This window comes from Triticum urartu, chromosome 1, assembly GCF_003073215.2.
Source record: "Triticum urartu cultivar G1812 chromosome 1, Tu2.1, whole genome shotgun sequence".
NCBI classification, from domain to species: Eukaryota; Viridiplantae; Streptophyta; class Magnoliopsida; order Poales; family Poaceae; genus Triticum; species Triticum urartu.
The window spans coordinates 299,585,143-299,657,231 of NC_053022.1; the positions used below are offsets into that span (position 1 = coordinate 299,585,143).

At 44.8% G+C, this 72,089-nt stretch overlaps 2 protein-coding genes across 2 annotated transcripts; one reads left to right on the forward strand and one right to left on the reverse strand.

The window, feature by feature from the left end:
• Window positions 1–12,729: 12,729 nt before the first annotated feature.
• Window positions 12,730–14,970, reverse strand: LOC125532692 (ataxin-2 homolog). Its single transcript, XM_048696650.1, has 2 exons — window positions 14,743–14,970; window positions 12,730–13,870 (listed from the first exon to the last, which is right to left on the reverse strand). Exons 1-2 carry the CDS (start codon window positions 14,902–14,904, stop codon window positions 12,965–12,967), a joined length of 1,068 nt encoding a protein of 355 aa, XP_048552607.1. The 5' UTR covers window positions 14,905–14,970; the 3' UTR covers window positions 12,730–12,964.
• A 2,409-nt stretch (window positions 14,971–17,379) lies between these two features.
• On the forward strand, window positions 17,380–19,035 carry LOC125508798 (thioredoxin-like protein YLS8). The gene is made up of 2 exons (XM_048673598.1): window positions 17,380–17,705; window positions 18,497–19,035. Exons 1-2 carry the CDS (start codon window positions 17,586–17,588, stop codon window positions 18,803–18,805), a joined length of 429 nt encoding a protein of 142 aa, XP_048529555.1. The 5' UTR covers window positions 17,380–17,585; the 3' UTR covers window positions 18,806–19,035.
• The last annotated feature ends 53,054 nt before the right edge of the window (window positions 19,036–72,089 follow it).

Consider the following 72,089-nt stretch of genomic DNA (forward strand, 5'->3'; position numbering starts at 1 on the left):
GCTTACTAGGGACATGTTGGTGTCTTTCATTCACACATGTATTACGATTTCCGGATAACACAATTATAGCATGAATAAAGACAATTATCATGAACAAGGAAATATAATAATAAAGCTTTTATTATTGCCTCTAGGGCATATTTCCAACAAGTCTCCCACTTGCACTAGAGTCAATAATCTAGTTACATTGTGATGAATCGAACACCCATGGAATTCTGGTGTTGATCATGTTTTGCTCTAGGGAGAGGTTTAGTCAACGGATCTGCTACATTCAGGTCCGTATGTACTTTACAAATATCTATGTCTCCATTTTGAACACTTTCACGAATGGAGTTGAAGCGACGCTTGATATGCCTGGTCTTCCTGTGAAACCTGGGCTCCTTGGCAAGGGCAATAGCTCCAGTGTTGTCACAGAAGAGAGTCATCGGGCCCGACGCATTGGGTGACTCCTAGGTCGGGTAATGAACTCCTTCACCCAGATTGCTTCATGTGCTGCCTCCGAGGCTGCCATGTACTCCGCTTCACATGTAGATCCCGCCACGACGCTCTGCTTGCAACTGCACCAGCTTACTGCCCCACCATTCAAAATATACACGTATCCGGTTTGTGACTTAGAGTCATCCAGATCTGTGTCGAAGCTAGCGTCGACGTAACCCTTTACGACGAGCTCTTCGTCACCTCCATAAACGAGAAACATTTCCTTAGTCCTTTTCAGGTACTTCAGGATATTCTTGACCGCTGTCCAGTGTTCCTTGCCGGGATTACTTTGGTACCTTCCTACCAAACTTACGGCAAGGTTTACATCAGGTCTGGTACACACATGGCATACATAATAGAACCTATGGCTGATGCATAGGGGATGACGCTCATCTCTTCTATATCTTCTGCCGTGGTCGGACATTGAGCTGAGCTCAATTTCATACCTTGTAACACAGGCAAGAACCCCTTCTTAGATTGATCCATATTGAACTTCTTCAATATCTTATCAAGGTATGTGCTTTGTGAAAGACCTATGAGGCGTCTCGATCTATCTCTATCTTGATGCCTAATATATAAGCAGCTTCTCCAAGGTCCTTCATTGAAAAACTCTTATTCAAGTAGGCCTTAATGCTGTCCAAGAGTTCTATATCATTTCCCATCAAAAGTATGTCATCTACATATAATATGAGAAATGCTACAGAGCTCCCACTCACTTTCTTGTAAACGCAGGCTTCTCCATAAGTCTACGTAAACCCAAACGCTTTGATCATCTCATCAAAGCGAATGTTCCAACTCCGAGATGCTTGCACCAGCCCATAAATCGAGCGTTGGAGCTTGCACACCTTGTCAGCATTCTTAGGATCGACAAAACCTTCCGGCTGCATCATATACAATTCTTCCTTAAGGAAACCATTAAGGAATGCCGTTTTGACGTCCATTTGCCATATCTCATAATCGTAGAATGCGGCAATTGCTAACATGATTCGGACGGACTTTAGCTTCGCTACCGGCGAGAAAGTCTCATCGTAGTCAACCCCTTGAACTTGTCGATAACCCTTAGCGACAAGTCGAGCTTTATAGATGGTCACATTACCATCCGCGTCTGTCTTCTTCTTAAAGATCCATTTATTTTCTATGGCTCGCCGTTCAACGGGCAAGTCAGTCAAAGTCCATACTTCGTTTTCATACATGGATCCTATCTCGGATTTCATGGCTTCTAGCCATTTGTCGGAATCCGGGCCCGCCATCGCTTCTTCATAGTTCGAAGGTTCACTGTTGTCTAACAACATGATTTCCAAGACAGGGTTGCCGTACCACTCTGGTGCGGAACGTGTCCTTGTGGACCTCGAATTTCAGTAGGAGCTTGATCAGAAGTATCTTGATCATCATCATTAACTTCCTCTCTAGTCGGTGCAGGCACCTCAGGAACATTTTCTTGAGTTGCGCCATTTTCCGGTTCAAGAGGTAATACTTCATCAAGTTCTACTTTCCTCCCACTTACTTCTTTCGAGAGAAACTCCTTCTCTAGAAAGGATCCATTCTTGGCAACAAAGATCTTGCCTCGGATCTGAGGTAGAAGGTATACCCAACAGTTTCTTTGGGTATCCTATGAAGACGCATTTTTCCGACTTTGGGTTCGAGCTTTTCAGGTTGAAGTTTCTTGACATAAGCATCGCATCCCCAAACTTTAGAAACGACAGCTTAGGTTTCTTACCAAACCACTAATTCATACGGTGTCGTCTCAACGGATTTCGACGGAGCCCTATTTAAAGTGAATGCGGCAGTCTCTAAAGCATAGCCCCAAAATGACAGCGGTAGATCGGTAAGAGACATCATAGATCGCACCATATCCAATAGAGTGCGATTACGACGTTCGGACACACCATTACGCTGAGGTGTTCCAGGCGGCGTGAGTTGTGAAACTATTCCACATTTCCTTAAGTGCGTGCCAAATTCGTGACTCAAATATTCTCCCCCACGATCTGATCGTAAGAACTTGATTTTCCTGTCACGTTGATTCTCAACCTCACTCTGAAATTCCTTGAACTTTTCAAAGGTCTCAGACTTGTGTTTCATTAAGTAGACATACCCATATCTACTCAAGTCATCAGTGAGGGTGAGAACATAACGCCACCGCGAGCCTCAACGCTCATTGGACCGCACACATCAGTATGTATGATTTCCAATAAGTTGGTTGCTCGCTCCATTGTTCCTGAGAACGGAGTCTTGGTCATTTTACCCATGAGGCATGGTTCGCACGTGTCAAATGATTCATAATCAAGAGACTCTAAAAGTCCATCTGCATGGAGCTTCTTCATGCGTTTGACACCTACGTGACCAAGGCGGCAGTGCCACAAGTATGTGGGACTATCATTATCAACCTTACATCTTTTGGTATTCACACTATGAATATGTGTAGCATTACGCTCGAGATTCATTAAGAATAAACCATTCACCATCGGAGCATGACCATAAAACATATCTCTCATATAAATAGAACAACCATTATTCTCGGATTTAAATGAGTAGCCATCTCGAATTAAACGAGATCCTGATACAATGTTCATGCTCAAAACTGGCACTAAATAACAAATTAAGGTTTAAAACTAATCCCAAGGTAAAGTAGAGGTAGCGTGCCGACGGCGATCACATGACCTTGGAACCATTCCCGACGCGCATCGTCACCTCGTCCTTTGCCAGTTCTCCGCTTATTCCGCAGCCCCTGCTTTGAGTTACAAATTTGAGCAACTGCACCGGTATCAAATACCCAGGAGCTACTACGAGCACTGGTAAGGTACACATCAATTACATGTATATCACATATACCTTTTGTTGCCGGCCTTCTTGTCCGCTAAGTATTTAGGGCAGTTCCGCTTCCAGTGACCGCTTCCCTTGCAATAAAAGCACTCAGTCTCGGGCTTGGGTCCATTCTTTGGCTTCTTCCCGGCAGCTTGCTTGCCGGGCGCGGCAACCTCCTTGCCGTCCTTCTTGAAGTTCTTTTTACCCTTGCCTTTCTTGAACTTAGTGGTTTTATTGACCATCAACACTTGATGTTCCTTCTTGACTTCTACCTCCGCTGATTTCAGCATTGAGAACAACTCAGGAATGGTCTTTTGCATCCCCTGCATGTTGAAGTTCATCACAAAGCTCTTGTAGCTTGGTGGAAGCGACTGGAGGATTCTGTCAATGACCGCATCATCCGGGAGATTAACTCCCAGCTGAGACAAGCGGTTATGCAACCCAGACATAGTGAGTATGTGCTCACTGACAGAACTATTCCTCCATCTTACAGCTGAAGAACTTATCGGAGACTTCATATCTCTCGATCCGGGCATGAGCTTGAAAAACATTTTCAGCTCTTCGAACATCTCATATGCTCCGTGTCTCTCAAAACGCTTTGGAGCCCCGGCTTAAGCTGTAAAGCATGCCGCACTGAACGAGGGAGTAGTCATCAACACGTGTCTGCCAACGTTCATAACGTCTTGGTTCTGTGGGACGGGATGCTTCACCTAGCGGTGCTTGTAGGACATAATCTTTCTTGGCAGCTATGAGGATGATCCTCAGGTTCCGGACCCAGTCCGTATAGTTGCTGCCATCATCTTTCAGCTTGGTTTTCTCTAGGAACGCGTTGAAGTTGAGGACTACGTTGGCCATTTGATCTACAAGACATATTGCAAATTTTAGACTAAGTTCATGATAATTAAGTTCATCTAATCAAATTATTAATGAACTCCCACTTAGATAGACATCCCTCTAGTCATCTAAGTATACATGATCCGAGTTAACTAGACCGTGTCCGATCATCACGTGAGACGGACTAGTCAACGTCGGTGAACATCTTCATGTTGATCGTATCTTCTATACGACTCATGCTCGACCTTTCGGTCTTGTGTTCCGAGGCCATGTCTGTACATGCTAGGCTCGTCAAGTCAACCTAAGTGTTGCATGTAAATCTGTCTTACACCCGTTGTATGTGAACGCGAATCTATCACACCCGATCATCACGTGGTGCTTCGAAACGAACTGTCGCAACGGTGCACAGTTAGGGGGAACACTCTTGAAATTATTATGAGGGATCATCTTATTTACTACCGTCGTTCTAAGTAAACAAGATGCAAAAACATGATAAACATCACATGCAATCAAATAATAGTGACATGATATGGCCAATATCACATAGCTCCTTTGATCTCCATCTTGGGGCTCCATGATCATCTTGTCACCGGCATGACACCATGATCTCCATCATCATGATCTCCATCATCGTGTCTCCATGAAGTTGCTCGCCAACTATTACTTCTACTACTATGGCTAACGCGTTTAGCAATAAAGTAAAGTAATTTACATGCGTTTCTCAATGACACGCAGGTCATATAAAAAGACAACTCCTATGGCTCCTGCCGGTTGTCATACTCATCGACATGCAAGTCGTGATTCCTATTACAATAGCATGAACATCTCATACATCACATATAGATCATTCATCATTCATCACAACTTTGGCCATATCATATCACAAAGCACTTGCTGCAAAAACAAGTTAGACGTCCTCTAATTGTTGTTGCAAGTTTTACGTGGCTGAAGTAGGGTTCTAGCAAGAACGTTTTCTTACCTACGTGAAAGCCACAACGTGATTTGTCAACTTCTATTTACCCTTCATAAGGACCCTGTTCATCGAATCCGCTCCAACTAAAGTGGGAGAGACAGACACCCGCCAGCCACCTTATGCAACTAGTGCATGTTAGTCGGTGGAACCGGTCTCACGTAAGCGTACGTGTAAGGTTGGTCCGGGCCGCTTCATCCCACAATACCGCTGAAGCAAGAAAAGACTAGTAGCACGGCAAGAAAGTTGACAAATCTACGCCCACAACTAATTGTGTTCTACTCGCGCAAGAAGAACTACGCATAGACCTAGCTCATGATGCCACTGTTGGGGAACGTTGCAGAAAACAAAAAATTTTCCTACTCGTTTCACCAAGATCATCTAGGAGTTCATCTAGCAACGAGCATCTATGCATCTACATACCTTTGTAGATTGCGCACGGAAGCGTTCAAAAGAACGGTGAGATGTAGTCGTACTCGACGTGATCCAAATCACCGATGACCAGCGCCGAACGGACGGCACCTCCGCGTTCAACACACGTACGGGACGGGAGACGTCTCCTCCTTCTTGATCCAGCAAGGGGGAGGAGAGGTTGATGAAGATCCAGCAGCACGACGGCGTGGTGGTGGATGCAGGGCGTCACAGAAGCAGGGCTTCGCCAAGACTACGAGGGAGAGACGTAACGGGGAGAGAGGGAGGCGCCAGGGGCTGGTAAATCCCTCCTCTCCCACTATATATAGGGGTGCCAAGGGGGGGGGGCGCCGGCCCTAGTAGATGAGATCTACTAGGGGGGGCGGCGGCCAAGGAGGATTCCCTCCCCCCCAAGGCACCTAGGGGTGCCTTCCACCACATGGACTCTTCCATGGTGGAACCCTAGGCGCATGGGCCTGGGGCTGGTGCCCTTGGCCCATGTAGGCCAAGGCGCACCCCTACAGCCCATGTGGCCCCCCGGGACAGGTGGCCCCACCCGGTGCCCGGACCCTTCCGGTGGTCCCGGTACAATACCGATGACCCCGAAACTTGTCCCGATGGCCGAACAGCACTTCCTATATATAATTCTTTACCTCCGGACCATTCCGGAACTCCTCGTGACGTCCGGGATCTCATCCGGGACTCCGAACAACTTTCGGGTTACGCATACTAATATCTCTATAACCCTAGCGTCACCGAACCTTAAGTGTGTAGACCCTACGGGTTCGGGAGACATGCAGACATGACCGAGACGACTCTCCGGTCCAATAACCAACAGCGGGATCTGGATACCCATGTTGGCTCCCACATGCTCCACGATGATCTCATCGGATGAACCACGATGTCGAGGATTCAATCAACCCGTATAGCAATTCCCTTTGTCTATCGATATGTTACTTGCCCGAGATTCGATCGTCGGTATCCCAATACCTCGTTCAATCTCGTTACCGGCAAGTCACTTTACTCGTACCGTAATGCATGATCCCGTGACCAGACACTTGGTCACTTTGAGCTCATTATGATGATGCATTACCGAGTGGGCCCAGTGATACCTCTCCGTCATACGGAGTGACAAATCCCAGTCTTGATCCGTGTCAACCCAACAGACACTTTCGGAGATACCCGTAGCTACCTTTATAGTCACCCAGTTACGTTGTGACGTTTGGCATACCCAAAGCACTCCTACGGTATCCGGGAGTTACACGATCTCATGGTCTAAGGAAAAGATACTTGACATTGGAAAACTCTAGCAAACGAACTATACGATCTTGTGCTATGTTTAGGATTGGGTCTTGTCCATCACATCATTCTCCTAATGATGTGATCTCGTTATCAATGACATCCAATGTCCATAGTCAGGAAACCATGACTATCTGTTGATCAACGAGCTAGTCAACTAGAGGCTTACTAGGACATGTTGGTGTCTATTCACACATGTATTACGATTTCCGGATAACACAATTATAGCATGAATAAAGACAATACATGAACAAGGAAATAAATAACAAGTTAGACGTCCTCTCACTTTGTTGTTGCAAGTTTTACGTGGCTGCTACGGGCTTAGCAAGAACCGTTCTTACCTACGCATCAAAACCACAGCGATAGTTTGTCAAGTTGGTGTTGTTTTAACCTTCGCAAGTACCGGGCGTATCCACACTCGATTGAACTAAAGTTGGAGAAACTGACACCCTCCAGCCACCTGTGTGCAAAGCACGTCGGTAGAACCAGTCTCGCGTAAGCGTACGCGTAATGTCGGTCCGGGCCGCTTCATCCAACAATACCACCGAACCAAAGTATGACATGCTGGTAAGCAGTACGACTTATATCGCCCACAACTCACTTGTGTTCTACTCGTGCATATAACATCAACGCATAAAACCTGGCTCGGATGCCACTGTTGGGTAACGTAGTAATTTCAAAAAATTTCCTACGCAGACGCAAGATCATGGTGATGCATAGCGACAAGAGGGGAGAGTGTTGTCCACATACCCTCGTAGACCGAAAGCAGAAGCATTAGCACAACGCAGTTGATGTAGTCGTACGTCTTCACGATCCAACCGATCCAAGTACCGAACGCACGGCACCTCCGAGTTCAGCACACATTTAGCTCGATGACGTCCCGCGAACTCTGATCCAGCAGAGCTTCACGAGAGAGTTCTGTCAACACGACGGCATGGTGACGGTGATGATGTTGCTACCGACGCAGGGCTTCGCCTAAGCACCGCTACGATATGACCGAGGTGGAATATGGTGGAGGGGGCACCGCACACGGCTAAGGAACGATCACGAAAATCAACTTGTGTGTCATGGGGTGCCCCCCTGCCCCCGTATATAAAGGAGGGAGGGGGGAGGTGCGGCCGGCCCCTAGGGGTGCGCCTGGAGGAATCCTACTCCCACCGGGAGTAGGACTCCCCCCTCTTGCCTAGTTGGAGAAGGAAAGGGGAAGGGGGAAAGAGGAAAGGGGGCGCCCCCCCCTTCCTTGTCCTATTCGGACTAGGGGGAGGGGCGCGCGGCCTGCCCTGGCCGGCCCTCCTCTTCTCCCTTAGGGCCCATGTAGGCCCATTAACCCCCGGGGGGTTCCGGCAACCCCCCGGTACTCCGGTAAAATCCCGATTTCACACGGAATGATTCCGATATCCAAATATAGGCTTCCAATATATCAATATTTATGTCTCGACCATTTCGAGACTCCTCGTAATGTCCGTGATCACATCCGAGACTCCGAACAACCTTCGGTACATCAAAACACAAAAACCCTAATTAAGATCGTCACCGAACTTTAAGCGTGCGGACCCTACGGGTTTGAGAACTATGTAGACATGGCCGAGACATGTCTTCGGTCAATAACCAATAACGGAACCTGGATGCTCATATTGGCTCCCACATATTCTACGAAGATCTTTATCGGTTAGACCGCATAACAACATACGGTGTTCCCTTTGTCATCGCTATGTTACTTCCCCGAGATTCGATCGTCGGTATCTCAATACCTAGTTCAATCCCGTTACCGGCAAGTCTCCTTACTCGTTCCGTAATACATCATCCCGCAACTAACTCATGCAAATCATAAAGTGACATGATATGGCCAATATCATCTTGCGCCTTTGATCTCCATCTTCGAGGCGCAGCATGAACACCATCATCACCGGCATGACACCATGATCTCCATGATCATGATCTCCATCATCGTGTCTTCATGAAGTTGCCTCGCCAACTATTACTTCTACTACTATGGCTAACGGTTAGCAATAAAGTAAAGTAATTACATGGCGTTTGCATTGACACGCAGGTCATAAATAAATTAAGACAACTCCTATGGCTCCTGCCGGTTGTCATACTCATCGACATGCAAGTCGTGATTCCTATTACAAGAACATGATCAATCTCATACATCACATATGTCATTCATCACATCCTTTTGGCCATATCACATCACATAGCATACCCTGCAAAAACAAGTTAGACGTCCTCTAATTGTTGTTGCATGTTTTACGTGGCTGCTATGGGTTTCTAGCAAGAACGTTTCTTACCTACGCCAAAACCACAACGTGATATGCCAATTTCTATTTACCCTTCATAAGGACCCTTTTCATCGAATCCGATCCGACTAAAGTGGGAGAGACAGACACCCGCTAGCCACCTTATACAACTAGTGCATGTCAGTTGGTGGAACCTGTCTCACGTAAGAGTACGTGTAAGGTCGGTCCGGGCCGCTTCATCCCACGATGCCGTCGAATCAAGATAAGACTAGTAACGGCAAGTAAATTGACAAAATTGACACCCACAACAACTTGTGTTCTACTCGTGCATAGAAACTACGCATAGACCTAGCTCATGATGCCACTGTTGGGGATCGTAGCAGAAATTTAAAATTTTCTACGCATCACCAAGATCAATCTATGGAGTAATCTAGCAACGAGGGGAAGGGGAGTGCATCTACATACCCTTGTAGATCGCTAAGCGGAAGCGTTACAAGAACGCGGTTGGTGGAGTCGTACACGCAGCGATTCAGATCGCGGTCGATTCCGATCTAAGCGTCGAACAACGGCGCCTCCGCGTTCAACACACGTACAGCCCAGTGACGTCTCCCGCGCCTTGATCCAGCAAGGAGAGAGGGAGAGGTTGGGGAAGACTCCGTCCAACAGCAGCACGACGACGTGGTGATGGTGGAGGACCGTGGCACGCCAGTAGGGCTTCGCCAAGCACTGCAAGAGACGAGGAGGGAGAGGGGTAGGGCTGCGCCAAGAGGGGGAGAGAGACTCGTGTGTTGTGCAGCCCCAAATCCTCCACTGTATGTAGGGGCAAGGGCAAGGGGAGGCGCCCTAGGGTTTTCCCCTAGGGGGGGCGGCCAGGGCATATGGGATCTCCCCCTTGGGTGACTTGGCCCCCAAGCCAGGAGGTGGGAACCCTAGATGGGGCGCCCCAAACCCCCTGGTCACATGGGAATAGGTGAGGGGGCGCACATCCCCTTAGTGCGCTGGTTTGCCCCCTTCCGTTGGCCCATGAAGCCCCCCAACACTTGCCGGGGCTCCCGAAACACCTTTCGGCCATGCTGGTCATCACATAGTACCTCCGGAACACTTCCGAACTCCAAAACCCTTCGTCCAATATATCAATCTTCACCTCCGGACCATTCCGGAACTCCTCGTGATGTCCGGGATCTCATCCGGGACTCCGAACAACATTCGGTAACCATGTACATACTTTCTCTATAACCCTAGCGTCATCGAACCTTAAGTGTGTACACCCTACGGGCTCGGGAATCATGCAGACATGACCGAGACATCTCTCTGGTCAATAACCAACAGCGGGATCTGGATACCCATGTTGGCTCCCACATGTTCCACGATGATCTCATCGGATGAACCACGATGTCAAGGATTCAGTCAATCCCGTATACAATTCCCTTTGTCTACCGGTATAGTACTTGCCCGAGATTCGATCGTTGGTATCCCGATACCTTGTTCAATCTCGTTACCGGCAAGTCTCTTTACTCGTTCCGTAACACATCATCCCGTGATCAACTCCTTGGTCACATTGTGCACATCATGATGATGTCCTACCGAGTGGGCCCAGAGATACCTCTCCGTTTATACGGAGTGATAAATCCCAGTCTTGATTCATGCCAACCCAACAGACACTTTCGGAGATACCCGTAGTGCACCTTTATAGCCACCCAGTTACGTTGTGACGTTTGGTACACCCAAAGCATTCTTACGGTATCCAAGAGTTGCACAATCTCATGGTCTAAGGAAAAAAATACTTGACATTAGAAAAGCTTTAGCAGACGAACTATACGATCTTGTGCTAGGCTTAGAATTGGGTCTTGTCCATCACATCATTCTCCTAATGATGTGATCCCGTTATCAATGACATCCAATGTCCATGGTCAGGAAACCATGACCATCTATTGATCAACGAGCTAGTCAACTAGAGGCTTACTAGGGACATGTTGTGGTCTATGTATTCACACATGTATTACGGTTTCCGGTTAATACAATTATAGCATGAACAATAGACAATTATCATGAACAAGGAAATACAATAATAACCATTTTATTATTGCCTCTAGGGCATATTTCCAACAGTTACTTCTTGGAGAGTGGTGTCTCCTAGATTGGCTAGGTGTCACTTGGGAGCCTCCGACAAGATTGTGGAGTTGAGCCAAGGAGTTTGTAAGGGCAAGGAGATCGCCTACTTCGTGAAGATCTACCGCTAGTGAGGCAAGTCCTTCGTGGGTGATGGCCATGGTGGGATAGACAAGGTTGCTTCTTCGTGGACCCTTTGTGGGTGGAGCCCTCCGTGGACTCGCGCAACCATTACCCTTTGTGGGTTGAAGTCTCCATCAACATGGATGTACGATAGCACCACCTATCGGAACCACGACAAAAACATCCGTGTCTCCAATTGCGTTTGAATCCTCCAAACCCTTCCCTTTACATTCTTGCAAGTTGCATGCTTTACTTTCCGCTGCTCATATACTCTTTGCATGCTTGCTTGAATTGTGTTAAGATTGCTTGACTTGTCCAAAGTTGCTAAAATCTGCCAAGAACTAAAATTAGGAAAATGCTAGATTTTTATTTGGTCAAGTAGTCTAATCACCCCCCCCCCTCTAGACATACTTTCGATCCTACAGATGACAAGGGTCGCGGGGACGGCGCCGCGAGCAAGGGCAAGGAAGACGGCCGCGAAGGCGGAGCCGCGCCCGAGGACGTCGACGAGGGGCGCGGGGAGGGGACCGGCGATGGGGACGGTGAGGCCTGCCCGGAGGACACGGCGAGGCCGGAACCGTTGAAGCTGGGCACCGGGAAGGGTGGCGCGGCGCGCGGTCGCTTGGCCGGGGGGAGGGAGGCACGGGGCACGGTGCAAGCCCGTGCCTTGTGACCGAAGAACCCGCACCGCCGGCAACGGATGTCCTTGCGACATTCCACGAGCGGATGGCCAGGGAAGAGGCAGCGGGGGCACCAGCCACCGACCAGGGAGTGGGGGCGGCACGGACGGGGGCGAGGCTGCCGCGGACGCTTTCGGCGGTGGTCCCGGGCCGCCTGCCATGGCTCCTCCAACAGCGGGGCGACGCGGTGAACCTTCGACCGCGGTCCGGGCCGGCGAGGCGGAGGGCTGGCCTGGAGGTCGCCGGCAAAGGGGGCTGGGGAGGCAAGGAGGGCGTCGCGGTAGGAGGATGCCACGGAGCTAGATCCAGTGGAGGAGGGTCTTGAGGCAAGCCAGCGCGGCACCGGGTGCTGGCCGCCAGGGGGAGGGGAGATGTCCATCGAGGGCCGGGGAGGCGGCCGGTGAGAGGCAGTGGGTGGCCGCGGGGGCTGGAGTGGCCACCGGCGCGGCTATAAAGGAGTAATGACATAGGAATTCAATGGTAGATTCTCGAGCAACCATCTCTCCGGTATGTATAAGATCGACCGATCGCACGCGTGCATCGGAGATTGGAGGAGTATGAGACCTCCAATCAGCGATGATCCGGTGTGTGACGACATTCACGACAATGATGGTGAAGGCGGTGGTGAATACGCAAGAGGTTGCGACTACACCGTGGACTAGGTTTGGCATTAGAGAGCTGCCACATCAAACCATTCATAATTTCAGGTTGCTAAATTAAAGTCCTAATCAGCTCAGTGAAATTATAACGTGGAAAAAAAACCTGAATAAAACAGAGTCGCACACACAATATATAAAATCCATTACAGAATTCAAGTAGTACGTAGCAAATTTAGTTGTCAGCGTGTCACTAGGGTGCTGCATTACAGTTATTATACATATACTGGTATTAAAAAGACACAATTTCAAAGTTGCAGATACCACTGGAGTCTGGATAATAGTATCGTCAAGTCATGAAGGAAAAATATTAAAATAAAAAACCTGGTGAAACTGTCATGTGGGAATGTGGCATGGACAATGTCAGGTTGCTCGGTTGCCCTTGGCACTGGAGCGTGAGGCCCGCTGGAGATGCGGCTTGCCGGAGTAGTGCTCCTTGACGTTGAGCTTGGTTAACAGGGTCACGGAGCAGACGTCGCACCACACGTTCATCTCCCCGGCGGCGCAGCCCACCTTGTTCCGATGCTTCCTCCCCTTCTCGTGCTGCTTGAGGTGAACCGCCGTCATGCACCGCACGTCGCACACGCCGCACACCACGGAGGGCTTCTTGAACGCGGACGCCGGCTTGGCCGCCGCCCTCGGCTGAAGTCGGGGCCTGCTGCTGGACGGGGCGTGTTGAGCGGCAGGTGTGGGAGCGTGCTGCCGCGCGCTCGGCGACGGCGCCGGCTGGTACTGCATCCCCGGTGGTTGCGCTTGGGTCGGTGCCGGCTGGTACTGCATCTGCGGGGCTTGCGCTTGCGCAGGCTCCGGCTGCTGGTATTGCATCTGCGGTGATTGCGCTTGCGTCGGCGCCGGCGGGTACTGCATCTGCCGCGGCTGCGCCTGGTATTGCTGTTGCAGTGACTGCCCTTGCGCCGCCTGCTGCCGCCTAGGCTGTGGTGGCGGGTATTGCTTCTGCGGTGGCTGTGCCTGCGGCGCCGCCGCCTGGTACTGCTGCGTCTGCGGTGGCCGCGCCTGATACTGCCTCTGCGCCTGCTGCGCCTGCGCCGGCGGCGCCTGATACTGCCTCTGTGCTTGCTGCGCCGGCGCCTGATACTGTCTCTGTTGTGGCTGCACCTGGTGCTGCCTGTGCGGTGGCTGCGGCCCAGACTGGTGTCTCTTCTGTGGCGGCTGGCACACGCCGGGGAAGCCTGGAGGCGGTCCGGTAGCCAGCCTCTTGTTCCACTGGCATTGTGCAGGTGCAGGTGGAGGTGGCCGCGGCGGCTGCACCTGAATGAAGAGGAAACAAAATATCTGAGGCGAACAATAATAGAGATCTTGACAGAACAAATTGCAGAGCAGATTGCAGAGACATTTTTCTCTAAATTAACTACTCACAGATAATGAAACATACAAACTGATGCAGATGATTCATTAGTAGTACGAGTTTATGGATTAATTGAATCTGGAAAACATGATAGGTTGAGTTTCTCCACCCATTTAGTTGATTTCACTTCTGTCCCAGCCAGAGATGTGATATATGGTTATACAGTTCCTCTACAGCTTACCCGATGTATTTGGCATCAACATTTGTGACTAAAATCTGATGCGATGACATTCATTGTGGGTGTAAATTACAGTTTTGCTAAAACACATCTAGATAAATAAGCAATTAAAAACCATACTTTCAATAATGGATAAAATCCCAAACTGCATTCGCAAAAAAAAATCTCCCAAACTGAAACAAAGGATCGTTTCGAAACAGGTTTTCAAAGATAAAGCAACGATCAAGGTCCAAACATTACCTATGCACAAGTCTGAAAAATAAGCGAAAAAACAAATAAAATGTAAGCAAAAAGAATCCTCTCGACATCCTTACAGTTGTACCTTCTAGCTACGGAAGAGGCACGAATACCGTACTAACTAGCACTGTGATGTGAAGCTAATCCATAGTTTTCATACCATATACGAGATGTCGTAAACACACATGAAAACTAACTGCTCACGCGAGGAGGAAACGAATCAAATTTAAAACTTAGGAGTTATACCATGTTAAGAGGAATACAATCGAGATGCAAATCCATGTCGCTGTGCAGCAACATGTTGAAAAAGATATAGCACTATATTTTAAATTTTAAATAAAACAATATCGCACTGCTAACCTGTGGGGGAGGAGCGGGGTTCCTGAAGATGGCCATGCAGTCCTGTTGGCCGCCGCGCACCTGGCCTGCCGTACCAAAGTTGGCAATGGCAACCCCCTCCTGGTCTTCCTCTTCCACCTTGATGGCCGCATAGATCGGCATTGCGGGATCGGAGTATTTCATGGACTCAAAGCGGATGCGGAGTGGTTGTTTTTCAGGATGTGAAGCAGTGAGAGCGTGAACACAGACAATGTGGTTAATTAGTGGGAGCTATATGACTTTGAAGATGAGAGGGAGGAGAGGGGATATAATGATTCCTAGCGTTGGTTCACATCACACATTATGTGTGTTTGGCTAAAAGATATTTTTGCTGCTGTCTCCCACATGATGCCGTTTCTAATTAGAGGGGTGGGGGGTGGGGGGAGATCTAGAGAAACTATCTTTTAGTATGTCTATTTATTAGAAACAACATGTAAAACTGACTTCTATTAGAGGGGGGAAAAATAGTAGCATACTAGTATATCTATTTATTGTAAAACTGACTCCTAATGCGACGGTTCATGTTAAGACATGTCACCTTAAAAAGAACAGTACTCATGATATTTGCTTAAAAGGCACCTCCAAAATACATGTCCCCAAGTGAAAATATGTCTATTTGTGAAAATACTCGCACATTAGTGAAAAAGATGTCTGTTATGGATAGTCAAAAGATGTCTCTTCATAGAAATACACGTCCCGTAATGAAAAGAGGTCCGTCCCTTGGTGAAAAATGTCTCTTCATGAAAATATGTACTCCCTTCATTTTTATTTACTACACGTATTAGCTGTGACCTAAGTCAAACGTAATGAGGTTTGACCAAGTTTATAAAAAAATAGTAGTACAAACTATCAAAATAATAAATATATATGAAGCGATTTTATTATTATTAAATGTTCATTCTAATGGTATTGATTTGGTATTGTGAATGCTCGTAATTTTCTAAATAAAGTTCATACAACATTACAAAGTGTGACTTGAAACAGAGTTATACAAATGAAGATAGTATTAGAAAGAATGTAAAGAAGTATAATAACTGTTAGATTAATATGTCATCAGTTTATAACTCCGCAAAAGTGCGGCCATTAAAATTGCCTTAATTGTGGCAAAAAAATTGATGTACAAAAAATTGACATTTTAGTTTGCACTTGAACTTCGCAAGTCCATACTTAAAAAAATGTGAACTTGTACATGCATATTTTAAAATAAATTTACTAAAACCCTTTAATGATACCCGCAGCAAAGCACAGGGTTTACACTAGTATGCTACTATTTTTTTAAAAAAGTTTAAGCTTAGCCACCGCGTATCTATTGCTGGAATTTTAATCTATTTTGGATCAGCCCAACAATCAGTTTCAGAATTCCTAATTAATTCTAAAGGCCCACTCATCTCATTCGTGCATTGCTAGTTTGGTAGGAGTTGGACCTCCTTATAAAGAAGGTTGTTTCCCACATATATGAGCATGAGAACAAGAGGGACATTCACGCGTGCTCCTCCGCCGCCCGCTTTGCCACGCCTCGTCACGGCGTGCCGCGGGTTGCGGGGAATGAGCCGAAACCCCACCTCTTTGAGACACCGGTACAAATGCTATTTGCCTTCACTCTGCTAGATTGCACGACTTGTTTCATCTCTACTATAATAATCATATTTTATTTACTGTTTCTGTTAATAAAATCATACGGTAAATTGCTCACATTTCCAACATCTACTTGTATGTAACAATTAAAGCTAGGGTTTCTCCTTCGCCACCATCTCCTCTGTCGGCTACGTCGGTGTGGGTATGCGGGCATGACCCGTCTACCAATCGGGCCCGTCATTTCCCCCTCTCCGGGTCGTGCAATATAGTCTCCAAGCCTCGCCCTTGTTTCGATGATGCTTACTCGTATCATCGGGAGACATAGTGTCTTCAAATCTGCTTCTTCGGGTCTGGATTTTTTTAGTACATTTGTTTTGATCAAATTGTCTTGCGGAGTGAACAATGTGGTTGTACATCTTGGTCCCTTGGCTTCAGTTCCGAACCACGAAGGTTTGCCAGTCTGGCCTAATCGGAGAGCGTGTGTTCTCCGACTCCATTTGGCCGGAACTGGGGCATTCTACAAGCCCTCTCTACCGTTTTGTTCTTTGGGGCGACGATTTGCTACGCACATCAAGGTTGACAACATCTTTTGATCTACATCGACGACTTTTCGGTTGTTGCTTTTTATAAGCTCCTATGTTTAAACATGTTTGCTCGATTGAGACGAAGGTCCAAAGGAGCCTCAGGAAGAAGAAGACTTGGGCAACCAAGAAGATTTGGATGTATTTTTTAATTTATGTAAGGATTGTGATATTTTTTAAGGGTTTGTGCTAATTAATTTATGGCCTTTGGCCTTTTACAGAAAAAATACGCTTATACTCCCTCCGTTCCAAAAAAAAGTGACTCAGCTTTAGTACAAAGTCGGGTCATTTATTTTGGGACTGAGGAAGTAGTATATAACAATTACAATAACATAAAAGCTGCTCAGCTTAAGTGGGCCGACATATCAAAAGCCTATTACTTCCCGCGGTCTAGTCAGGCCTCCTAACACGAGTCCTAAATTGGGCCATGGGACCGCGGGCGCGGCATACCCAAATCGCAGTTTCCGGAAGTTTCCATGGTGTTCTAGGCTGTTAGGTCGAAACTCTCCCCCTCTTTCCGTCTCCCAGAAAGTTCGATCGAATCTCACCGTGTTGCGTTCCACGCACATTCCACCTCTGCTGCCTGCTCGCTACCCGTTCTGAGGGTTCGAAATCCCCAAATCTTCTCGCGGATCAGCGGGGGCCGTCGGCGACGAGCGCGAGGAGGACATGTCCTACCTGCTGCCACACCTGCACTCGGGATGGGCGGTGGACCAAGCCATCCTCGCCGAGGAGGAGAGGCTGGTCATCATCCGCTTCGGCCACGATTGGGACGAGACATGCATGCAGGTACGGGCCATCGATCCCCTGACGAACCCTACCTTTCAGTAATCGATTGCGTCTGGACTTACGCCGGGTGAATTGTTTAGAGTCGAGTCGATATTGGATTTGGTCGTAGCCTTGTAGGGGTCATGGATTCGTGAAATTTCGCTGATTGGGTTTACGGATACTGATAGATTAGGTAGGGTTTAGGGATCAGAATCACCCAAGATCCGAGTCTCTTGCTGATACTTACAAGAACTGTGGCTTCCTAGGCACTCTCCAACTGTCCATCCTAGTGAACGTGCCATCAGCATTTTCCTCGTCAAAGCCTCAAAAAACACATGGACGTTGTGTCTGGACTTACGCTGGATCAATTGTTTGGAGTCGATATTGGATTTGGTTGTCGGGGTCATGGATTCATGAAATTTGAACGGTTGGGTTTACGGATACTGATAGTTTAGACAAGGTTTAGGGATTAGAATATAAGAACTGTGGTTCCCTAGGTACTGTCCGAGTGTCCATGCTAGTGAATGGGCCTGCAGCTCATAGCCTCTTTAGTCTCTACAGCAAGAGCAGAAGTGCATGGGATGTGGTGCACAAGTTTTCTAAACAAAACTGAAAACAAAAGCACTATGACCTGTCCTATACCTGAGTAACCTGACAGCACAACCCTGACAAAGTTGAGCTGTGGAGGTCCATGAGCAACTTGTTTTGATGTTTCATGCAAAAAATAAAATAACCATTGTCTGTTATTGATTGCAGTTTCTGCTAATCCACCTTATTGAATCCATTCTGACTCGCTGCTTGTTCATGTCCAGATGGATGAAGTGCTATCAGGTGTGGCTGAGACCATAAAGAACTTTGCAGTGATCTACCTTGTTGACATCACCGAGGTTCCTGATTTCAACACCATGTACGAGTTGTATGACCCGTCCACGGTGATGTTCTTCTTCCGGAACAAGCACATCATGATTGATCTTGGGACAGGAAACAACAACAAGATCAACTGGGCCATGAAAGACAAGCAAGAGTTCGTCGACATTGTGGAGACTGTGTACAGGGGAGCCCGGAAGGGCCGTGGTCTGGTGATTGCTCCAAAGGATTACTCCACCAAGTACCGTTACTAAGCCACTTGTGTCTGGCTGCTCATGTGCTATTTCTAGCGTATTCTGTCTGGTAAAATGTCTGATCACCGGTTAGGCCGGTGACCATTGATGCGAACTGTGAAGTATGCCAGCTTATCCAGTGTTGTATCTTGGCATCTCATAAGCATCTGTAAAATCCTTGATGATTGTTCGAAATGCTCGACACAGAATATGTTGGCATGGGTATGACCAATAAAACTAGTACTCCTTTATTTTGTGTTGCTGAATCCTATTTTGTGTTTTGATTCTTCCTTTCTTTTTGGGTTCCGATGATTGCCACACGTGTGGTGTATCGGATAGTTGTGCCACACGTCTCGTGTGGCATGGACAGCAACCAGCCCACACACCTATGTGTGGGCAAAACAACTAATGTCCATATACATCTTTTTTTCCCTCCTGAACCCTCTCACATGCGTGCGTGTGGGCGAAGTTGATAACGTTCACATGCCCGTATGTCAGGCCTCGTACCTTTCTGGTCCCGCACGCGACGCGTGACGCCCACCGCGCGCCCGTAGTTGCCATGGTCCAGACCCTCGTCCATGTTCGGTTATCTGCAGTTGCCATGTCGCTGAACTACGGTTGCCATGTCGGACAACTGCAGTTGTCATGGTTGCTCAACTGCAGTTGCCATGTATGGTCTGATCTAATGTAGTTGCCATGATTTCATAACTTTAGAAGTTGCCACATACTAACACTAGGCAGTTAACATTTCCGTTCTTTTTTGATGAACGTTCTTGTAGATTGATTCCACGCACTGGAATCTTCATGTGTGTGTTTTTAACACCACAGGAATCTTCATGTTGGTAACACCTCGCTGAGATTGTGTTTCATCTAGAGCACATGTCGCCATGGGTTCCTGAAGCATTGATCTGCCGTGCTAATAATTATTGACTGTTCTCTTTTGCTCAAGATTGCCTACACGTGAGCGTATGCAATACTGTTAATTAGGCTTGATTGTGTTGTCGATTCACAAAGCTCCAATTTAACGGAGAAAGGTGAATATCGTAGCTCGTAGTTGTACTGATCACGACCTAGTAATTTATCTCTTGAACCATACAGGAGAGTTGTATTCGTAATTTATCTCTTGAACCATATAAGAGAGTTGTATTCATTGAACCACACAGGAGAGTTGTATTCGTAATTTATCTCTTGAACCATATAATTTTGTTTTACGAAATTGTGCTAAAAAACACTAATTTTTTTCATATTTTTTTTGCAAAAAACACTGCTTGCTCGTTTGAACCGTTTTAAGTGCATTTATGACAAGGGGGGCCCGCATCCGTCAACGTGGCAGCACTATTCACACGGCAACGCCGTTAGACGGTGTTACACGCCGCTGGCGCACCGGTTCGAGCCGAGCGGGTCAAACACCCCCGAAGCGGTGCAGGCCCACCCCCAGCCCTCACTCTCTCTTTGTACTAAACGTTGCTCCGCCGCCCTCTCCCACATCCCCGACCGCCGTCGCCGCTGCGTCGCCATGGTGTCCTGGTCTGATGACGCCAGCAGCGACAACTCTCACCAGTACGCCGACTCAGCTTCGGACGAGGGCATCATCAAGGTGAGTTGCTCGAGCTCAAGCTAGGGTTAGGGTTAGGGTTGCGATTTGGGGATTTTTCTGTTGAGCCTTGATTTGAAGTTTTGTTGCCTTTTCTTTGCACCTCCAGATCCCTGAGACCATGGATGACTCCGATTTCGAGGGCACTCAACCTGACGTTTTGTGCAATGAACACTCCCTGCCAGCAGAGAGGCTTGTTGCTTTCCAGGGCATCCATACTGGCAGGAGGTTCCTTGCTTGTGCTGTGAAGGTATGTGCCAAATTTATGCTAATCTGGTCATTATTTAGTACTAACTTTATAGTTAGCAGATCTGGTGTGCTAGTTGTTCAGTGAGGTAATTGTTTATATGTGAGCATATGCACATTATTGTCAGCAGATCTGCCATGTTAGTTAGGTTGTTAATTAGTTATGTATTTTCTGTGATAGTGGTGGGTTAGTAAGGTCATTGTTTATATGCCAGTATGTGCATAGGGTTGGGGGCACTGATTGAGACTTGTTACTTTATAGCATGTGGATTAGTGAGCACTGTAATTGTTCAACTCACTGTGTCATATAGCTACCTCATACCTGTTTTTTAACTCATTGTGTTACTTTATAACTGTTTGTTACTTTATAGCATGTGGATTAGTGAGCACTTTACACCATTTGTTACTTTATAGCATTGTGTTACAAGTAACACATGTTTAACACTAATATTACAGGAGGGAAAAAACTGTGGGCTGGTTGAATGGGTTGATCCAATTTGGCCAGCTACAATGGAGAATGCATTGACCAAGTTGTGGGATAAGTATGAAGAGTGCAGAAGGAGCAAGATTGAGGACAATCTGGAAAGCTCATTTGTTGTTCACAACCTGACACAACAGAAGATCAAGCTGCAGGCAAGTTATGAGAGGTTGGTTGAAGATGTCAACGGCCTCTTGGATGCCCAAGAGCAGAGGGCTCAGATGGAGAGAGGTAAGATGCAGAACAAACCTGATGAGAGCAAGCTACAGGAGAAGTATGGCATGCTCAAGAACCTGACAGTTGCTCAAGCCAATGTCATTAGGAACATGAAGTTGAAGCTTGCTAAAGAGAAGATTAAGTTGCAGGCCCACATTGATGAGCTTGAGAAGGTTGTGGAGCAGACCAAGCTGAAGCTGAATGGGATTAAGGCCATCTTAGATGAATGAGCAGTATAATGTAATATGCTGCTTATTAGTACCACCAGCATGGTTATGGGATGATGAGTACTATAATTATGGTTATGTAATGACTACTATTAGATGAATGATCTAGTAATATCTGAAATATGGTTATGTAATGTACCTATTTAGCATTAAGCACTATCCTGTAATATGGTACTTATTAGTTATGGTTATGTATGGATCTTCTAGTTATGTAGACTCGCTTGGTTGGAGCAGACCAAGCTGAAGCTAAATCTGATGTTGTTGGTTGGTTTTGTCAATGCCGAGAGACCCTAGACTCACTTGCTAGTTTTGTCGATGCTGAGAGACCCTAGACTCACTTTGGTGGGTTTTGTCGATGCTGAGAGACCCTAGACTCACTTTGGTGGGTTTTGTCGATGACGAGAGACCCTACACTCACTTGGTTTGGTTTATCGACGCCGAGTGACCCTAGACTCACTTTGGGGTTTTTCGACGCCGAGTGACCCTAGACTCACTTTGGTGGGTTTCTTGACGCCGAGTGACCCTAGACTCACTTTGGGGGTTTTCGATGCCGAGTGACCCTATACTCACTTTGGTGGGTTTCTCGACGTCGAGTGACCCTAGACTCACTTTGGTGGGTTTCTGAGTGACCCTAGACTCACTTTGGTGGGGTTTTCGACGCCGAGTGACCCTAGACTCACTTTGGTGGGTTTTTCGATGCCTAGTGACCCTAGACTCACTTTGGTGGGTTTTTCGACGCCGAGTGACCCTAGACTCACTTTGGTGGGTTTTTCGACGCGGAGTGACCCTAGACTCACTTTGGTGGGTTTTTCGACGCCGAGTGACCCTAGACTCACTTTGGTGGGGTTTTCGACGCCGAGTGACCCTAGACTCACTTTGGGGGTTTTCGACGCCGAGTGACCCTAGACTCACTTTGGGGGTTTTCGACGCCGAGGGACCCTAGAATCATAGTAAGCATCATCATCACCAGAATCACCAGCATCACAACCAACAAACTAAACATCTAGTCCATCCAAAGGCAACATATAAAATAAACATCCAAGACAGCCAACATTGTCAAGTTCTCACATCCATCCATGCCAACATTTAAGATAAACATACAAGTTCTCACAGCCAATAATGGTTCAAAGCCAACATAGGCATCATAGGTTCTGAATGTTGGGGAACGTAGTAATTTCAAAAAAAAATCCTACGCACACGCAAGATCATGGTGATGCGTAGCAACGAGAGGGGAGAGTGTTGTCCACGTACCCTCGTAGACCGAAAGCGGAAGTGTTAGCACAACGCGGTTGATATAGTCGTACGTCTTCATGATCCGACCGATCAAGTACCGAACGTACGGCACCTCCGAGTTCAGCACACGTTCGGCCCGATGACGTCCCTCGAACTCCGATCCAGCCGAGTGTTGAGGGAGAGTTTCGTCAGCACGACGGCTTGGTGACGATGTTGATGTTCTACCGACGCAGGGCTTCGCCTAAGCACCGCTACAGTATTATCGAGGTGGACTATGGTGGAGGGGGCACCGCACACGGCTAAAGATCAACTTGATCAATTGTTGTCTATATGGGGTGTCCCCCTGCCCCCGTATATAAAGGAGCAAGGGGGGTGCGGCCGGCCAGGGAGAGGGCGCGCCAGGAGGAGTCCTACTCCCACCGGGAGTAGGACTCCCCCCTTTCCTAGTTGGAATAGGATTCGAGAGAAGGAAAGAGAGAGGGGAAGAAGGAAAGAGGGGCCCGGCCCCCTTGCCCTAAACCAATTCGGTTTGGGCCTTGGGGGGGGGGTGCCCCACTCTCCCCTTGCTTCCCTCTATTTCCACTAAGGCCCATGTAGGCCCATTAAGCCCCCGGGGGGTTCCGGTAACCTCCCGGTACTCCGGTAAAATCCCGATTTCACCCGGAACACTTCCGACATCCAAACATAGGCTTCCAATATATCAATCTTCATGTCTCGACCATTTCGAGACTCCTCAGCATGTCCTTGATCACATCCGGGACTCCGAACAATCTTCGGCACATCAAAACATATAAACTCATAATATAACTGTCATCGTAACGTTAAGCGTGCGGACCCTACGGGTTCGAGAACTATGTAGACATGACCGAGACACTTTTCCGGTCAATAACCAATAGCGGAACCTGGATGCTCATATTGGCTCCCACATATTCTATGAAGATCTTTATCGGTCAAACCGCACAACAACATACGTTGTTCCCTTTGTCATCGGTATGTTACTTGCCCGAGATTCGATCGTCGGTATCTCAATACCTAGTTCAATCTCGTTACCAGCAAGTCTCTTTACTCGTTCTGTAATACATCATCCCGCGACTAACTCATTAGTTGCAATGCTTGCAAGGCTTAAGTGATGTGCATTACCGAGAGGGCCCAGAGATACCTCTCCGACAATCGGAGTGACAAATCCTAATCTCGAAATACGCCAACCCAATAAGTACCTTTGGAGACACCTGTAGAGCACATTTATAATCACCCAATTACGTTATGACGTTTGGTAGCACACAAAGTGTTCCTCCGGTAAACGGGAGTTGCATAATCTCAGTCATAGGAACATGTATAAGTCATGAAGAAAGCAATGGCAACATACTAAACGACCGGGTGCTAAGCTAACGGAATGGGTCATGTCAATCACATCATTCTCCTAATGATGTAACCCCGTTTATCAAATGACAACTCATGTCTATGGTCAGGAAACATAACCATCTTTGATCAACGGGCTAGTCAAGTAGAGGCATGCTAGTGACAATCTGTTTGTCTATGTATTCACACATGTATTATGTTTCCGGTTAATACAATTCTAGCATGAATAATAAACATTTATCATGATATAAGGAAATAAATAATAACTTTATTATAGCCTCTAGGGCATATTTCCTTCACTGGAAGCCAACAAAGGCATAATCTAGTTGAAAGCCAACAATGGCATCATAGGTTCTGAAAGCCAACAATGGCATAATCTAGTTCACAACCAACACAAAGGCGTCACAAGCCAACAAAGACAGAGGCATCTAGTTCCCAGAAGCATAGAAGTACTCTTTCAACTTGTATGAAGAAGTCCTTTTTCTTCCACTCTGTCTTAGAGCTTGAAAGGTTGACCTGTTTCCTGCAGCAGAGGTAGAGGTTGTACCAGCAGTGGTAGCTTTCTTCCTGGGAGACCTCCTTGGAGGAGCAGCAGGTGTAGTGGCAGCAGGTGTAGCTTTCTTCCTGGGAGACCTCCTTGGAGGAGCAACTGGTGTAGTGGCAGCAGGTGTAGGAGCAGTAGTTGATGGAGATGGCCTCTTCCTTGCTGGTGCAGCAGTAGATGAAGATGGCCTCTTCCTTGGTGGTGCAGCAGTTGTAGATGCATTTTTTGTTGAAGTAGAAGCCTGTGACCTGTTTGGCTGCATTTCAAAAACAATTAAGGCTTGTGAGTTACAATGGAGACAAAAATAAAGAGAATTGAGGTGCTACTATAACTTACCTGATGTTGGTTTATTCTCAAAGCAAGAGCTGGCTTGAGTGGCTTGGAGCAAACATTGTATCTATGCCCTACAAGTTTGCAGTTGCTGCAAGTAATAGATGCCATCCTAGATGTATCTCTTGGTGCTAGCTTCTCAAATTGGTTTTTCCTCCTCTTTGTCTGTTGCTTCCCAACCTTGTCTTTAAATACTGGAGGCTCTATGTCCTGAGTTCTTGTCCTTGGCCACAGGTTAGGTCCAGGCACAGGAAATATGATATGTACAAATGCTTTTTTATACATTTCTTTTTTGAAGAAATCAGCCACAAAGTCCTCTGGCTGCAACTTGGCTTTCACTATTGCAGAAACTGCATGATGGCAAGGCATAGAAGTCATATCCCATTTCCTACATCCACATGTTCTGTCCAACAAGTTCACTGAGTAGGTGTTTTCTCCACTAGTCACTTGGTAAATGTTAGGACCAGCCATCAAAGTCTGGCACCACCTTGAGTTGTACTTTGTCTCCTCTAACATTTCAGCATAGGTAGGGAAAATCTCTCAGTTTGTTGTCTCTGTCTTTGTTCTATTCTTGTTAAATTTGACCATCAATTTTGTCCTAATTCCTTCTATCATGGTCACTATTGTCTTGCCTCTGACATCTAATATCATTTTATTAAACACCTCACTGATGTTGTTAACTACCAGGTCAGTTTTGTAATTAAAATCCATAGCATGCCTAGCCCAAGTATGAACATGTATTTTGTGAAGCCATGTCCAAGCAGTCTTACATTCTCTTTTCAAAGCATTCATTGTATCAAGGTGTTCATTCTCAGTATAAGAGTAGCTAGCTACATCCATGTGTTTCTTTAATTCATCACCTCTAAAACCAGCAGTTTGGAAATTCTGATAGATATGTCTAAGCCAGAATCTTTATGGAAAATTGGGGAAAACATGGTTTATTGCATTTAAAAGCCCCTGTTTGAAACAATGGGAAATAAAGCTAAGCATTGGTCCTATGAAACAATGAAATAATGAAGCTAGAGCAATGTGCATATGAAACCAAGAAATCTAGTGCAATATTGTATGAGAAGAGAAGTTTACCTTCTGCCTATCAAAGATGATGGTATAATAACCAAACTTCCCACTTTCTCCACCAAGTGCATCTTTAAGCTATGTTAAGAACCTGGTCCAACTGTCTTTGTCCTATTTGTCAACAACTCCAAATGCTATAGGGTAGATATCATTGTTCCCATCCCTTCCTGTTGCAGTAAGGATCTGTTGACTTGTTGACAGCTTGATAAAACAACCATCTACCCCTGCAAAGCTGACAATTGTGAGAAGATAGTGTATGTAATGTGAGAACATAAACAATTCACAACTTAGTAAATGAAATGTACCTATAAATGGCCTGCATCCATTCACAAACCCTTCTTTGCAAGCACTTACACAGAAAAAGAGGCCATGAAACCTAGGGGTTTTGCTTGGGTGCTCTGGCAGATGCCTAGTAGTCACAACACATCTAGAGCCTGGGTTTGTATCCAACACAGCCTGCAAATAATCTCTTATTCTAGTGTATTGTCCTCTCTGATCTCCTTGGACAACCTTCAATGCTTGCTTCCTAGCCCTGTAGGCCATATGGATGGACATCTCTATTCCATATTTCTTCTTCAGTGTCTGCATTATTGTGGTGACTGGTGTGCCAATATCAACTCTCATCATTGCCTCACACTGGTGTGCAACCCATTTTGCAGTAACCTTGGCGTTCTCTCCTACTGCTGGGCATGTGTGCACAAAATTTATCTTCCTTATGCAAAAAGTAGTCTCATTTGCAACAACAGAAGCTGCAATAAAGAAAGGGCATTTTGCATTTGTGCACACAACTATGATGTTGTCATTGTAGTTTCTGTGGAACTCATAATTCTTATTCTGAGTTATGTGCAATGTTTGAATTGCTCTCCTAAACTGATACACATTGAGGAAACAAAGTTTTCTGCAAAACTGCTCCTCTGGCTCTCTCTCTCCTCACTGTACCAGATCCTTGGCAAAGATCTCACTAATCTGCTCTTCTTTCCATTGGGCAGAACAAATTGCACTTCCTCAGCTCCATCATCATATTCCTGCTTCAAAACACCAAGATCTGCCTCCTCATCTGATGATGGTGCCCAAACATCCTCAAATCTCTGTTCCAAACTAGAATGTAACCTCTCTGTTGGCCCTTTTCTAGCTTTCTTCTTTTTTGTAGGCACCTCTTGCTGCTCCACCTGCTCCTCTTGCTCCACCTCCACATGCTGCCCTTCCTCATCTTCCTCATACACTTCATCCACATCAGTGTCTCCATCAAAATGAATGAGTGGATCCTCTCTTTGCTTCCTCATCTCATTAAGCCTCTGAAGATAGTCCTCATCTCCATCAAGATCTGAATCATCTCCAGTTAGAAGAATTGGTAGCTTCTGCTTAACCTTATTTACATGCTCAGCTGCAATCTTATGTTTCCTAAATTTGGCAATCTTTGTTCTCCTCTTCAACTCCATTAATGTCTCCAGTTCATCCTGATCTGCTGCATTGCATTGATCCATGGCAGCATATGTGTCCATATCATGGTTTGTGCTCTGCTGTGTGGTGTAGAACTGCAATGGCTCTAGCCGACTCTGTATTTTACTTTTTATTGGTGACCTTAGGAGAACACCAGCAGGATTTACTACATACACATGGTTCTCTCCTATATGGCTCAAAGGAACCTGCTCCTCAACCAGATAGCCTGATGTGACGCCCCCGATTCAATCGTACACTAATCATACACGCAAACATGTACGATCAAGATCGGGGACTCACGGGAAGATATCACAACACAACTCTACAAATAAAATAAGTCATACAAACATCATATTACAAGCCAGGGGCCTCAAGGGCTCGAATACAAGAGCTCGATCATAGACGAGTCAGCGAAAGCAACAATATCTGAGTACAGACATAAGTTAAACAAGTTTGCCTTAAGAAAGGCTAGCACAAACTGGGATACAAATCGAAAGTGGCGCAGGCCTCCTGCCTGGGATCCTCCTAAACTACTCCTGGTCATCGTCAGCGGCCTGCACGTAGTAGTAGGCACCTCTAGTGTAGTAGGAATCGTCATCAACGGTGGCGTCTTGCTCCTAGACTCCAACGTCTGGTCGCAGCAATCGGGTATAGAAAGAGGGAAAAGGGGGAAGAAAGCAACCGTGAGTACTCATCCAAAGTACTCGCAAGCAAGGAGCTACACTACATATGTATGCATTGGTATCAAATGGAAAAGGGGGTAACATATGTGGACTGAACTGCAGAATGCCAGAATAAGAGGGGGATAGCTAGTCCTATCGAAGACTACGCTTCTGGCCGCCTCCATCTTGAAGCAGAAGAAGAGAGTAGATGGTAAGTTCGCCAAGTAGCATCGCATAGCATAATCCTAACCGATGATCCTCCCCTCGTCGCCCTGTGAGAGAGCAATCACCGGTTGTATCTGGCACTTGGAAGAAGGTGTTTTATTAAGTATCCGGTTCTAGTTGTCATAAGGTCAAGGTACAACTCCAAGTCGTCCTGTTACCGAAGATCACGGCTATTCAAATAGATTAACTTCCCTACAGGGGTGCACCACATTTCCCAACACGCTCGATCCCCTTTGTCCGAACACACTTTCCTGGGTCATACCCGGCCTCGGAAGATCAACACGTCGCAGCCATACCTAGGCACAACAGAGAGGTCAGCACACCGGTCTAAATCCTATGGCGCAGGGGTCTGGGCCCATCGCCCATTGCACACCTGCACGTTGCGTACGCGGCCGGTGAGCAGACCTAGCAACCTCCATTACAAAGGAAGTTGCGTTACGCGGTCCAACCCGGCGCGCGCCGCTCAGTCGCTGACGTCACGAAGGCTTTGGCTGATACCACGACGTCGAGTGCCCATAACTGTTCTTGCGTAATTGGTTAGTGCGTATAGGCCAGTAGCCAGACTCAGATCAAATACCAAGATCTCGTTAAGCGTGTTATTTAGAAATAACCGTGGACGCCGACCATGGCCAGGCCCACCTCTCTCCTAGGTGTTCACAACCTGCCCTGTCGCTGCACCTCAAAGTAACAGTTGGGGGCCGTCGGGAACCTAGGCCCACCACTACCTGGGTGGAACCACCTGCCCCTTCAACCCCCAACATCGGAATCACTTGCGGGTACTCAATGAGCCGACCCGATTTTAGTCACCACCTGTATAGCATGTATAAATGTTAATATATACCCGTGATCACCTCTTGAGTGATCACGGCCCGATAGTATAGCACGGCAGACAGACAAGAATGTAGGGCCACTGATGATAAACTAGCATCCTATACTAAGCATTTAGGATTGCAGGTAAGGTATCAACAGTTGTAGCAACAATGACAGACTATGCATCAGGATAGGATTAACGGAAAGCAGTAAATGCTACACTACTCTAATGCAAGCAGTATAGAGAAGAGTAGGCGATATCTTGTGATCAAGGGGGGGGGGCTTGCCTGGTTGCTCTGGCAAGAGAGAGGGGTCGTCAACACCGTAGTCGTACTACGTAGCAGCGGCATCGGTCTCGGTGTCTAGCGAGAGAAGAGTGGGAAGAAACAATAAATATTAAGCAAACAGATACATAGCGATGCATGACATGACAAATAGCGGTGCTAGGGGTGCCCTAACGCGGTATGAGGTGGTACCGGTGAAGGGGGAAACATCCGGGAAAATATCACCGGTGTTTAGCGTTTCCGGACAAATGAACCGGAGAGGAAAGTTGTGTGTTCGCTATGCTAGGGATGTGTAGCGAACAAACGAACCGCGTATTCGGATACGTCTCGATCGTTCTGAGCAACTTTCATGTATAATACTTTTTCATCTGACATAAGGATTATTTTCTATTAATTTTCAAAGGTTTAAACAATTTTTAAAATTTCCAGATTTGTTTTAATTGTTTTAATCCGAGTTGACAAAGTCAACTTTGACTAGTCAAAAGGGCAGGGTGTGGCCCACATGTCATAGACTATTTACCTAAGCAAATAAATAAACCTATCTTATTTAATGAGGGCCTACATGTCATCTACTACTAGACTAACTTAGCACTAAACTAGTACTAGTAACTAAGCCTAGCCTAATTAAACAAGGACCGGATGTGGCACAGCCGTGCACACACACGAACATACACACGGCCATGGCCGTGGCCACGGCCACCAGCAGTAGCAGCGGCATAGTAGAAGCAGCAGTGGGTAGTGCAGCGCATGGGGGGCGGCCAGCAGCGCGTAGCGCGCAGCACGCAGTAGCAGGCAGTCACGCCAGCCGTAGCGGCCGCTAAGGAGCAGCAGCAGGCGAAGTAGCATGGGCAGGAGCAGCAAGCAGCAGGCACGGCTGCAGTACAGGCATAGCTGCGTGCGGGCGGCAGTGGCGACGAGCGAGCGCTGACGCAGGCGGCTGTTCAGGTGAACAGGGGCGCGGCAAGTAGGGGAGGGACCCCGGGCGCGGGCGTGGGCGCAGGCAACAGGAGCGGCTGGCGGGCGCAAGAGCGGACCTCCGGCCAAGCACTACAGCGAAATCGGTACGGATCGGAACCGGGATCGAGGGGAATCGGTCGAGGTGCTCACCACGGTTCCAACGGAGGCGACGGGGAGGTCGGAGGTGGACCGAAGATGACTCAATCGACGATGGCGGCCGGCCACAGGATGGTTGGCACGTGCCCATCTGTGGTGTGGACGGCGTGCGCAAGCCATGGCCTCCTCTCTGCCGAGAGGTTGAGGAAAGGCCACGGTAAACAGGCCAGGCTGCACTGTGGCTTGTCGGGCCTTAAGTGCACAGTAATATCTAGTCTATTTCCTTTTCTTTTCTGCGACAAGTTTCCACTCGATTTTGTATTTTATTTTTGATCCAAATGAATTTCGTTGCATGCGAAACTTGTCTCAATAATTACTAGGCAATAATCTGCACTGCCACAAAAAGTTTGGGAGTTAATTTTTAAAATAGTTTGGACTTATCATAATTTAGATAAGCATTTAAATATTGTTTTGGCATTTAAACACTTTATAAAACGTTGGTCTCATTTTTATAAAAGCTTTGGGAAATTTTGCAATATCACGAACACTTTTGTTTTGCTGTTTGAATAATTAATATTTTGACTTTATTTTAAATTTGAGATTGAGGTCGAATTATTCTTAATTGTTTTTCTTAGGGCATAATGGTGATGACCTGGCATAATTAGTGGAAGATTACTGTAGCAAGAATCTCGGGATGTTACACCTGAGTTCAAATCTGCAGGTCTTGGATTAGTGCCCCTAACCACTGTCAAGTTCACTACATTCTGATCATTGTTAGCAATATGGTCAAGCATTTCATACACCTTATTATCATCACAAATTTCATCCATTCCTATAATCCCCACACCAGGATCCCTCACAAAATATATGAAATCATTCAGCCCATATCCCTCTATCTCTATTAGGGCAACCAAATTATAATATGTTATGTCTGAAACGCAAACTGATCTCTCCAAGTTGTCTCTGTCATGGAAGTGCATTCTAACTTCCCAAACATTATCGTTCAAACTACACACAAATAATTAAAATAGCTTAATTAACAGAGCACTAAAACAGAGCACCAATGTACTGTAAATAAAAATGCATAATTCCTAAAACAGAGCACTAAAACAGAGTAATCAACACTATGATTGCTAAAATACAGTACAGTACACTCTGAAAACCACAAGCACCATCTGAAAACCACTGTCAAGTTCTGAAAACTAGCCAACTTCACTGTTAAAAACCACTGTCAAACAATGGAGAAGGTGACAGTATGAAAACCACTGTCAACTACTCTGTCAACCACTGTCAACTAGTCTGTCAACCACTGTCAACTACTCTGTCAACAAATTAATACCCTGCTAACTACTCTACTGACTACATCATCAACTAGCTACTATGTTAACTACTATGTCTCCTACATCATAACCACTACATCATCAACAGAGCACTAAACTACATCATTAACAGTGACGACAAATCAACCACAACTAAATCATAATTAAGAGAGTACCAATTAACACTGCCAAAAAACCTAACCCTAACCCTAGAATCGATCTACACGAAGAGGGAAGAGGGAAGAGGGAAGAGGAAACTCACTAGACGTCACCGAAAGACGAGGCAATCTGGTGACTCTCCGTCGGATTCTCCTTCACTGCCCTGGCCCAAGATCTTGCCGCCGCATATTCGAGACAGTGTTGGGGGCTTTGGCTGGGGCTGCTCGTATCCGACGGCCGGCTAGGGTTTGAGCTCCCGCATATATCTCCCACAGGTGGACCATCGTCTCCAACGCCGGCAGACCCGCCGCAGTCGCCGCCTGCGCCGCCCGCCGTCGCCATCACTAAGAGGAGAGAGTGCGGGGGAGGAAAAGAGTGGGAGATGAGCGGACCGGGGGGGGGGGGGGGGGGGGGGGGAATGGCTCAAAGACTAAGCAGCCCGGCTCGAATCGGTGCGCCAGCGGCGTGTAACGCCGTCTAACGGCGTTGCCGTGTGAACAATGCTGCCACGTCGACGGATGCGGGCCCCCTTATCATAAACGCACTTAAAACGGTCCAAACGAGCAACTAGTGTTTTTTGCAAAAAAATATGAAAAAAATTAGTGTTTTTTGGCACAATTTCGTATATGTGTGGTTCCTGCAAACATAGCCTAAAGTGTCGATGTTTTTTGCAATTCACTCAAAGAGAGTTCTATGTACTGGGCGGGCCAGACTGAAGGATATAGACAGATTTTGTCATCCATTCTCTTCTTAATTTTACCCTCACTTCTCATTGTTCTGCATATGGGTTGGGCGGGCCACGGCCCAGTTTTGCTCTAAGCGCAAAATCCTCAAACACATGATTTATCGTTCATCTTTTCCGCCACCACTACGACCACGACAACATGAGCGCAATCCTAGCCCACTGATCCTTACTTGCTCGAGCACAGGCTACATCACGATGACCATAACATTGTCTAGGGGGAAGTTGACAACAGGGATATTGCACATCCCACCCAAACACATAACATTGTCTAGGGGGAAGATGACCACCAAGTCCGCTTCCACCATGCCAGCAAAAGAAAGGGGGAGAGGATCCAAAGGAGAGAGATCAACCCAGCGGCATGGGGTAATAGAAGCCAAAGATTGTAGGGAGAACATTTACGGCCGAAACGACCAAAACAATGGCCACGCCCGACCAACCTTAGGAGCATGAGGCGACAGGGGGAGGCGGGGCCTAGGTAATGACCAAGGGGAAAGCAGAGCACTGGATCCGGCGGCGGGGACTGCAAGTAAATCCCGAAAATGGAGTTATGAAAAGTGAAGAGCAAGCCAATTGTTGATGCATCGTGGCACTGGCATTGCTCTTCACTTTCCATAACTCCATTTTGCCTACCCCTAGGGCGCGCCCTGTTGCCTTTTCGCCTCCTCGTCTGGCTTCTGTCCTCATCCGAAACTTCTAGGGTCCCTCCTGGTTCAAAAAAATTGTCAAAAAGTTTCGTCGTGTTTGCACTCTGTTTGGTAGGTATTTTCTGTAAAACCAAAAACATGCAGAAAACAACAATTGGCACTGGGCATTAGGCACTGGGTTAATAGGTTAGTTTCAAAAATGATAAATTTTTTACATATAAATCATACAAGATTGATAATATAATAGCACGAAACAATCAAAACTTATAGATACGTCGGACACATATCATTCAGCAGCACCCCACGTCCTCCAACACGGCCACACCGCCGGCTTCCAGCGCAATCGAACGCCTGTGGTGACCAACCTCCGCGCTGCGGCCATCGTACACCTCCACCAAGCAACATCGACGCCAACACGACCAGACCCTTGTCGCAGTAGGCCGCCAGCGGGCTTTGCCAAGTGGCGTGCGCCTATTGCAAAGGGTCATTCCTGCCACTATTTCTTGCAATTATGCACAAGCTAGTTGATAAACATGAAATAAATATGCAAAGAACGTTCTGCATGATCCCATTGTGAAAATAGGTAGCAACTGACATCTTGTTTCTGCAAGTGATATGTAAACTGAAAATTTACCCCACAAAAGATATCTAAACTGAAAAACAAATAATCTAATGGAACCAAATTCAAGCTATTGTAAGTATACATAGCAAGATTCATAGAACACATTGTACGGATCAAACTCAATTTCTCGAAGAAAAGCATGTATCTAAGGGCATCTCTAGTCGATCCCCTATAAAATAGAGGAGTATCTGGCCAAATAAAGTTATTGGAGTAAACTTTAACTCTTTTGTAGGTGGCCCCATCTAGCGGATCCCCTAAACTTAGTGGAGTAAAAGATTGCATAAGCTTTTTGTACTAGCCACATGAAGTTCAAACACTTCACAATATATATCATCAAACATGCAAAGCTCATTCGTTAACAAACCGATACTTTCATAACATAACCATTAACAGCCATATAATTAAAACATGCAAAGTTCATCCAAAAGGCATCACTTCACCAATCAAGGTTGATCCAAAATCACCACAAATATAGCATGTGTTATGTTGTGGATCGAGGCCAACTAATGGCATGCACGAATTCAACACAACGTCCTTGCCAAAGAAATCACCACCGCCACCACCGTACACATGACCTGCTTGGGAATGTTGCATGAAAATAAAAAAAATCCTATGAACTGTTGTGGAATGCGGTAATTTCAAAATTTTCCTACGCACACGCAAGATCTATCATGGTGATGCATAGCAACGAGAGCGGAAGAGTGTTGTCCACGTACCCTCGTAGACCGTAAGCGGAAGCGTTATGACAATACGGTTGATGTAGTCGTACGTCTTCACGATCCGACCGATCCTAGTACCGAAAGTACGGCACCTCCGCGATCTGCACATGTTCGGCTTGGTGACGTCCCACGAACTCTCGATCCAGCTAAGTGTCGAGGGAGAGCTTCGTCAGCACGACGGCGTGATGACGGTGATGATGAAGTTACCGGCACAGGGCTTCACCTAAGCACTATGACGATATGGCTGAGGTGGATTATGGTGGAGGGGGGCACCGCACACGGCTAAGGGATCGATGATCAACTTGTGTGTTCTAGGGTGCCCCCTGCCCCCGCATATAAAGGAGCAAGGGGAGGGGGTCGGCGGCCTCATAGGATGCGCCCCAAGGGGGGAATCCTACTCCTACTAGGAGTAGGTTCCCCCTTTCCTAGTCTAACTAGGAGGGGAAGGAAAGAGGAGGAGGGGAGAAGGAAAGAGGGGGACGCCCCCAAGCCCTAAACCAATTCGGTTTGGCCTAGGGGGCGCGCCCCACAGCTCCCTTGCTGCCCTCTATTTCCACTAAGGCCCATGAAGGCCCATTGACCCCCCGAGGGGTTTCGGTAACTCCCCGGTACTCCGGTATTTATCCGATGACCCCCGGAACCTTTTCGGTGTCCGAATATAACCTTCCAATATATCAATCTTTATGTCTCGACCATTTCGAGACTCCTTGTCATGTCCGTGATCACATCCGGGACTCCGTACTACCTTTGGTTCATCAAAACACATAAACTCATAATACCAATCGTCATCGAATGTTAAGCGTGCGGACCCTATGGGTTTGAGAACTATGTAGACATGACCGAGACTCACTTCCGGTCAATAACCAATAGCAGAACCTGGATGCTCATATTAGTTCCTACATATTCTACGAAGATCCTTATCGGTCAAACCGCATAACAACATACGTTGTTCCCTTTGTCATCGGCATGTTACTTGCCCGAGATTCGATCATCGGTATCTCAATACCTAGTTCAATCTTGTTACCAGCAAGTCTCTTTAATCGTTACGTAATGCAACATCCCACAACTAACTCATTAGTCACATTGCTTGCAAGGCTTATAGTGATGTGCATTACCGAGAGGGCCCAGAGATACCTCTCCTACAATCGGAGTGACAAATCCTAATCTCGATCTATGCCAACTCGACAAAACACCATCGGAGACACTTGTAGAGCATCTTTATAATCACCCAGTTACGTTGTGACATTTGATAGCACACTAAGTGTTCCTCCGGTATTCGGGAGTTGCATAATCTCATAGTCATAGGAACATGTATAAGTTATGGTGAAAGCAATAGCAACAAACTAAACAATCATCGTACTAAGCTAACGGATGGGTCAAGTCAATCACATCATTCTCTAATGACGTGATCCCATTAATCAACTGACAAGTCATGTCTATGGTCAGGAAACATAACCATCATTGATTCAACGAGCTAGTCAAGTAGAGCCATACTAGTGACACTCTGTTTGTCTATGTATTCACACATGTACTAAGTTTCCGGTTAATACAATTCTAGCATGAATAATAAACATTTATCATGATATAAGGAAATATAAATAACAACTTTATTATTTCCTCTAGGGCATATTTCCTTCAGTCTCCCACTTGCACTAGAGTCAATAATCTAGTTCACATCGTCATGTGATTTCACACCAATAGTTTACATCTTTATGTGATTAGTTCACATCTTCATGTGACTAATACCCAAAGGGATTACTAGAGTCAATAATCTAGTTCACATCGCTATGTGATTAATACCCAAAGAGTGATCATGTTTTGCTTGTGAGAGAAGTTTAGTCTACAGGTCTGCAACATTTAGATCCGTATGTATTTCGCAAATTTCTATGGCTACAATACTATGCATGGAGCTACTCTAGATAATTGCTCCCACTTTCAATATGTATCTAGATCGAGACTTAGAGTCATCTAGATCGATGTAAAAAGCTTGCATCGACGTAACTCTTTACGACGAACTTTTTTATCACCTTCATAACCGAGAAATATTTCCTTAGTCCTCTAAGGATAATTCTGACCGTTGTCCAGTGATCTACTCCTAGATCACTATTGTACTCCCTTGCCAAAATCATGCTAAGGTATACAATAGGACTGGTACACAGCATAGCATACTTCATAGAACCTATGACTGAGGCATAAGGAATGACTTTTCATTCTTTTTCTATTTTCTGCCGTGGTCGGGTTTTAAGTCTTTACTCAACTTCACACCTTGCAACACAGGCAAGAACTCCTTCTTTGACTGTTTCATTTTGAACTACTTCAAAATCTTGTCAAGGTATGTACTCATTGAAAAATCTTATCAAGCGTCTTGATCTATCTCTATAGATCTTGATGCTCAATGTGTAAGCAGCTTCATCGAGGTCTTTCTTTGAAAAATTCTTATTCAAGTATCCTTTCATGCTATCTAGAAATTTGGTATCATTTTCGATCAACAATATGTCTTCCACATATAATATCAGAAATGCTACAGAGCTCCCACTCACTTTCTTGTAAATACAGGTTTCTCCAAAAGTCTGTATAAAACTATATGCTTTGATAAACTCATCAAAGCGTATATTCCAACTCCGAGATGCTTGCACCAGTACATAGATGGATCGCTGGAGCTAGTACACTTTGTTAGCACCTTTAGGATTGACAAAACTTTCTTGTTGTATCATATACAACTTTTCTTTAAGTAATCCATTAAGGAATGCAGTTTTGACATCCATTTGCCAGATTTCATAAAATGTGGCAATTGCTAACATGATTCGGTCATACTTAAGCATCGCTACGAGTGAGAAAATCTCATCGTAGTCAACACCTTGAACTTGTCGAAAACCTTTTTGCGACAATTCGAGCTTTGTAGATAGTAACACTACTATCAGCGTCCGTCTTCCTCTTGAAGATCCATTTATTCTCAATGGCTCGCCGATCGACGGGCAAGTCAATCAAAGTCCATACTTTGTTCTTTATACATGGATCCCATCTCAGATTTCATGGCCTTAAGCCATTTCATGGAATCTGGGCTCATCATTGCTTCCTCATAGTTCGTAGGTTTGTCATGGTGTAGTAACATGACTTCCAGAAAGGATTCCCGTACCACTCTGGTGCGGACCATACTCTGGTTGTCCTACGAGGTTCGGTAGTAACTTGATCTGAAGTTTCATGATCATCATCATTAGCTTCCTCACTAATTGGCGTAGAAATCACTAGAACTGATTTCTGTGATGAACTACTTTCCAATTCGGGAGAAGGTACAATTACCTCATCAAGTTCTACATTCCTCCCACTCACTTCTTTCGAGAGAAACTTCTTCTCTAGAAAGGATCCACTCTTAGCAACAAAGATCTTCCCTTCTGGATATGTGATAGAAGGTGTACCCAACAGTTTCTTTTGGGTATCCTACGAAGACGCACTTTTATGATTTGGGTTTGAGCTTATCAAGATGAAACTTTTTCACATAAGCATCACAACCCAAACTTTAAGAAACGACAACTTGGGTTTCTTGCCAAACCATAGTTCATACGGTGTCGTCTCAACGGGTTTAGATGGTGCCCTTTTAACGTGAATGTAGCTGTCTCTAATGTATAACCCCAAAATGATAGTGATAAATCGGTAAGAGACATCATAGATCGCACCATATCTAATGACGTTCGGACACACCATTACGCTGTGGTGTTTCAGGTGGCGTGAGTTGCGAAACTATTCCGCATTGTCAAATGAAGACCAAACTCGTAACTCAAATATTTCGTCTCCGCGATCAGATCATAGAAACTTTATTTTCTTGTTACGATGATTCTCCACTTCACTCTGAAATTCTTTGAACTTTTCAAACATTTCAGACTTGTGTTTCATTAAGTAGATATATTCATATCTGCTCAAATCATCTATGAAGGTCAGAGAATAACGATACCCGCCGCGAGCCTCAACACTCATTGGTCCGCACACATCAGTATGTATTATTTCCAACAAGTCAGTTGTTTGCTCCATTGTTCCGAAGAACGGAGTCTTAGTCATCTTGCCCATGAGGCATGGTTCGCAAGCATCAAGTGATTCATAATCAAGTGATTCCAAAAGTTCATCAACATGTAGTTTCTTCATGATCTTTACACCAATATGACCTAAACGGCAGTGCCACATAAAAGTTGCACTATCATTATTAACTTTGCATCTTTTGGCTTCAATATTATGAATATGTGTATCACTATGATCGAGATTCAATAAACCATTCACCTTGGGTGTATGACCTCAGAAGGTTTTATTCATGTAAACAGAATAACAATTATTCTTTGACTTAAATGAATAATTGTATTGCAATAAACATGATCCAATCATATTATGCTCAACGCAAACACCAAATAACATTTATTTTAGGTTCAACACTAATCCCGAAGGTAAAGGGAGTGTGCGATGGTGATCTTATCAACCTTGGAATCACTTCCAACTCACATCATCACCTCCCCCTTAACTAGTCTCTGTTTATTTTGCAACTCCTGTTTCGAGTTACTACTCTTAGCAACTGAACCAGTATCAAATACCGAGGGGTTGCTATAAACACTAGCAAAATAGACATCAATAACATGTATATCAAATATACCTTTTTTCACTTTGCCATCCTTCTTATCCGCCAAGTATCTAGGGCAGTTCCACTTCCAGTGACCATTTCCTTTGCAGTAGAAGCACTCAGTTTCAGGCTTGGGTCTAGCTTTGGGCTTCTTCATGGGAGTGGCCTTTCTTCTTGAAGTTCCCTTTCTTTCCCTTGCCCTTTTATTTGAAACTAGTGGTCTTCTCAACCATCAACACTTGATGCTTTTCTTAATTTCTACCTCCGCTGATTTTAGCATCACGAAGAGCTTGGGAATTACTTTTGTCACCCCTTGCATATTATAGTTCATCACTAAGTTCTAGTAACTTGGTGATAGTGACTAGAGAACTTTGTCAATTACTATCTTATGTAGAAGATTAACTCCCACTTGATTCAAGCAATTGTGGTACCCAGACAATTTGAGCGCATGCTCACTGGTTGAGCTATTCTCCTCCATCTTGTAGGCAAAGTACTGTCAGAGGTCTCCTACCTCTCGACACGGGCGTGAGTATGAAATACCAATTTCAACTCTTAGAACATCTTATATGCTCTGTGGCATTCAAAACCATTTTTGAAGTCCCAGTTCTAAGTTGTAAAACATGGTGCACTAAACTATTAAGTAGTCATCATACCGAGCTTTGTCAAACGTTCATAACGTCTGCATTTGCTCCTGCAATAGTTATGTCACCTAGCGGTGCATCAAGGACATAATTCTTCTGTGGAGCAATGAGGATAATCCTCAGATCACTGATCCAATCCGCATCATTGCTACTATCATCTTTCAACATAGTTTTATCTAGGAACCTATCATAAATAAAACGGGGAAGCTATACGCGAGCAATTGATCTACAACATAGATATGCAAATACTATCAAGACTAAGTTCATGATAAATTTAAGTTCAATTAATCATATTACTTAAGAACTCCCACTTAGATAGACATCCCTCTTATCATCTAAGTGATCACGTGATCCATATCAACTAAACCATGTCCGATCATCACGTGAGATGGAGTAGCTTTCAATGGTGAACATCACTATGTTGATCATATCTACTATATGATTCACGCTCGACCTTGCTACCTCTTGAGCACTGCGTTGGTATTTCCTTGAAGAGGAAAGGGTGATGCAGCAAAGTAGCGTAAGTATTTCCCTTAGTTTTTGAGAACCAAGGTATCAATCCAGTAGGAGGCCACGCACAAGTCCCTCGCACCTACACAAACAAATAAAATCCTCGCAACCAACGCAATAAAGGGGTTGTCAATCCCTTCACGGTCACTTATGAAAGTGAGATCTGATAGATATGATAAGATAATATTTTTGGTATTTTTATGATAAAGATGCAAAGTAAATAAAGCAAAATAAAAACGGTGCAAGAAATAGCTTGTTGACGGGAGATTAATATGATGGAAAATAGACCCGGGGGCCATAGATTTCACTAGTGGCTTCTCTCGAGAGCATACGTATTACGGTGGGTAAACAAATTACTGTTGAGAAATTGACAGAATTGAGCATAGTTATGAGAATATCTAGGTATGATCATGTATATAGGCATCACGTCCGAGACAAGTATACCGACTCCTGCCTGCATCTACTACTATTACTCCACACATCGACCGCTATCCAGCATGCATCTAGAGTATTAAGTTCAGAAGAACAGAGTAACGCTTTAAGCAAGATGTCATGATGTAGAGGGATAAACTCATGCAATATGATATAAACCCCATCTTGTTATCCTTGATGGCAACACTACAATACGTGCCTTGCTGCCCCTATTGTCACTGGGAAAGGACACCACAAGATTGAACCCAAAGCTAAGCACTTCTCCCATTGCAAGAAAGATCAATTTAGTAGGCCAAACCAAACTGATAATTCGAAGAGACTTGCAAATATAACCAATCATACATAAAAGAATTCAGAGAAGATTCAAATATTGTTCATAGATAAACTTGATCATAAACCCACAATTTATTGGTCTCAACAACCACACCGCAAAATAAGATTACATCGAATAGATCTCCACGAGAATCATGGAGAACTTTGTATTGAGATCCAAAGAGAGAGAAGAAGCCATCTAGCTAATAACTATGGACCCGAAGGTCTGAGGTAAACTATTCACACATCATCGGAGAGGCTATGGTGTTGATGTAGAAGCCCTCCGTGATCGATGCCCCCTCCGGCGGAGCTCCGGAAAAGGCCCTAAGATGGGATCTCACGGGTACAGAAGGTTGCGGTGGTGGAATTAGTTTTTTGGCTCCTTATCTGGTAGTTTGGGGGTACGTAGGTATATATAGGAGGAAGAAGTACGTCGGTGGAGCAACGTGGGCCCCACTAGGATGGAGGGCGCGCCTTGGGGGGGGGGGGGTAGGCGCGCCCCCCTACCTCGTGCCTTCCTGGTTGCTTTGTTGACGTAGGGTCCAAGTCCTCTGGATCACGTTCGTTCCAAAAATCACGTTCGCGAAGATTTCATTCCGTTTGGACTCCGTTTGATATTATTTTTCTGCGAAACTATGAAATAGGCAAAAAACAACAATTCTGGGCTGGGCCTCCGGTTAATAGGTTAGTCCCAAAAATAATATAAAAGTGTATAATAAAGCCCAAAAATGTCCAAAACAGAATATAATATAGCATGGAACAATCAAAAATTATAGATACGTTGGAGACGCATCAAGCATCCCCAAGCTTAATTCCTGCTCGTCCTCGAGTAGGTAAATGATAAAAACGTAATTTTTGATGTGGAGTGCTACTTGGCATAATTTCAATATAATTCTCTTAATTGTGGTATGAATATTCAGATCCGAAAGATTCAGTACAAAAGTTTAATATTGACATAATAATAGTAATAATAATAATACTTCAAGCGTACTAACTAAGCAATTATGTCTTCTCAAAATAACATGGCCAAAGAAAGTTATCCCTACAAAATCATATAGTCTGGCTATGCTCTATCTTCACCACACAAAGTATTTAAATCATGCACAATCCTGATGACTAGCCAAGCAATTGTTTCATACTTTTGGTGTTCTCAAACTTTTTCAATATTCACGCAATACATGAGCGTGAGCCATGGCCATAGCACTATATGTGGAATAGAATGGTGGTTGTGGAGAAGACAAAAAAGGAGAAGATAGTCTCACATCAACTAGGCGTATCAACGGGCTATGGAGATGACCATTAATAGATATCAATGTGAGTAAGTAGGGATTTCCATGCAACGGATGCACTAGAGCTATAAGTGTATGAAAGCTCAACAAAAGGAACTAAGTGGGTGTGCATCCAACTCGCTTGCTCACGAAGACCTAGGGCATTTTGAGGAAGCCCATCATTGGAATATACTCCCTCCATTCTGAATTACTCGTCGTAGAAATGGATGTATCTAGATGTATTTTAGTTCTAGATACATCCATTTCCGCGACGAGTAATTTGGAACAGAGGGAGTACAAGCCAAGTTCTATAATGAAAAATTCCCACTAGTATATGAAAGTGATATCATAGGTGACTCTCTATCATGAAGATCATGGTGCTACTTTGAAGCACAAGTGTGGAAAAAGGATAGTAACATTGTCCCTTCTCTCTTTTTCTCTTATTTTTTATGTGGGTCTTCTTTCTTTTCTTTTTTGGCCTTTTTTTTCTTTTTTTTCTTTTTCTTCCGGATTCTCATCCCGACTTTTGGGGGAATCATAGTCTCCATCATCCTTTCCTCACTGGGACAATGCTCTACTAATGATGATCATCACACTTTATTTACTTACAACTCAAGAATTACAACTCAGTAGTTAGAACAAAATATGACTCTATGTGAATGCCTCCGGCGGTGTACCGGGATGTGCAATGATGCATGAGTGACATGTATGAAAGAATTATGAACGGTGGCTTTGCCACAAATACGATGTCAACTACATGATCATGCAAGCAATATGACAATGATGAAGCGTGTCATAATAACGGAACGGTGGAAAGTTGCATGGCAATATATCTCGGAATGACTATGGAAATGCCATAATAGGTAGGTATGGTGGCTGTTTTGAGGAAGGTATTTGGTGGGTTTATGATACCAGCGAAAGTTGCGCGATACTAGAGAGGCTAGCAATGGTGGAAGGGTGAGAGTGCGTATAATCCATGGACTCAGCATTAGTCATAAATAACTCACATACTTATTGCAAAAATCTATTAGTTATAAAAGCAAAGTATTACGCGCATTCTCCTAGGGGGATAGATTGGTAGAAAAAGACCATCGCTCGTCCCCGACCGCCACTCATAAGGAAGACAATTAATAAATAAATCATGCTCCGACTTCATCACATAACGGTTCACCATACGTGCATGCTACGGCAATCACAAAATTCAACACAAGTATTTCTCAAATTCATAACTACTCAACTAGCATGACTCTCATATCACCATCTCCATATCTCAAAACAATTATCAAGTATCAAACTTCTCATAGTATTCAACACACTCATAAGAATTTTTTTTACTAATCTTGAATGCCTATCATAATTAAAGAAAATTACCATGCTGTTTTGTAGGACTCTCAAAATAATCTAAGTGAATCATGAGAGAACAATTGTTTCTATAAAACAAATCCACCACCGTGCTCTAAAAGATATAAGTGAAGCACTAGAGCAAAAACTATATAGCTCAAAAGATATAAGTGAAGCACATAGAGTATTCTCATAATTTTCAAATCATGTGAGTCTCTATAAAAATGTGTGAACGGCAAGGATGATTGTGGCAAACTAACAAATAAGGATTCAAATAATACAAGACTCTCCAAGCAAAACACATATCATGTGGTGAATAAAAATATAGCTCCAAGTAAAGTTACCGATAGACGAAGACGAAAGAGGGGATGCCTTCCGGGACATCCCCAAGCTTAGAATTTTGGGTGTCCTTGAATTTTACCTTGGGGTGCCATGGGCATCCCCAAGCTTAGGCTCTTGCCACTCCTTGTTTCATAACCCATCAAAACTTAACCCAAAACTTGAAAACTTCACAACACAAAACTCAAAATAGAAAATCTTGTGAGCTTTGTTAGCGAAAGAAAACAAAACATCACTTCAAGGTACTGTAATGAACTCATTCTTTATTTATATTGGTTCTAAACCTACTGTATTACAACTTCTCTATGGTTTATAAACTATTTTACGAGCCATAGATTCATCAAAATAAGCAAACAACACACGAAAAACAGAATCTGTCAAAAACAGAACAGTCTATAGTAATCTGTAGCTAACGCAAACTTCTGGAACCCTAAAAATTCTAAAATAAATTTCCGGACGTGAGGAATTTATCTATTAATCATCTGCAAAAAGAATTAACTAAATAGCACTTTCCAAATAAAAATGGCAGCAATTCTCGCGAGCGCTAAAGTTTCTGTTTTTTACAGCAAGATCAAAAAGACTTTCCCAAGTCTTCCCAACGGTTCTACTTGGCACAAACACTAATTAAACACAAAAAACACAAACAAAATAGAGGCTAGATAAATTATTTATTACTAAACAGGAGCAAAAATCAAGGAATAAAAATAAAATTGGGTTGCCTCCCAACAAGCGCCATCGTTTAATGCACCTAGTGTAACGCCCTCGATGCGGCTATAGCTCCCACGTGTCGAGGCACGACTTAGAGATATAACCGCATTGAAAGCAATGTCGCAAGTCAGGCAATCATTACAACATCCCATGTAATACATAATAAAAGGGGGAGATAACATAGTTGGCTTACACTCGCCACGTCACATCAGAGTACATAAATAACATCCATCAAACAAACACTCATGGCCCGACTACGGCGCCAAAATGGAAAAGAACCCAACATGCGACAAGGCCCTGAATCGAACCCCAACTAGGCACCACTACTGATCATCGGGAAAAGAAACATAATAACGCTGAGAGTCCTCGTCGAACTCCCACTTGAGCTCGTACTCGTCACCTGGAGCTGAATCACCTGGACCTGCATCTGGAATTATAGTATTTGTGAGCCACAAGGACTCAGCAATCTCGCACCCACGCGATCAAGACTATTTAAGCTTATAGGACAGGATAAGGCAAGTGTATGTGGAGCTGCAGCAAGCGGCTAGCATATATGGTGGCTAGCTTATTCGCAAAGGAGAGCGAGAAGAGGAGGCAAAGCGCGAGCGAGAATCTAGAGGAATAACCTGCGCAAGCATTACTCCAACACCGTGTCCACTTCCCGGACTCTGCCGAGAAGAGGCCATCACGGCAACACACACGGTTGATTCATTTTAATTAATTAGGGTTCAAGTTATCTACAACTGGACATTAACAAATTCCCATCTGCCCATAACCGCGGGCACGGCTTTCGAAAGTTCAATCCCTGCAGGGGAGTCCCAACTTAGCCCATGACAAGCTCTCACAGTCAACGAAGGAAAAGACCTCCACCCGAGACACACCGATCAGACTCGGTAACCCGGTACAACAAGACAATTCGACAGGTTAAAACAAGACCAGCAACACCGCCCGAATGTGCCGACAAAACCCGATAGGAGCTGCACATATCTCTTTCTCAGGGCACACTCAGATTGTCCAAACTTCCGGTAGGCCAGCCCAGAGTTGCCCCTGGTAGCCACCGGCGGCTGACGGTTTGGACCAACACTCAGAGGAGTACTGGCCCGGGGGGGGGGGTTAAAATAAGATGACCCTTGAGTCTGCAGAACCCAAGGGAAAGAAAAGGCTAGGTGGCAAATGGTAAAACCAAGTTTGGGCATTGCTGGAAAAGCTTTAATCAAGGCGAACTATCAAGGGGTTCCCATTATAACCCAACCGCGTAAGGAACGCAAAATCCGGGAACATAACACCGATATGACGGAAACTAGGGCGGCAAGAGTGGAACAAAACACTAGGCGAGAGGCCGAGCCTTCCACCCTTTACCAAGTATATAGATGCATTAAAATAACATAGTAATATAGTGATATCCCAACAAGTAAATAAATGTTCCAACAAGGAACGGCCTCCAATCTTCACCTGCAACTAGCAACGCTATAAGAGGGGCTGAGCAAAGCGGTAACATAGCCAATCAACGGTTTGCTAGGACATGGTGGGTTAGAGGTTCAACATGGCAATTGGGAGGCTGACAAGCAAAAGGTAGGCATCGTAGCATTGGCATAGCAAGAGCGAGCAAACTAGCATAGCAAAGATAGTAGTGATTTCGAGGGTATGATCATCTTGCCTGCACAGTTGTCAAAGTTGACTGGATCCTCACAAGCAAACTCAACGGGCTCCTCGGTAGCGAACTCGTCTCCCGGCTCTACTCAACAAGACAAACAAGCAACAAGGATACAATCAACCACGTGCAAGACCAAGCAATATGATGAAATGATGACATGCTATGCGGGATGCGATGCGGGATGCAAAATGCAAGATATGACAGGAAATGCATGAACCTGGCCTCAACTTGGAATTCCAAGGGTGCCACTGGATAGAGGGGATGAAATCGCTTGAAAACGATATAAAGATCATTGGAATCGGAGTTACGGTTTGGAAATGGCAAGCGTTTTAAGATAGGACACCGGTCTGCGATTTACAGCAAGTAGGCATCTAAATGCAACGAAATGAACATGCTACAGCCACCAAACATGAAAACAAAATACATGGCAGTGATCTACACAAGATGTTTAACAAAACACTAGCACTGAGCTATAGGCAAATTCATCCATTAAGGGGTTCAAACAAGCATGGCAAAAACGAATATGCAAAACAGATTCCAGACTTAGTGAAATTAACACTAGCCTGAAATTTCAGATCACGATGCTCTCTTTGGAGCAGCAAAACAACATGATAAATAACCTGAACATGACAAGTAAGAACATGGCATGGAGCTACTCAATAAGCTTAACAAAACACCCAAAGTGACCTGGGGTCAAAAGGGTTCACAAAATACTCTACCGAGCTCACGAACATAGCTCGAACACAATCAGTTTTCAGACTTAGTGAAAACTGAGACATGCAGAAATTTAACTCATGAAGGCATGTAAGCGAGCTCGATGCACTCACCATGGTGCAAGTCATAGAAAGGCAAGCATATAACCAGCAAGAAGGCACAATATGCTAGCTACACATGGCAAGAACAAAGGATAGCATGCATGGAACACTAACGGTAGCATCGGCAAAATCGCAAACAAGTTGACGATCTGCCCAGATTAACAACGAAGCAAAAGTTGAGCTCGATTGAGTCAACCTAGAGCACTCCACATATGCAAACAAAGACATGGATGGATAGAGCATAACATAAATATCAAAACTCCCTTACTGATCATCCTCAAAAGAGGCACGGATCACTAGGAAACAAGCTGGTCATATAGCATCATGAACTAAAATATCCCAGACTTAGTGGAAATCACTAAGTCCCTGAAATCAGCAATCTCAGGTACCTCTCTTCGCAAGCTTGCACAAGACAACACACACATCCTAAAAATGCATGGTTGGCACCTCTGGAAAGAAGGCAAAATTCTTAACAATTCATCCCAAAGGGGCACAGGCATATCATGCACGAATTAAACATGGCAAAAATGACAAAAGTGCATGATGAACTAACGGATCTGCAATTTAACTCACGAAGCCTCCTTCTAACAGCATTTTGGGCATCAAGATGACCTCAAATGCAAATGATGCAATGGAATGAAATGATGTACATGTCGAGGCGAATATTTTGATATATCATACGCCCAAAACGGAGCTACGGTTGCGGAGATACAAGCAGTCAAACATCGCATAAAAATTTAGGGTTAGGAGATAAAAGTCAACCGGGGGGATCCCCAGATCCAGATCCAGATCGGGTCCGGTGGCACTGTAGCAGCCCGAGCTCGGGCTCGCCGGAAATGGGGCTCACGGCGGCCGGAGACGGAGCGGGACGCCGGGAAGGAGGGGCCGGCCGGCGGGGAAGCTCGCCGGGGCGGCGGCGGACGGCGATGGAAGCAGCGGCGCCGGACCGGTCGAGGCGGCAGCGGGACAGCGGCCGCCGGCGTCGAGGTGGCGACCCTCGCCGGAGTCGTGCGGTGGCGGCGGGGCGCACGCCGGCGAGGAGGCGGACGGGCGGCGTCGGGCGCGGGGACGCGACCCGGCCGATGGGCTTGGGGGGGCGGGGACGGGCCCGAGCGGGCCTGCGGCGGCGGGCGGCGATCTGGTCCCGCGGGGGACACGTGGCGGCGGCGGGCGGACGCGTCCGGCTCCGTCCGGACGTGTCCGGTAGCGGCGGAGGCGATTTGATCTAGGGTTAGGGGGGAGGGACTCCGCGAATTTGGAGTGGGGGGGGTGTATATATAGGCATAGAGGGAGCTAGGAGTGTCCAAATGAGGTGCGGTTTTCGCCCACGCGATCATGATCGAACGCTCTAGGACATGGAGCAGAGTTAGGTGGGTTTTGGGCCAAATTGGAGGGGTGTTAGGCTGCAACACACACGAGGCCTTTTCGGTCCCTCGGTTAACCGTTGGAGTATCAAACGAAGTCCAAATGATACGAAACTTGACAGGCGGTCTACTGGTAGTAAACCAAGGCCGCTTGGCAAGTCCCGGTCCAATCCGGAAGTGTTTAATCCCCACACACGAAAGAAAGCTAGAAATGGCCACCGGAGGAGAACGAAGCGCCGGAATGCAAAACGGACAACGGGGAAAATGCTCGAATGCATGAGATGAACATGTATGCAAATGCAATGCACGAGATGCCATGATATGAGATGCACGAAAAATAAAACAACACACGGAGACAAAGACCCGAACCCGAGAAATAAATATAACTTAATGCCGAAAACGGCAAGAGTTGGATACAAATATGGAAAGTATATCTGGGGCGTTACACCTAGCTAGGCATAAAAGCAAAGATAGATCTAGGTATTGCCATCTTTGGTAGGAAATCCATAAGTGGGTCTCATAATAGATTCATAAAGTAATTTTATTTTCTTTCTAGGTAAGTGTTCCATGCCTTTCCTTAACAGAAATTGGAATCTAATATTCCCTTCCTTCATATCAATAATTACACCAATAGTTCTAAGGAAAGGTCTACCAAGAATAATAGGACATGAAGGATTGCAATCTATATCAAGAACAATAAAATCTATGGGCACATAATTCCTATTTGCAACAATAAGATCATCATTAATTCTTCCCATAGGTTTCTTAATGGTGAAATCCGCAAGGTGCAAGTTTAAAGAGCAATCATCAAAATCACGGAAACCTAGCAAATCACACAAAGTCTTTGGAATTGTGGAAACACTAGCACCCAAATCACACAAATCATAGCATTCATGATCTTTAATTTTAATTTTAATAGTAGGTTCCCACTCATCATAAAGTTTTCTAGGGATAGAAACTTCCAACTCAAGTTTTTCTTCATAGGATTGCATCAAAGCATCAACGGTATGTTTGGTAAAGGCTTTATTTTGACTATAAGCATGTGGAGAATTTAGCACGGATTGCAACAAGGAAATACAATCTATCAAAGAGCAATTATCATAATTAAAATCCTTGAAATCCAAGATAGTGGGTTCATTAATATCTAGGGTTTTGATCTCTTCCATCCCACTTTTACCAATTTTTGCATCAAGATCTAAAAACTCCGAATTTTTGGAACACCCTCTAGGTAAATGTGGATCATATTCAGTCCCATCATTATCAAGATTCATATTGAAAAACAAAGATTTAATAGGTGACACATCAATAACTTTTAGATCTTCATCTTTATTATCATGAAAACTAGAAGAACAATGTTTTATAAAGCAATCTTTCTTAGCATGCATCCTAGCGGTTCTTTCTTTGCACTCATCAATGGAAATTCTCATGGCTTTGAGAGACTCATTGATATCATGCTTAGGTGGAATATATCTAAGTTTCAAAGAATCAACATCAAGAGAAATTCTATCAATGTTCTTAGCCAATTCATCAACTTTAAGCAATTTTTCTTCAAGCAAAGCATTGAAATTCTTTTGCGAATTCATAAATTCCTTAACACTAGTCTCAAATTCAGAGGGCATCTTATTGAAATTTCCATAAGGATTGTTGTAGGAATTACCATAATTATTAGAGGAATTACTAGGATACGACCTAGGATTAAAGTTTCCTCTATACGCGTTGTTACCAAAATTATTCCTACCAACAAAATTCACATCCATAGATTCATTATTATTCTTAATTAAAGTAGACAAAGGCATATCATTAGGATCAGAAGAAACACTTTTATTAGCAAATAATTTCATAAGTTCATCCATCTTTCCACTCAAATCATTAATTTCTTCTATCGCATGCACTTTCTTATTAGTAGATCTTTCAGTGTGCCATTGAGAATAATTAACCATAATATTATCTAGGGGTTTAGTAGCTTCTCCTAAAGTGATTTCCATAAAAGTGCCTCCCACGGCCGAATCTAAAAGATTTCTAGAAGCAAAATTCAATCTGGCATAAATTTTTTGTATAATCATCCACAAATTCAAACCATGTGTAGGGAAATTACGTATCATTAATTTCATCCTCTCCCAAGATTGTGCAACATGTTCATGATCAAGTTGCTTAAAATTCATAATATCGTTTCTAAGAGAGAAGATCTTAGCGGGAGGAAAATACTTAGAGATAAAAACATCTTTGCACTTATTCCATGGATCAATACTATTTTTAGGCAAAGACGAAAACCAAGCTTTAGCACGATCTCTAAGCGAAAACGGGAATAGCTTCAATTTAACAATATCATTATCCACATCTTTCTTCTTTTGCACATCACACAAATCAACAAAGTTGTTTAGATGGGTAGCGGGATCTTCACTAGGAAGGCCGAAAAATGGATCTTTCATGACAAGATTCAGCAAAGCAGCATTAATTTCACAAGATTTAGCATCGGTAAGTGGAGCAATCGGAGTGCTAATAAAATCATTATTGTTGGTGTTAGTAAAGTCACACAAATTGGTATTATCTTGAGAATCGTGACAGGCAAGCAATCCAACACACAAGCAAACAAGAGACGGGCAAAAAGAGGCAAATAGGGAAAGAGAAGGAGGATGAGAGAGAGCGCAAATAAAATGTCAAGGGTGAAGTGGGGGAGAGGAAAATGAGAGGCAAATGGAAAATAATGTAATGCAGGAGATAAGGGTTTGTGATGGGTACTTGGTATGTTGACTTTTGCGTAGACTCCCCGGCAACGGCGCCAGAAATCCTTCTTGCTACCTCTTGAGCACTGCGTTGGTTTTCCCTTGAAGAGGAAAGGGTGATGTAGCAAAGTAGCGTAAGTGTTTCCTCAGTTTTTGAGAACCAAGGTATCAATCGAGTAGGAGGCCACGCACGAGTCCCTCGCACCTACACAAACAAATAAAATCCTCGAAACCAATGCAATAAAGGGGTTGTTAATCCCTTCACGGTCACTTACGAAAGTGAGATCTGATAGATATGATAAGATAATATTTTTGGTATTTTTATGATAAAGATGCAAAGTACATAAAGCGAAATATAAACGGTGCAAGAAATAGCTTGTTGACGGGAGATAAATATGATGGAAAATAGACCCGGGGGCCATAGATTTCACTAGTGGCTTCTCTCGAGAGCATAAGTATTATGGTGGGTAAACAAATTACTGTTGAGAAATTGACAGAATTGAGCATAGTTATGAGAATATCTAGGTATGATCATGTATATAGGCATCACGTCCGAGACAAGTAGACCGACTCCTACCTGCATCTACTACTATTACTCCACACATCGACCGCTATCCAACATGCATATAGAGTATTAAGTTCAAAAGAACAGAGTAACGCATTAAGCAAGATGTCATGATGTAGAGGGATAAACTCATGCAATATGATATAAACCCCATCTTGTTATCCTCGATGGCAACAATACAATACGTGCCTTGCTGCCCCTACTATCACTGGGAAAGGACACCGCAAGATTGAACCCAAAGCTAAGCAATTCTCCCATTGCAAGAAAGATCAATTTAGTAGGCCAAACCAAACTGATAATTCGAAGAGACTTGCAAAGATAACCAATCATACATAAAAGAATTCAGAGAAGATTCAAATATTGTTCATAGATAAACTTGATGATAAACTCACAATTCATCGGTCTCAACAAACACACCGCAAAAGAAGATTACATCAAATAGATCTCCACGAGAATCGTGGAGAACTTTGTATTGAGATCCAAAGAGAGAGAAGAAGCCATCTAGCTAATAACTATGGACCCGAAGGTCTGAGGTAAACTACTCACACATCATCGGAGAGGCTAGGGTGTTGATGTAGAAGCCCTCCGTGATCGATGCCCCCTCCGGCGGAGCTCCGGAAAAGGCCCCCAGATGGGATCTCACGGGTACAGAAGGTTGCGGCGGTGGAATTGGGTTTTTGGCTCAGTATATGGTAGTTTGGGGGTACGTAGGTATATATAGGAGGAAGAAGTACGTCGGTGGAGCAACATGGGCCGCACGAGGGTGGAGGGCGCGCCGGGGGGTAGGCGCACTCCCCTACCTCGTGCCTTCCTGGTTGCTTTCTTGACGTAGGGTCCAAGTCCTCTGGATCACGTTCGTTCCAAAAATCACGTTCCCGAAGGTTTCATTCCGTTTGGACTCCGTTTGATATTCTTTTTCTGCGAAACTCTGAAATAGGCAAAAAATAGCAATTCTGGGCTGGGCCTCCAGTTAATAGGTTAGTCCCAAAAATAATATAAAAGTGTATAATAAAGCCCAAAAATGTCCAAAACAGAATATAATATAGCATGGAACAATCAAAAATTATAGATACGTTGGAGACGTATCAGACGTTCCGGTCTCAGTGTTTTGAGGCCATATCTGTATATGCTAGGCTCGTCAAGTTTAACCCGAGTATTCTGTGTGTGCAAAACTGGCTTGCACCCGTTGTATATGAACGTAGAGCTTATCACACCCGATCATCACGTGGTGTCTCGGCATGACGAACTATCGCAACGGTGCATACTCAGGGAGAACACTTATACCTTGAAATTTAGTGAGAGATCAGCTTATAATGCTACCGTCGTACTAAGCAAAATAAGAAGCATAAAAGATAAACATCACATGTAACCAAAATATGTGACATGATATGGCCATCATCATTTTGTGCCTTTGATCTCCATCTCCAAAGTACGGTCATGATCTCCATCGTCACTGGCAAGACACCATGATCTCCATCATCTTGATCTTTATCAATGTGACGTCACATGGTCGTCTCACCAACTATTGCTTTTGCAACTATTGCTATCGCATAGCGATAAAGTAAAGCAATTACATGGCGCTTGCATCTTATGCAATAATGAGACAACCATAAGGCTCCTGCCAGTTGGCGATAACTTCAACAAAACATGATCATATCATACAACAATTTATATCTCATCACGTCTTGACCATATCACATCACAACATGCCCTGCAAAAACAAGTTAGACGTCTTCTACTTTGTTGTTGCAAGTTTTACGTGGCTGCTACGGGCTGAGCAAGAACCGTTCTTACCTACACATCAAAAACCACAACGCGGTATAGTGATTGCTTTTTGATCTTCAGAAAGAACCCCGTTCATTGAATCTGATTCAACTAAAGTTGGAGAAACTGACACCCACCAGCCACATGTGTGCAAAGCACGTCGGTAGAACAAGTCTCGCGTAAGCGTACGCGTAATGTCGGTCTGAGCCACTTCATCCAACAATACCGCCGAATCAAGAATCAACTAGTGACGGCAAGCAATATGTATATACCCACGCCCACAACTCCTTTGTGTTCTACTCGTGCATATAACATCTACGCATAGACCTGGCTCGGATTTCACTATTGTGGAACGCAGTAATTTCAAAATTTTCCTACGCACATGCAAGATCTATCATGGTGATGCATAGCAACGAGAGGGGAAGAGTGTTGTCCACGTACCCTCGTAGACCGTAAGCGGAAGCGTTATGACAACGCGGTTGATGTAGTCGTACGTCTTCATGATCCGACCGATCCTAGTACCGAAAGTATGGCACCTCCGCGATCTGCACACGTTCAGCTCGGTGACGTCCCACGAACTCTCAATCTAGCTGAGTGTCGAGGGAGAGCTTCATCAGTACGACGACGTGATGATGGTGCTGATGAAGTTTCCGGTGCAGGGCTTTGCCTAAGCACTATGACGATATGATTGGGGTGGATTATGGTGGAGGGGGGCACCGCACACGGCTAAGGGATCAACGATCAACTTGTGCGTTCTAGGGTGCCCCCTGTCCCGTATATAAAGGAGCAAGGGGAGGGGGCCGACGACCTCATAGGGTGCGCCCCCAAGGGGGGAATCCTACTCCTACTACGAGTAGGCTCCCCCTTTCCTAGTCCAACTAGGAGGGGAAGGAAAGAGGAGGAGGGGAGAAGGAAAGAGGGGGCCGCCCCCAAGCCCTAAACCAATTCGGTTTGGGCCTAGGGGGGCGCGCCACACAGCTCCCTTGCTGCCATCTATTTCCACTAAGGCTCATGAAGGCCCATTGACCCCCCGGAGGTTCCGGTAACTCCCCGGTACTCCGGTATTTATCCGATGACTCCCGGAACCTTTCCGGTGTCCGAATATAACCTTCCAATATATCAATATTTATGTCTCGACCATTTCGAGACTCCTCGTCATGTCTGTGGTCACATCTGGGACTCCGAACTACCTTCGGTTCATCAAAACACATAAACTCATAATACTGATCGTCATCGAATGTTAAGCGTGCGGACCCTATGGGTTCGAGAACTATGTAGACATGACCGAGACTCACTTCTGGTCAATAACCAATAGCGAAACCTGGATGCTCATATTGGTTCCTACATATTCTACGAAGATCTTTATCGGTCAAACCGCATAACAACATACGTTGTTCCCTTTGTCATCGGCATGTTACTTGCCCGAGATTCGATCATCGGTATCTCAATACCTAGTTCAATCTCGTTACCGGCAAGTCTCTTTACTCGTTCCGTAATGCAACATCCCGCAACTAACTCATTAGTCACATTGCTTGCAAGGCTTATAGTGATGTGCATTACCGAGAGGGCCCAGAGATACCTCTCCTACAATCGGAGTGACAAATCCTAATCTCGATCTATGCCAACTCAACAAAACACCATCGGAGACACCTGTAGAGCATCTTTATAATCACCCAGTTACGTTGTGACGTTTGATAGCACACTAAGTGTTCGTCCGGTATTCAGGAGTTGCATAATCTCATAGTCATAGGAACATGTGTAAGTTATGGAGAAAGCAACAGCAACAAACTAAACGATCATCGTGCTAAGCTAACGGATGGGTCAAGTCAGTGACATCATTCTCTAATGATGTGATCCCGTTAATCAACTAATAACTCATGTATATGGTCAGGAAACATAACCATCATTGATTCAACGAGCTACTCAAGTAGAGGCATACTAGTGACACTTTGTTTGTCTATGTATTCACACATGTACTAAGTTTCCGGTTAATACAATTCTAGCATGAATAATAAACATTTATCATGATATAAGGAAATATAAATAACAACTTTATTATTGCCTTTAGGGCATATTTCCTTCATGAACCACCCAAGATCTAATCTATGAGATGCATAGTAATGAGAGAGGAGTGAGTTTACGTACCCTTGTAGAACAAAAGTGTTAGCGTATGTAACGCGGTAAATGTAGTCATACTCTTCACGACCCAATCACTAGTGTCGAACGGACGGCACCTCCGAGTTTAGCACACGTTCATCTCAATGGCGTCCTCTCCTCCTTGATCCACCACGTGAGGGAGACGAGGTAGATGATACCAGGACTAGCCCAACGGTGAGGTGGTGGTGGTGGCCGCGAAATTCCGGCAGGGCTTCGCCAAGCGTGTACCAGAGAAACATGGGAGGAGTTGGGAGAGGCAATGGGCAAGGTCAAAGGGGTGGCTACTTCCATGCACCTCCCCCTTCTTTATAAAGGCTAGGGGCAGGGGAGGGCACCCATCCTAGGGTCGGCCACAAGGGAGAAATCCCTTTAAACTTGGAGATAACATCTTATGTCTAGATTCAATCCATTAAATTTAGAGATAAGACCTTATCTCTATATTTAAACGACATGTGCCTTGGGAAATGGTGCAGTGATAACCCACAAGTTTAGGGGATCACAACAGTTTTCGAGGGTAGAGTATTCAACCCAAATTTATTGATTCGACACAAGGGGAGCCAAAGAATATTCTCAAGTATTAGCAGCTTAGTTGTCAATTCAACCACACCTGGAAACTTTATATCTGCAGCAAAGTATTTACTAGCAAAGTAATATGATAGTAGTGGTAACAGTAGCAAAAGGTAACGGTAACAAAAGTAGTGTTTTTGGTATTTTGTAGTGATGATAGCAATAGCAACGGAAAAGTAAATAAGCGGAGAACAATATATGGAAAGCTCGTAGGCAATGGATTGGTGATAGAGAATTATGCCGGATGCGGTTCATCATGTAACAGTCATAACCTAGGGTGACAAAGAACTAGCTCCAATTCATCAATGTAATGTAGGCATGTATTCCAAATATAGTCATACATGCTTATGGAAAAGAACTTGCATGGCATCTTTTGTCCTACCCTCCCATGGCAGCGGGGTCCTAGCAGAAACTAAGGGATATTAAGGCCTCCTTTTAATAGAGTACCGGACCAAAGCATTAACACATAGTGAATACATGAACTCCTCAAACTATGGTCATCACTGGGAGTGGTCCCGATTATTGTCACTTTGGGGTTGCCGGATCATAACACATAGTAGGTGACTATAGACTTACAAGATAGGATCAAGAACTCTCATATATTGATGAAAACATAATAGGTTCAGATCTGAAATCATGGCAGTCGGGCCCTAGTGACAAGCATTAAGCATAGCAAAGTCATAGCAACATCAATCTCAGAACATAGTGGATACTAGGGATCAAACCCTAACAAAACTAACTCGATTACATGATAAATCTCATCCAACCCATCACCGTCCAGCAAGCCTATGATGGAATTACTCACGTACGGCGGTGAGCATCATGAAATTGGTGATGGAGGATGGTTGATGATGATGATGGCGATGGATTCCCCTCTCTGAAGCCCCGAACGGACTCCAGATCAGCCCTCCCGAGAGGTTTTAGGGCTTGGCGGCGGCTCCATATCGTAAAATGCGATGAATCCTTCTTCTTTATTTTTTCTCCCCAAAAGCAAATATATAGAGTTGGAGTTGAGGTCGGAGGAGCTCCAGGGTGGCCACGAGGTAGGGGGGGCGCGCCCAGGGGGGCAGGCGTGCCCCCACCCTCGTGGCTAGGGTGTGGGCCCCTGGTCTTAATCTTTTGCAAGGATTTTTTGTTATTTCCAAAAAGATGTTTTGTGAAGTTTCAGGTCATTTCGAGAACTTTTGTTTCTGCACATAAATAACACCATGGCAATTCTGCTAAAAACAGCGTCAGTCCGGGTTAGTTCCATTCAAATCATGCAAGTTAGAGTCCAAAACAAGGGCAAAAGTGTTTGGAAAGGTAGATACGACGGAGACGTATCAACTCCCCCAAGCTTAAACCTTTGCTTGTCCTCAAGTAATTCAGTTGACAAACCGAAAGTAATAAAGAAAAACTTTTACAAACTCTGTTTGCTCTTGTTGTTGTAAATATGTAAAGCCAGCATTCAAGTTTTCAGCAAAGATTATAAACTAACCATATTCACAATAACGCTTAGGTCTCATGTTTACTCATATCAATGGCATAATCAACTAGCAAGCAATAATAATAAATCTCGGATGATGACACTTTCTCAAAACAATCATTATATGATATAACGAGATGGTATCTCGCTAGCCCTTTCTGAGATCGCAAAACATAAATGCAGAGCACCTTTAAAGATCAAGGGCTGACTAGACATTGTAATTCATGGTAAAAGAGATCCAGTCAAGTCATACTCAATGTAAACTAACAGTAATGAATGCAAATGACAGCGGTGCTCTCCAACTGGTGCTTTTTAATAAGAGGAGGATGACTCAACATAAAAGTAAATAGATAGGCCCTTCGCAGAGGGAAGCAGGGATTTGTAGAGGTTCTAGAGCATGGTTTTGAAATAGAGGTGAATAATATTTTGAGCGGTATACTTTCATTGTCAACATAACAACGAAGAGATGGCGATATCTTCCATGCTACACACATTATAGGCGGTTCCCAAACAGAATGGTAAAGTTTATACTCCCCCTCCACCAACAAGCATCAATCCATGGCTTGCTCGAAACAACGAGTGCCTCCAACTAACAAGAGTCCCAGGGGGAGTTTTGTTTGCAATTATTTTGATTTTATTTGCATAAAGCATGGGACTGGGCATCCCGGTGACCAGCCATTTTCTCGTGAGTGAGGAGCGGAGTCCACTCCTCTTGAGAATAACCCGCCTAACATGGAATATACGGACAACCCTAGTTGATACATGAGCTATTCGAGCATACAAAACAGTATATTTATTTGAAGGTTTAGAGTTTGGCACATACAAATTTACTTGGAACGGCAGGAACATAGCGTAAATAGGTAAGTATGGTGGACTCATATGGCATAACTTTGGGGTTTATGGGATTAGATGCAGAAGCAGTATTCCCGCTTAGTACAGGTGAAGGCTAGAAAAAGACTGGGAAGCAACCAACTAGAGAGCGAAAACAGTCATGAACATGCATTAAAATTAATCAACACCGAATGCAAGCATGAGTAGGATATAATTCACCATGAACATAAATATCATGAAGGCTATGTTGATTTTGTTTCAACTACATGCGTGAACATGTGCCAAGTCAAGTCACTTAAATCATTCAGAGGAGGATACCACCCTATCATACCACATCACAACCATTTTAATAGCATGTTGGCACGCAAGGTAAACCATTATAAGCTCCTAGCTAATCAATCATGGCACAAGAAACTATGATATGTAGTTGTCATTGCAAACATGTTCATTCATAATAGGCTGAATCAGGAACGATGAACTAATCATATTTACAAAAACAAGAGAGGTCGAGTTCATACCAGCTTTTCTCATTTCAGTCAGTCCATCATATATCGTCATAATTGCCTTTCACTTGCACGACCGAACGATGTGGATAATAATAATAATAGTGCACGTGCATTGGACTAAGCTGGAATCTACAAGCATTCAATAAACAGGAGAAGACAAGGAAATATGGGCTCTTTTGTCAGATCAACAAAATGCATATAGGAGCCACTTCAACAATTTAATCATGGTCTTCTCCTATCGACCCCCAAAGAAAAGAAAAGAAATAAAACTATTTGCATGGGAAAGCTCCCAACAAGCAAAAGAAGAACAGGAAATCTTTTTGGGTTTTCTTTTTAATTACTACTACAAGCATGAAAATTAAAACTAGCTAAAAGCTACAACTAATTTTTTTGGTTTTTCTTAAGGTTTATTAAACACACAAGAAGAAAGCATAAAAAGGAAATAAACTAGCATGGATGAAATAATGAAAAAGTATGAGCACCGACATCTAGTAATAAGTGTGTGAACATGAATATAATGTCGGTGAGAAATACGTACTCCCCCCAAGCTTAGGCTTTTGGCCTAAGTTGGTCTATGGCCACGGTTGGCCTGGAGGATATCCATAGTAATGGTTGGGGTCGTACTGTAAAGAAGAAGACTCTGATTGCCACTGATTGGCAATCATCTCCGGATCCCACTGGTAATTAGACTGTCGTGGAGGATCAACTTGTGGTTCCGACTCTGGCTTTGTGGCTGATGTAGGGTTCCGGTAGACGTGAATAGCCTCTAACGGAACAAGGTACTTGCCTGAAGATAAATCAAACAAGGAAGGAGCAGGCAGGGTAATAGTCTCAGGATGATGTTTATCAAAGAACAATTTGTATTTAAGCTCCCCTTCCCTATTCTTATAACAATAAAATTGTGTGCCACCATACTCTTATAATCTAAAAAAACAGAAGGCAGCAATTTTTCTTCCTTCTCATAATGCCTAATAGGTGTGTTAAAATGTGCAGCTAGGCGTGAAGCATAGATGCCTCCAAAGATGGGGCCCTTTGTACGGTTCAGACTTAACCGTTTAGCAATAATACCGCCCATACTAACAGAGTTATCACAGAATAAACCGTGGAACAAAATAATAATATCAGGAACACTAAGGTTTCCACAGTTTCCGCGACCAATTAAGCAACGACCAGCAAATATTGCAAAGTAGCGTAAAACAGGAAAACGTATGCTAGTGATTCGTGCATCAGAAACCTTCCTCGTTTCCCCTACAGTGATGGTATCAATAAACCCATCCACATCGCCGTGATGTGGTTCCTCTATTGTGCCCTCGAAAGGGATCAAACAAACCCGACAAAAATCATAAACTGACATCTCCTTATGCTCATCATATAAATAAAACTCCACCGTAGGTGGTGAGCTCCTAGCATGGAAATGAAAGTTTTGCACAAAGATATTGGTGAGTAAGAGATATTGTTCACGTTGGTCGTGGAGGAAGGCGGTGAGGCCTGCATTCTCAGCCAATTCATAAAAATCATCATAAATCCCAGCCGCTCTTAAGAAATCATCGGAAGGCCATTCACGCGACCGAACCTCCGCGGTGCGAGGCAGATTATATTTGGGCCTATCTACTTTTTCATTTTGCTTTTCCTTCGAGCTTCGGCTCGATGAGCCCCTCAAAAATCCCTTCATTATTTTCTGAAAAAATCTGAAATTTTTAGTAACTTCAAAATAAAAGTAAACCAAACTCAACAAAATTGATAGCAACTACTCCTACAAGTGCCTAGAGCCTATATCATGCATCAAAACTACTTGGAACCACATAAATTTGACATGCAAGCTCAAGAACAGGGTCACCTAGGCAGCATAAATTTGCAATGAATAAAGCACTAGAACAAAAACTAATTGGACCAGTGGAGGAGTCACATACCAAGGAACAATCCCCCCAAGCAGTTTTATGAGAGGTGCTTTGAGCAAGGAGATCGAAAATGGCAGCAAAATGAGCTTGGACTCGGGTTTGAACTGGATAATCGTGTTTGTGGGAGGAAGAAGGAGTGTGTGGGTGCAGGAATAAGTGGAGGAGGGCCACCATGGGCCCACGAGGCAGGGGCGCGCCCTCCACCCTCGCGGCCAGATGGATGCCCCCCGTGCTGTGTTCTTAGTGCCAAATATTCTCAAATATTCCAGAAAAAAACATATTTAAATTTCAGGGCATTTGGAGAACTTTTATTTTTGGGGTATTTTTATATTGCACGGATAAATCAGATAACAGATGGAAAATACTTATTTTTATTTTATTTAATATAAATAACGGAAAGTAAAAGGAGGGTACAGAGAGTTGTGTTTTCTAAATCCATCCATCTCATGATCATCAAAAGGAACCCATTAACAAGATTGATCAAGTCTTGTTAACAAACTCATTCCGAATAACATGGAACCGGAGAATTTTCGAATAACACTAGGTTACCTCAACGGGGATATGCACATCCCCAACAATAAGAATATCATATTTCTTCTTGACAGTAGGAAGAGGAAATTCAAAACCTCCAAAAATAATCGATGTAATTTTTCCAATAGAATTGATACTGTGGACTTGAGGTTGTTTCCTCAGAAAGTGTACCGTATGCTCATTACCATTAACATGAAAAGTGACATTACCTTTATTGCAATCAATAACAGCCCCTACGATATTCAAAAAGGGTCTTCCAAGAATAATAGACATACTATCATCCTCGGGAATATCTAGAATAACAAAGTCCGTTAAAATAGTAATGTTTGCAACCACAACAGGCACATCCTCACAAATACCGACAGGTATAGCAGTTGATTTATCAGCCATTTCCAAAGATATTTCCGTAGGTGTCAACTTATTCAAATCAAGTCTACGATATAAAGAGAGCGGCATAACACTAACACCGGCTCCAAGATCACATAAAGCAGTTTTAACATAGTTTCTTTTGATGGAGCATGGTATAGTGGGTACTCATGGATCTCCAAGTTTCTTTGGTATTCCACCCTTAAAAGTATAATTGGCAAGCATGGTGGAAATTTCAACTTCCGGTATCTTTCTTTTATTAGTAACAATTTCTTTCATGTACTTAGCATAAGGATTCATTTTAAGCATATTAGTTAATCGCATACGCAAAAAGATAGGTGTAATCATTTTAGCAAAGCGCTCAAAATCCTCATCATCCTTTTTCTTGGATGGTTTGGGAGGGAAAGGCATGGGTTTTTGAACCCATGGTTCTCTTTCTTTACCGTGTTTCCTAGCAACAAAGTCTCTCTTATCATAACGTTGATTCTTTGATTGTGGGTTATCAAGCTCAACAGCAGGTTCAATTTCTATATCATTATCATTGCTAGGTTGAGCATCAACATGAACATTATCATTAACATTATCACTAGTTTCAGGTTCATTACTAGATTGTGTTTCAGCATCAGAAATAGAAATATCATTTGGATTCTCAGGTGTATGAATAACAGGTTCACTAGAAGCATGCAAAGTCCTATCGTTTTTCTTTTTCTTCCTTTTAGAAGTACTAGGTGCATCTATATTATTTCTCTGAGAATCTTGCTCATTTTTCTTAGGATGGCCTTCAGGATACAAAGGTTCCTGGGTCATTTTACCACCTCTAGTCATAACTTTAACAACATAATCATTATTCTTACTATCCAATTCATTGAGCAAATCATTTTGAGCTTTAAGTACTTGTTCTACTTGAGTGGTAACCATAGAAGCATGTTTACTAATAAGTTTAAGTTCACCTTTGAGATTAGCCATATAATCACCCAAGTGTTCAAGCACAGCACTGCGTTTTAATTCTCTACCAAAATAAGCATTGAAGTCTTCTTGCTTAACCATAAATTTATCAAACTCATCTAAGCATGGGCTAGCAAACTTAGTAAATGGGATTTCAGCTTTATCATATCTATAGAGAGAATTTACCTTTACTACCTGTGTCGGGTTATCAAGACCATGCATTTCTTCAATAGGAGATGGATTAAAATTATGCATTTCTTCGACAAGCGGTAAATTAAGACCATGTATTTCTTCAATAGGAGGTAAATTCTTAACATCTTCAGCTTTAATACCCTTTTCTTTCATGGATTTCGTTGCCTCTTGCATATCTTCAGGACCCAGAAATAGAATACCCCTTTTCTTCGGAGTTGGCTTAGGAGTTGGTTCAGGAATTGGATCAGGAAGTGTCCAATTATTTTCATTAGTCAACATATTATTCAATATAATTTCAGCTTCATCCGGTGTTCTTTCCCTGAAAACAGAACCAGCACAACTATCCAGGTAATCGCTGAAAGCATCGGTTAGTCCATTATAAAAGATATCAAGTATTTCATTTTTCTTAAGAGGATGATCAGGCAAAGCATTAAGTAATTGGAGAAGCCTCCCCCAAGCTTGTGGGAGACTCTCTTCTTCAATTTGCAAAAAATTATATGTATCCCTTAAGGCGGCTTGTGTCTTATGAGCAGGGAAATATTTAGCAGAGAAGTAATAAATCATATCCTGGGGACTACGCACACAACCAGGATCAAGAGAATTAAACCATCTTAGCATCACCCTTTAATGAGAACGGAAATATTTTAAGGATATAAAAGTAGCGAGTTCTCTCATCATTAGTGAACAAGGTGGCTATATCATTTAATTTAGTAAGATGTGTCATAACAGTTTTAGATTCATAGCCATAAAAAGGATCAGATTCAACCAAAGTAATTATATCAGGATCAACAGAGAATTCATAATCCTTATCAGTAACATAGATAGGTGAAGTAGCAAAAGCAGGGTCAGGTTTCATTCTAGCATTAAGGGATTGCTGCTTCCATTTAGCTAATAACCTCTTTAGATCATATCTATCATTGCAAGCTAAAATAGCTCTAGCAGATTCTTCATCCAGAACATAACCCTGAGGAACAACATGCAATTCATATTTATTAGGGGGAGAGTCTTCATCATCACTTTCGTCAATATTATCAGTTTCAATAATTTCATTCTCTCTAACCCTAGCAAGTTGTTCATCAAGAAATTCACCAAGTAGCATAGTAGTATCAAGCGTAGAAGTAGTTTCATCATAAGTATCATGCATAGCCAAAGTGGCATCATCAATAACATGTGACATATCAGAATGAATAGCAGAAGCAGGCTTATGTGTCGCAAGCTTACTCAAAACGGAAGGTGAATCAAGTGCAGGGCTAGATGGCAGTTCCTTACCTCCCCTCGTAGTTGAGGGATAAATCTTGGTTTTTGAATCTCTCAAGTTCTTCATAATGATAAGCTGATATAAATCCCAAGTGACTCAAAGAATAGAGCTATGCTCCCCGGCAACGGCGCCAGAAAATATTCTTGATAACCCACAAGTATAGGGGATCACAACAGTTTTCGAGGGTAGAGTATTCAACCCAAATTTATTGATTCGACACAAGGGGAGCCAAATAATATTCTCAAGTATTAGCAGCTGAGTTGTCAATTCAACCACACCTGGAAATTTAATATCTGCAGCAAAGTATTTAGTAGCAAAGTAATATGATAGTAGTGGTAACGGTAGCAAAAGGTAAAGGTAACAAAAGTAGTGTTTTTGGTATTTTGTAGTGATGATAGCAATAGCAACGGAAAAGTAAATAAGCGGAGAACAATATATGGAAAGCTCGTAGGCAACTGATCGGTGATAGAGAATTATGCCGGATGCGGTTCATCATGTAACAGTCATAACCTAGGGTGACAAAGAACTAGCTCCAGTTCATCAATGTAATGTAGGCATGTATTCCGAATATAGTCATACGTGCTTATGGAAAAGAACTTGCATGACATCTTTTGTCCTACCCTCCCGTGACAGCGGGGTCCTAGCAGAAACTAAGGGATATTAAGGCCTCCTTTTAATAGAGTACCGGACCAAAGCATTAACACACAGTGAATACATGAACTCCTCAAACTACGGTCATCACCGGGAGTGGTCCCGATTATTGTCACTTCGGGGTTGCCGGATCATAACACATAGTAGGTGACTATAGACTTGCAAGATAGGATCAAGAACTCTCATATATTGATGAAAACATAATAGGTTCAGATCTGAAATCATGGCACTCGGGCCCTAATGACAAGCATTAAGCATAACAAAGTCATAGCAACATCAATCTCAGAACATAGTGGATACTAGGGATCAAACCCTAACAAAACTAACTCGATTACATGATAAATCTCATCCAACCCATCACCGTCCAGCAAGTCTACGATGGAATTACTCGCGCACGGCGGTGAGCATCATGAAATTGGTGATGGAGGATGGTTGATGATGACGATGGCGACGGATTCCCCTCTCCGGAGCCTCGAACGGACTCCAGATCAGCCCTCCCAAGAGGTTTTAGGGCTTGGCGGCGGCTCCGTATCGTAAAACGTGATGAGTCCTTCTTCTTTATTTTTTTCTCCCCGAAAGCAAATATATAGAGTTGGAGTTGAGGTCGGAGGAGCTCCAGGGGGCCCACGAGGTAGGGGGCGCACCTAGTCGGGGCAGGCGCGCCCCCCACCCTCGTGGCTAGGGTGTGGGCCCCCTGGTCTTCATCTTTTGCAAGGATTTTTTTATTATTTCCAAAAGATGTTCCGTGAAGTTTCAGGTCATTCCGACAACTTTTGTTTCTGCACATAAATAACACCATGGCAATTCTGCTGAAAACAGCGTCAGTCTGGGCTAGTTCCATTCAAATCATGCAAGTTAGAGTCCAAAACAAGGGCAAAAGTGTTTGGAAAAGTAGATACGACGGAGACGTATCATGCGGCGAGCCCATGTGGGCTGTCGCCCCACCCCTCGGTCCATGTGGGCCTTCCCGGGTCGTTGAGCCCCATGGTAGAACCCCCGGAACCTTCTAGAACCTTCCCGGTACCCTACCGAAAATTCCCGAACTTTTCCAGAACCCTGAATATGACTTCCCATATATAAATCTTTATCTCCGGACCATCCCGGAGCTCCTCAGGATGTCCCAGATCCCATTCGGGACTCCGAGCTACTTTCGAACTTTCCACTATTAATATCTCAACATTACCCTAGCGCTACCGAACGTTAAGCGTGCGACCCTACGGGTTCGGTAGTCATGTAGACATGACCGAGACACCTCTCCGATCAATAACCAATAGCGTGACCTAGATACCCATATTAATACCTACATTTTCCACAAAGATCTTTATAGGTTGAACCACAATGTCGGGGATTCAGTTAATCCCGTATATAATTCCCTTTGTCCGGTGATATGTTACTTGCCTGAGATTCGATCGTCGGTATCTTCATACCTAGTTCAATCTCGTTACCAACAAGTCTCTTTATTTGTTCCATAATACAAGATCCAGTGACTAAACTCATTAGTCACATGCTTGCAAGCTTCTATGATGTTGTATTACCAAGAGGGCTCAGAGATATCTCTCTGTGACACGGAGAGACAAATCACAGTCTCGATCCGTGCAACGCAACAAATACTTTCGGAGATACCTGTAGAGTATCTTTATGATCACCCAGTTATGAAGTGAAGTTTGATACAAAGTATTCCTCTGGTATCCGGGAGTGGCATGATCTCATGGTCTAAAGAACAGATACTTGACATGAAGAAAACTGTAGCAAATAAACTAAGTGATACGATTTGATGCTAAGCTTACAGTTGGGTCTGTCCATCACATCATTATCCTAATGATGTGATCCTGATATCAAATGACAACTCATGTCTATGGTTAGGAAACCTTAACCATCTTTGATGAACGAGCTAGTCTAGTAGAGGCTCACTAGGGACACTGTGTGTTTATATATCCACACATGTATTTAAGTTTTCGGTCAATACAATTCTAACATCAATAATACACATTTATCATGAACAAGGAAATGTGATAATAACCAATTTATTATTGCTTCTAGGGCATATTCCCAACATGGCCACCACCACCACTACCACCACCACCAACACCACCACCACCAACAACACCACCATTCCGAAGAGAGACTTCCGTTTGGGTCATGATTGCACGATCTTCGACTTTCCTGGCATCAGGAAGCCTCTCATCTTCAAGTCTACACTCCTCCACCTTCAACTTTCTCTCCCCGGTCGCCAACCAGGACCTCTATTTCTCATCCTCCAACATCGTGAGCTCATTCGACCTCGCCAACACCTTCTTAGCCTCAATCATGGCTACAAGTTCTTCTTTGTATGCACCATCATATGCACTTCTCTTCTTTCTCTCCTTTTGCAATTTTGTTCCCTTCCGGTTTATTGTTGGGCTCTTCATCCACGTCGTCCTCCTTCTCAACAAATATGCTTAATCTTGATCTTTTTGAAGTCCTATCCGCAAATCTCTTGACCCACTTCTCATTTTCGCAAAGCTCTTTGTAGAAATGATACAAAGTGAAGGGCTTGCGGTCGAACTTCTTGTTCCTATTCTTGAAGAGTTCTTGGATGTATGAGCCATACTCCATGACTTGCACATCGCTAGGTGGTGAATGATTCACTTGATTGATGCAACCATACCATTGATTGCATTGGTCGTGAATGGTGCCCCAACAATGCCCAAGAGACCCTTGTGTATGACTTGATGTCACCTCCACGGATTTGTTGTACTACTATGCAATTCTTTCTCAAAACTTGTCCTGTGATTGATCTGTGCATCCATGGAGATGTTCATCCAAGCATAGCATAGCGCATCGTGCTTCCTTCGGTCATCTCCTCAATTTCGGCGGAGGAGTAAAATTACTGTGGAGATAAAGAAGGATGCACTGATCGACAAGATGTATTATGATGACCAACGCTCAAGAGTTGAGCTGTGTTGGTCCGTTGCGCGTTTCGCTTCGCAGGTTTGATCAACTTGCTCAGCAATCCTAGGGGCACGCTTGTCATTTCGGCTCCCTTCACTGAACAGGCAAACGAGCGTCGCCTCCGCTTCCCACAGCCAGCTCCCGCCGGAGCACGCCGCCGCCACCGCCAGCGCGGCCACCGTCCAATTCCACCCCGCCACCAGCGCCACCTCCTCCATGCCCCAAAACCACTCGGGATGGAGCACAGCTCGTCACCGCTCGAAGCCACGGCGGGGAACCCCCATGCATTGCCCGTGCCACCCCAAGCAGCCACGCCGCCGCCTCCACCCCAGGCACCCCTGCTGCTGCAGGAGGACTCGGACTCGGAGGGGTCGTCGTCTGCTCCGGCCTCTCCAGCCCTCGCCGAACCAGCCGCGGCCGGGGCCACGATAACGACGACGCTTCTACCGCTCCTCAACCAGCGCGCCGCGGCGGCATCAGCACGCTCTGCGTCTCCCGTCCAAGCCGGCGTCGCGAGGGTGGTAGGCTGGGGCAGCGAAGAGGGGCTGCTGCCGCTGGCGAGGGTGCTTACGGCGCTGGGGTACGACGAGATGGCATCGGCGGCGAGGCTCCACCCCAACTTACCGCCGCTCGCGAGGTGGCACGGGCCGATCACCATCTTCGCGCCTCCCGACATCTCCATCCAGACCTCGTGCTCCATGTGCTCGATGCGCCGCCTCCTCCTGGACCACATCGCCTTGGGCTACTACCCGTACTCCGAGCTCACCGCCGCCCCCACCATCAAGATTCCATCGGCCTCCGTCAACCTCTGCCTCAACATCGACACCGTGAGCGGCACCTTCTCCGTCCACCACGCCAGGCTCTTCGTTGAAGGCGTCGAGGTTTCCCACCCTGAGGTCTACAACGACGGCCGCTACATCGTCCATGGCCTCCGCACCTTCCTGCAACCGCTCTCACGCTACTCCTGCTTCGACCGCTCGCACTCGTACCACTGCCACGGCGACAGCATGCCAACCCGGTCGGACGCGACCTCCGTCTCCATGTCCGCGATGCGTGTGAGCATCAGGATCCGCGAGGCCATCGCGCGCCTCCGCGATGCAGGTTAGAGACGGCTTCATGCCGCTTGCCATGGCGACACCGGCGGCCACCGGAAGTCCTACGGACGTCGTGATGAGTTCTGAACTTCTGATGGTAATTTGTGGGTTGTGGCTGCGTGGTTGTTTCGCTATCCAGTACTGCTTGAATGATTGGAACATTTTTGGAAACTCGATTGAGTTGATGCTCTCTGTTGAACTACACTAAATCTCTTTTAGATCTTCATTTAGTTGCTCTGTTCATGGTATCCAGGCGCCCTCTCCAGGTTGGGTCGTGGATGTGCAGTTCTGCCAGTGATAGGTTTGATTGTCTTTCCTGATGCTCCTTGCTCCGGATATGCTGTGCTAATTTTGCTCCTCATCAGTTACTGTCGAAATGGCACATCCATTGCTTCTTCATTAATTCAAACATCACATGATCTTCTGAAAATGTTGTTCGGTTGGTAATTGGTATACTCTCCAGGTTTGTTAATAAGAGTCTTTGTTTGATCAAGCACCACGGTAGCAACTGGATGCCATTGAATTGTTTTTCCCAATAACTCAGTTATCTACTTTTTCTCTTTTCTGTCAAGATGGAAAAGACGGTTTACAATTGAACCTTCTTCGCGATGGTTTAGGCACGGATGCCCTCAGTTTGCAAACCTGTAACATTTTTCTGTGTGTATTCTGGTCACTGATTCACCGCATGTTCTGTTTTTGCATGGATTATATTCATCGAAAGAGTGTCACACACTCACACGGACCGAGACTGGCTCATCAAGCTTATTAAATTCCATATTATGGCAGAAATGTTTGTTGCGTAGTTTAAATGTATTTGGTACATAATTAGGATCCGGCTTACCTGCTCCCTTCCCGTGCTCCCATCCGTGCTCCCACTTCATCCAACGGCTGTCTTTTTTTCTTTTTTTTTTCTAATCTAATCATCTCTCCCCCTGATTTTAAGGGGGTGGGGTCGGGCCTTATTTTGTTCCAATCAAATCAAGCCACATATGCGGGAGCACGGATGGGCACACGGGAGGGGAGCAGGCAAGTCTCGTCCACATAATTAAAGGCTACGACGAATACTTTTATTCAATATGGGTGACAGCATGATCATAAAATTAGCCCTCCTTCACTTTAGGTGTCATAGAGCTCTACATGTCTCTTTGTATTTTGCTTTTTTTTATTTTTTCGTTTGTGTGAGTGGATCGTGTTTGGTTGTATGTATTTTAGTTATACAAAAATCAGGTGTAATGCTTAGTAGGCTGTTTGGATGACAGCCGATAGCTATCATGCCAATATTTTGGTGTTGACCACAAGCCTGGGAGAGTGTTTGGATTGGTGCCAGCTTTTGCTTACCGTGCCAATTTTTTGGTCGCCGGTACACAACCTCTTCACTTTTTGCGCCCATACGTTGGCTTGGCAGCGGCGCTAAGAGCACCTTCAACAGCCGCACTAAACAAGTACCACGTCGCAAATTATTTTAGCGCGCGTGGAATCGGTGAAGTGGCTCCAGCGGGCGCACAATAACCGCGCGTAACATATAGAGTTGGGCGCGCGGTCCGAATCGCCAGCGTGCGCTGTGTATTTGGGGCGCCCGCTTTCGCGCGCGGCACACACGAGCGTTCGCGCTACACTCTCTCCTCCGCACCACCTTCGCCCCGCGCACGCCGGCGCCGGCGAACTAGACCCGATGGACGCACGCGCCGGCACCCCGCTCACCCCATCCTACAGCCGCGACCCCTCCATCGCTGCCGCCACCGCCGCAAACACTAGCGCGGGGAGCGTTGGCCTCGCCTCCGTCGGAGCTCCTCCGAGCATCGGCCTCGCGCGCGACCTCTTCATACTGCCGCAGATGACCTCGGCGGCGGGTGGCGTCGCGTCGGCGCCCGCCGTGATGAAGCCACGTGCCCCCCCCTCCCCCCCCCCCCCCCCCCCCCCCCCCCCCCCCCCTCGAAGCTCCCAAATGCTGCGCGGCCGAAAAAGGGCAAGACATCCGCGAAGAAGAACAAGGCGGCGGACGACTCCGGCACCTCGAAGGCGTCGAGGAAGAAGCTTCCAAGGCGTGTGACGGGCGCGGCGGCTACCAAAGCGCCGGCGAGCTCACTTGTTGAGCCGGCGGCCGACGCGCACAATGTGTTTGAGGATATGCCCCAAAGGTAGAAAATTCCCCAACTTGTTATTTTTTTCTTGTTATTTTTTGAATGCATACATGGGTGGCTTTGGAGCTACCATGGAGACCATGGGAGCCATGGGTGGCTTTGGAGCACCTTCCGGCGTCATGGCCGGCATGGGAGACATGAGTTTTGCGTCTCTCATGAAAGGCATGGGTGCATCTCCGGTCGTCATGGGCGGAATGTCTTCCAGTGTGCCTCACACATCTTCTCATGAAGATATCGTTGAAGATCTTGCCAACACCGTCCGAGCTTCACGTGATGCGGTGCGCGACAATGATGATGAGAAGGAGGAAGAATCGTCTTCAGAGAAGTCGGATGAATCGGAGGAAGATGATGACGAAGACGAGGACGGGGCTTGATGTGTCTTTTGTTTGTGTCATGAACTTGGTTTGCATTTTGGACTTGGTTGGATGAACTTGTGGGCATAGACTTTTATTTATCAACTTGTTTGTGTGAAATTATATTATGCCATGGTCATTGCACTTTGAATGTTTGAAATTCATTTTGTGTCCAAAATGCAATATATGGCATGCGCCGGCGAGTCGCGCGCTGCATTTTAAGATGCTCTAACCAAATAATCCTTAAATCTTTCAAGTAATAAAGTATTTTTTTTCAAAAATATTTGATAAGGTGTTTCTTCTGCTGATTAAAGGGCTGTTTGGTTAGCGCCCCGACTGCCTTGCCAATTGTGGGCAAGTCAAATTTTTGGCGAAGGATTCTGCTGCCGCTGCCAAGTCA

Excerpts from the sequence above, each read along its gene's own strand:
- LOC125508798 (XM_048673598.1), top strand. The coding sequence starts at position 17,586 with ATGTCCTACCTGCTGCCACACCTGCACTCGGGATGGGCGGTGGACCAA. Across the intron at positions 17,706-18,496 it reads GGGACGAGACATGCATGCAG|ATGGATGAAGTGCTATCAGG; the intron begins GTACGGGCCATC and ends GTTCATGTCCAG.
- LOC125532692 (XM_048696650.1), bottom strand. The coding sequence starts at position 14,904 with ATGAAATACTCCGATCCCGCAATGCCGATCTATGCGGCCATCAAGGTG. Across the intron at positions 13,871-14,742 it reads ACCCCGCTCCTCCCCCACAG|GTGCAGCCGCCGCGGCCACC; the intron begins GTTAGCAGTGCG and ends CTCTTCATTCAG.